Source organism: Vulpes vulpes, chromosome 1 (assembly GCF_048418805.1).
Source record: "Vulpes vulpes isolate BD-2025 chromosome 1, VulVul3, whole genome shotgun sequence".
NCBI lineage: Eukaryota > Metazoa > Chordata > Mammalia > Carnivora > Canidae > Vulpes > Vulpes vulpes.
In genome coordinates, this window is record NC_132780.1 from 93,998,049 (window position 1) to 94,070,137 (window position 72,089).

A 72,089-nucleotide genomic window follows, 5' to 3' on the forward strand; every position below is an offset into this window, starting at 1 on the left:
AATGGGTGTGTGTGTGTGGGGCGGGGGGGGAGACGGAGAGGGAAAGGCAGAGCACATGACAAGGGGAAGAGGACACTGAACACAAGTGTCACCAGACTTACAGTGCCCAAGTATATGTAATAGAGTTAATAGAATGGGGATGATAATGACATTACTTTAATCACGAGGAGGGAGAAAAAGAATGTACTCCATGTATGGAAAGAACTTGATGTATGTCACAGTTATAATGTACAATCCAGATATTGATTTATATTTACTTATTTATACACTTCTTGGAGAGCTTGCTCCAGGCCAGGAACTGTTCTAAAACTGGGGATACATGCAGAGGTGCGCATTACAGCCAATTAGTTGCCAGTGAGCTAATCGGAGGGAGATGGACAAAAACCAACAAAGAAATACAAAATATATCAGATGATGAATGCTAAGAGAAACACTAAGTAGGTAAGGATACGGGGAGTGCTGAGGGGTGGTATGTTAGATAGGATGGTCAGAGAAATCCTACTCAATAGTAATTGAATTAAAAAAAAAACCCTCCTTATTCATTTCTTTTGATGCACCTTTCTTGAGTACCTACTATGTGTTAGATAGTTTGCTAACAGATGGGAACATAATGGTGGACAAAACTGACAAATTCCCTCCATTTCATGAAGCTTTCATTCTTTGGAGGGGAGAAAGACACATGTAAACAAATGAATAAGCAAGGTAACTTCTAGAGCATAAATGTGTAAAAGCAATAGCCAATAAAGTGGTAGAATATGACAGGAGAGGGATTTTGGGGGGGTAGGATAGGAGAACTGGGTGCCAGCATAAGGCAGAATTAAAAACTCCAGACAACTTTAACATACAAGTGTACAATAAAAACCATAACTTATTGATTATATATAATGTGTGTCTGTAGCCTTAGGACATCTTTAATACATCAGAACATGTTAATAAAATTTCAATTATAATTTGCTTCTACGTGAGAGAATATGAAAAAATTCTGGAATATTTTATGTATATTCCTCTTTCTTATGATCTACCCATTGATGAAGCCAATTTTCCCTTCTTCATTGTCCCCGATGACTTGAGTATTTATGGTTATTACCCATTTAAAATACCTTAGAGGTCAACATTCTTCAGATATTTCACCTACATGAACCATATCAATACCCTACCACTTTCTCTGATCACTAGCTAAATGAAGTATGCTTAATAAAATAATAGCTTAGGGCATTCTGTTTAGTTCCAGAATTATCTCAGGATTTCTACCCGAAACATGGCTACCCTCACTCTCTTTAAATGAAATGCTATTCAGATTTACTCTCTGATACTCTGACAATTTAAAAACCATTTTGTAGCAGACTCTAAAACAACAATCCTTCGAAGGTCTTTTCTCAATAGAACTGGCTATAGAGCTGCAGAATGTATTTCTTCTAATCATCTTTGAAAGTGACTCAAAGTCTCTTCTTAAGAGGATTCATTTGTAAGAAATTTGTCCCCATGACTTGGTCACCTAAAGACTTTGTAATTTCTCTATCCCTTTGCTCCTTGGCCTTTCCTTCAAAAGCTTCTCTTGTTATCCTTCATTTCTCCCCTCTTTGGGCTTTATTTGCTCTCCCCGATGAACAGAGCTCTTTCCATAGCTTCATGTCACAGTAAATAACATGCCATTGCTTCCCGCATCTGGGACTGCAGCCTGCACAAAGTCATCTATCAGTAGCCCATTGCAGCTCCGCATGGAGAGTCCAGAGCCTGAGAAACTCTACATCTCAGATGAAACTCTGATGTCCCCTCCAATTGATTCTACTTCCTCTGTATGAGTTTCCCCTGTTCAGTCACTTCAGCTGGACCACAGGGGACCCTGTCCTGCTGTCCTATGTCTTTATCATCCACATGGTCTGTCCCCTTCCCCCACCATCCCACAGTTGTTGTCTCCATCCATCTCTATTCAATCATCCTGTGCTTCTTATAACTGCATCCTTCTCACCAGTTTAGAGCTTGAAATGCAAATCTGATTGTTTTGCACTTTATTACTTAAAATTCTCCCATGACTCTCCATCAATGACTATAGATTGAGGTCCATACTCTGTGGTGTGGTGTAGAAGATGCTCCTCCGGCAGGGACATTCCTGCCAGTTTAGACTTGTGCTCTGCCCTTGTGTCTTGGTTCCTGCAATCAATTGTCATTGTGTTCCAGGTACTGTGCCAAGGGCCTTCTAAATACTCTTTCACTTACTTTTCAGTTAATTGTACTTAATTTTCACAACACTCCTATCAGGTAGATACTACTATCACTTCTATTTAATAGCAGGCGTAGCGTTCCCAAGGTCACATAGGTAGAGGATTGAACTTTGAATACAGGACTGACTTGTAGAACCTGGGTTTATAACAATTTTTCCCTAAACGATGTCCATTTCACTTCATTGTAGCTCACTTGTTCACCCGCATGGTGCTTGCACGAGCCCTCTCCCTTGGTTGGCTATGCCTTCCTCTGACTTGTCCTCAGGTTTCCTTTCAGGACACTCCCCAGGCAGTGCTTCCACAAAGAATCCTCCCCAGGGGATACACGTGCCCATCTTTGGCTTCTAACTTGCTACCTCTTCTCCACGGTAGCTCCCACAGCTCTTTATGGTGCTGATGTTTTACACATCTGGCACCTCCTCTCGGCTATAAATTCCTTGAGAGCAGGAAGCATATTTTATTTGTGGAACTCCTGTGCCTGGCATAGCACCTGAAACATGCAGGCACTCAACAGTGTTTGTGCAATGAATGAGTATGCAAATGAACAAATCGAGTGTGGGAACAGGGGCAGGGCTGAACTCACCCCTCAGCTGCACTAAAGTGAACTGATGTAAGTCTTTACTTTTTACTCAGTAAATTCCATCCCTGGATTCCTCTAGCACATGCATTCATTCATTCCCTCACTCAGTTTGGCTTTGAACATGCACTGAGTACTGCTAAGTCCCAGCTAAACTCTTGGAATGAAAAGGTGAAGAAAATTAATTCCTATCCTTGAAGAGCTACAATGTAGAGAAGTGAAGCAAAGTGGTTAATAGAGGATTATAATACAATGAGATATATGCCAACAAAGGGTTTTTATGTAATGTGTAAAGAGCAATTTGAGGACACCAGGGAAGCCTTTACAAGAGAACATAGGAGGGGCACCTGGATGGCTCAGTTGGTTAAGCATCTGCCTTTGGTTCAGGTCATGATCTGGGGTCCTGGGATTGAGCCCAGAGTTGTCTCCATGCTAGGTGGGGGGTCTGCTTCTCCCTCTCCCTCTGCCTGCCACTCCCCCTGTTATGCTCTCTCTCTCTCTGAAATAAATAAATTAAATCTTAAAAAAAAGAGAACATGTGTGTTGAGTCTTGAACGATGTGTAGATGGCAAGTAGAAAAGGGATGAAGGGAAATGACTTCAAGGTTGTGGAAATGCTTAGAATGAAGGGCATTTGAAGCAGCACAAACAGGAATATAAAAGCACAAGGTATACAGGTTTATGGAGGGTGAGAGAGGGCTCTTTCCAAGTGGAGGGAGAACTGGAGAGGCAGCCAGGGTTCAGGTGTAGATAGATTTGAGGTACTCCAAGCAGCATGGGCTTGCCTCTGGAAACCTTGGAGAGCTAGAGGGGAAGTGTGTGCAGGTGAGTGAGGGATCAATGGTGTTGGCTTGTAGGATGGTCACCTTAGGATCTGGGTGGAGAATTGATGAGGGACCGAGTTAGGACTGCTGCTAGATTGTGGAGAATGGATGGGTCTGAGAGACACTCAAGGGTAGGACAAACAGAACACGGTAACTGAATAAATGTGGGCCCAGCACAGAAAACAGATGTGGAAGGAAAGTGAAGGTTGGTGCCATTGACTGAGCTTGGGGCATGGGATTTTATTTCTTCGTGAGTACTAATCACCCAGAGACAATCGTGGGCTGAAGATTTTTTTTTTTTTTTTTAAATACTCATTTAATTGATTGAAATCATTCCCTTAAAACCTTTTATATATATGTATATTTTTTATCTTTTGCATGTGTTGTATTTTAAATATTTAAATACTTTGATTTTAGGGATCTGTTTCAACAATCCTTTGGACCAAGTCAATCTCTCTAAATAAATGGTTCTTTGACCCAGGTTAGGGCCTGGATGCCTCCACTGGGAACAAGAAAGGTCCGAGCACACAGAGCTGCAGGCCAGCTCTCAGTGATGCCAACTGCAGTATCTCTACCCTTATTTGTCAACACCCGGCTTACACTGCGAATTTCAGAAAAAGCTCTAGAGCTTTATTATCCTTGAAATCACCAGTCTAAATATCAGCAACACATGCAATACATTTTCTTAAATATAAGTGCTTGGCTGCAGTTCTGTATTACAGGGTGTTTCTTTGTGTGGTTCTGTTTGTTTTCATGTATTGTTTGTTTCCATCTGGGAAGATGTAGATCATGTCAGGGGACACAGTTGGTAAATCTGGTATGTTGTGCCTGATTGCTCTTAGTTGCCAATAAGATTGTTTTCACTGTCACGTATCTCTGCTTCCTGATAAACAGACATCTCACTCACCATGATCCAGGTTTCTCCCAACTGTGGAAACAGAGGACAACACCTGTACCCGGAGTGGCCGCCTGGCCGCGCTGCCGCCTGCAGCCCATCTCAATGAGGTCACGAGTAAAAGCCAGCCATGAGTCAGCTGAGAATTAACACAAGTTGTTGTTTTTGAGTTTTCCAAATATTTCCCAACTCCCATTGTGAGTTTTTGTGTTTTGTACTCAGAAACCCCTGCCAAAACCTCCCCCAAAGGCATTCCTTCCTGTGTCCTAAATCATTTAGACAGAAAACAAAACTTCTCATAGGTCATTCATATCAAGGAGGTATGTTTGTTAAATATAAGGAAATGACTAGAACACACATATATACTTTTTACCATTTTTGGTTTCACAAATTTATTTTTTTAGAAATAAGAACTTTGCTGGTTGCATTTGTAATCTATTCCTGATTTGCATCTTTAGGACAGTGTTCAGATACTCAAAATGTATCTAGAATGAAATGCTCCTGTGAAGTTAGTAGACACAGATGTTGAGGGCAGGTTGAGAGAACAAGAGAGGATAGAAAGCTAGATAAGCTCAAATAGAAAGTACAAACATATACACATCGCCATTTTCCTAATATACATTTATGTCTGTTTATATATGTGTATTGTCTGTTATATGCTGTTTTTCCTGAGACAGAAATATATATGTATATACATTTTCTTTCTTTTTTTTTCTGCCCATGGACAGACTCTTCTTGGGAAAAGTGCTCTGCTTCTATCCCTTTTGTTAAATATCACAAATTTTCAGTATGCCTTTTTCTCATTGATGATCATTACATTCTTTAGATAATAGCAAGACAGTTTTCCTTTTTTCTCCCTATGTTTAGGAGCACTGTATTAAAATTGATTCTAATAAATCATGTGTGCTAAGTACTAATCTCATTTTTCTTCCTTTTTATTACTGTGACCAATGGGATGGTATAGATACGATACCTTCATGCCCCAGAGGAACAGAAAACAGAGGTTGTCCATCTTTGCCAAGGAGATTGATGTCTTAGTTGATATCACAGTGGGACATATGGGAAAGCTGCCTTTCTCCTGCCCCACCACTCTTCCCTGATTATCAGCTCAGCCATGGTTATGATCTTGTTCCTTTCATTATTTCAGCAAGGGAATGTTAAGCTTTACTAACTCCTTATTCAAAATGCCCTTGAAGAAAGACAATGAAGTGTCAGAAAATAATAGATTCACAACTTCTCCACAAACCTCTTAAATGTCCTTGGAAATGCAATTGTTTGACTCAGTTTCCCTCTCTCTTGGGGAGAGTAGGAATTACAGGCATCTAAGGTAAGCTAGATTCTTAGATGCCTTTGATACCTAGAATGGTCTACACAATAGTAAGATCTTTTCTATAATGTATCTTTTACATTTCATATTGTCTCACTAAAGTTCAAAATATCTAATAAAACCACTAATAACATAATTTAGTGTTAGCTCTTGGCTTTGCAACAAGCCAGTTCCATCCTGCAGCAAAAAAAAAAGAGGACGGGGAGGGAGTTGTTGTTCTAAATGATAGGCAGTTTATTCATTATTATTTAAAATCCATGTTTCATTTTTTTCTTTGTTGGTTTTTAACCTTGAAATCTGTTTTGTGATATAAAGAATATGAAAAGATTTAGAAGGAAAAAAAATCTTTGAATACACTACTCCAAATATTTTAAACCCCTTTGGTATGCACAGATAAAATCCATTGTATTTTGTGTGTGGGATCTTGGTTATGTAGCTATGAATTATGTAAACAATGTTTATGCAACATAAAGAACAATTGTCCAAAATATGAATAATCGTTTTCTTCCTTTTGAGTTGTAAATTCATTGGTGTTGCTGTCATGGAGGAATACTTTATTGACCATAAGCCTAGTTTTCTGCCTTGCGTTTTGGTTAGAGTTTTGGCTCACATGAGCAGATCAATTAATGAGTTTCCCCACATTCAACCTGTTGTTCTTGGGAACAGTGTCAAGTGTGACAAAACAATGACCCCATAGAACACAAACTTCAGGCTGGCCTCTATGACATCTGGGCTGCCTCTTGTGTCAACAATGTCTAAAATTATAGCATCTAATTGATCACTTTTCCACAAGGGAAATAGTATAGGAAAATAGCCCCAGGCTCTGAAAGCTGTCAGACCTTTCACTTTGGTTGGCCTTTTTAATATATTAGGGTCCAGCTTAGCTCTGTACTCATACTACATTTTTTGCTTTTCCCTTCTAAAGTATCTCATTATATCTATGAACTAATTAATAGGCCAGTTGAATTTTTTACTGCCCATAGAAAAGATTTGTGGGGTGGAATGAACACAGAGTAATATCGCTCTGTTTTTGTCTCTGTCTCTCTGTGGGCTTGAAGAAGGATCTACTCATTAGTGATAAATATTAAGTCCTATGTTGTGTTTAAAAGAACAACTTAAAAATATACAATGGAAGAAGTTTGATTTGATGAGAGCTTAATATGAAGAGAAGTTCCCTCTGGACTGGAGGTGGGTCACCTGTCAAATGTGAGTGAACAGGATGGGGAGGCTATCCGTTCTGCAGGACTGGCCTCAAGGTACATTGAAGGAAGCATCATCCACTAGTTATGACAATCCTTACGGCCTCTTCAGGCGTTCTGACAACTGTCTGTTTGTAGGCCCTCCCTTTCAAATAAGATTTGCCCAAAACTTAGAAAGCGCATTGAAGAATGACCAGGATAATTGGATCTCAAAATAGTGGCACTTGAGTGATGAGCCAGGAAGGATATAATTTAGGATGGTGCATAACTGCTCTTGTAAATATTTGAAGGGTGCTGTGAGAAAGGGGTCGTATATCTTCACTGTGGCTTCAGAGAATGAAATTCTGGCCAACAGGTAGAATTATAAAAAGTATATTCCAGCTTAAGGAAAGGAAGCTATTTCGAATGGTCGAAGCTCTTCGAAGTGGGAGTGCTACAGGATCTAGGGAATTCCCTTCACTGGGGGTGAGCAGAGAGAGGATGGCTGCTCCCCTTGTGGAAGGGGGGTGGGGAGTCCCAGTAGGGACTATACTGGATGCTCTCTGTGGAGACTCTCATCACAGTCTGAGTCTGTTACAGAACACAAATTCTCTGTGTCTCTAAATGTGTAAAGATTTACCTATAATAGGCACTTTACAAAAATGACGTAAAAATGTCCATTACGAAGGCATTGGCTAAGAGCTGGGGTTCTAGACCTAGGCTAGGTGGGGTTACTATTTAGGAGACAAGGTACTTAACCTCTCAATTTACACAAGTATAAAATGCAGGGTAGTAGAAGGCATCTCATAGGGTTGTTGTAAGGAATAACCAAGACATATATGTGAAGCTGTTAGAGCAGGGCCTGACACAAGAAAGCTCTCTCTATGGGTTAGCTGCTTTTAAATCATCACGGTGCTTGCATATACTAAGTTAACCCTGCATCTTAACTGAATTCAGATAGCCATACATTCTGGTTGTGAAGTCCTGAAGGATGAGAGTCTACTAAGAAGATTCTTTGAGTTAATCCTTAGTAGTTCCTGAGACTGAACACAGACCGACTAATCAGAGGATTTTTTCTGCTATTAGTGGACAATGATTTTTCTGACTAAATAGATACCAAAATGCATGATACTCTGGTTCAACTAATTGCTTTCCCAATGAGCCATAAACCGTCTAGTTAATATGTCTCTGTCCCCTCTAAAAAATCAAGTTTTCCAGTTTTCCCAGGCTGGTTAAACTCCTAATTATTATTCTAGTAACAAAATTGGAGCCTATTCAGGAAATCAGTGTGAAATAACTTTGAATTTTAACATAAATAAGTAAATAGTGCCTAATTTTAGAGGTAAATGTATATTTAGCACAAGCATGTGCTGCAAACATAATCCAACAGAGGCAGAAAAGGACATTTTGGATCAAGGGAAAAACGGTAGCATGGTAATGGGTATTAACTCTGCATCATTTGCCCACTCCCTTACTAATGTTTAACAAGGCTTTATTGATCACAATAGCCTTGATTTGTTCATGGGAACAGAAGATTACATTGTGGGCACCAAACCAATTCTTGTATACAACATCTGCCAGCCAAAGACTTCATTAATAATTGATTTTTGGGGAATTGTACAAGCCCATATGGGCCTCTTTTTTGCCAGCATGTTCCATCATAATATACAGATTGATTTACGAATAATCACAGGATATTAGTTCTGGAAAAGACCACAGATTGGAATTTGGAGGAGTTATTCAGTGGCACAGCCAGAATCAGTTTTTTTCTGACTCCTTTTGTAAAGTCTTTTACACAAAAAGTATGTTGAATCTTTCATCAACAGACTCTAAACCTTCGATGCACATCTAAAACCTTACAGCTCAATGATAAAAAGCATGTCTCCAAGAGGCTCACTCCAGATGACCTGTAGATACTCTTGACTACATCTTCTGTGAAGTTCCCCCATGAAGCTGAATCTCTATGCCAGACACCATGAAGACTGGGTTCAGAAATTCTTTGTTTAGTGAGACACGCAGAGTCCCCAGTTAGTATGGAAAGGTCTCAGGTAGCCCAATTTGCAGTGCAAAACTTTCTCCAAAATTATATAACACTCTTGCCTGGAAACTAGTTTCCTACTCATTAACACCCAGGACATCAGGTAGAATTAGCAGATCATGATTTGCCCAGATGTCTGGCTTGTTCTGCCTCTAATAGCCTGCACATTCACCTACGGGGAAGGCCACAGGTATGCCCCAGAGGTTGGAAGGCTCTCCTAGCTCTATCCTCTAGTGTCTGATGTCTGATTTCTAACCTCTTGCCTTGAATGTTTAAGGATCACATTTCTACCTTGGCCATTTTAATTGCTGTTTTCACATGAACTGCCTGCTTGGTCTTTGGTTTGGCCCTGGTCTTCCTCAGTTCTATAATTTTTGGGTCAGCACCAAGTCACTCCTGGTCCTGCAGGGCCTGTGTCTGGCAAGCTGAACTCTTGCTTGTCTAGGAGGGGAGTTCAGACATTCAATTTCTTCATCACCAGTTGTGTAAATATATCATGATTTACTGCCCAGGGCTGTGGCTGCTGCTGTAGCATTCCTTACCTGGTCCATCTACGACTCTGGCTGGTTCTGCACATGACTGAGCACTCAAAACTCAAAAGAACCCAAGGGGCATGGTCTCCACCTTCCTGTACTTGATAGTAGCTCCTATAAGCCAGATATTAAGATAGAACTCATGCTCCAGGGGCTTACCAGCACCTTCCAGTTACAGGGCAGCCAACCGCTTCCAAGACCACAAAATGCCATAGCTTACCTTGACAAGAGATGGCCAACAAGACCAGCCACAGGCTCCCTCAGGGGTGCATAGATGCACTTCCATGAAGCCTTGAAATAAAAATAGAATGCAAACTGGAACCACAAGTAAAACCCTGGGAGGACCTCCTGAAAACTTTGGAGAGAGTGGCCCAGTGCTCCAATCTTCCCAGTTTTTCCAAAGCTCACATCATGAGAACCCAACGATTGCTTTTTCTTGATTCCCCTTTCCCCTCCTGGCATGGCTATTCCCTGCTCCTTCTCCTCTCACAAGGGGTTTTCTTGCTGTAAGTACTCACAGCCTTCTGACACCCGTAGTAGGGACCCTTTGCCATGCTGGGTGGCCATTATCTACTGGGTAAGGGTCCCTTTTTCATTGCTTAGCCCTTAGAGGTCTTTTCCCTTCCCTGGCTCCTGCCCTGGTCACACCCCGGTTCTTAGTCTCAGGAAGAGGTGTGTCCCACTGCACTGAAATAATAGAGTTGGGTGGCATCATTGACCAAGGTAAAGGTCAGGTTTTGTTTCTACCTGCCGGTAGGCATGGACCCCACTACCTGTGTGAGGAAACCAGTGGTCTGTGGGAAGACTATGTTGCAAGGTTTCATCATAAGCTGCCCATGCTTCAGTCTGATCCCTGCAGTGGCCCAGCTGTCTTGTGGAGAATCATCCCCTTGCCTTCTGTCATCAGGGATGCTTCTGTCTCCAGGCAGCATCCACTCTCACTGAAACCATCATGCCAGGGGATCCTGGTCAGACATGTCCCTCGTAGGAAAGCATTTCTAATTGTAGAGCAAGAAAAATTGACCGGTTGTCCCAAGTGCTATTGTGAAATGACACTAGTACTATGGTTGGATTTTCTCCTAAGTGGATACACTCTTCTGAGTCTGATATTGATGCCGTCCACAAATAGGTGGGTGCCAGCTCACAGAGGGGGTTCATCATGCTCTCCATCCCTTAAAGCAATCATACAACTTATGAGGTTACTTGCCCTGGAGTGTCCTAAATGCCTAATGTTTGGCATATGACCTCCTGGTCTGAAGGGCCATGATGTACTTGAGAATGCCTTCCTAACATTTCATAAACTGGGTTCACATAGTCTCTATCAGCCATTGCAGGAGTTCACAAACTTTCCAAAAAGAACCAGATAATAAATATCTTAGGGTTTATGGGTCAGTGCTTTCTTTCTTGTAACTACTCAGTTCTGACATTGTAGAACAAAAGCAGCCTTAGGTTCTTAGGTGACTCAGTGGGTTGGACATCTGCCCTCAGCTCAAGTAATGATCCCAGGGTGCTGAGTTTGAGTTGTGCATGCACTGGGCTCAGTGGGGAGTCTGCTTCCTCCTTCGCCCCTCCTGCTCATGCTCTCTTGCTTGCTCTGGCTTTCTCAAATAAATCAAATCAAATCTTTTTTTTTAAATCTTTTTTTTAAAGTAGCCATAGAGAATATGTAAATGGTGGGTGTGGCTGTATTCTTATAAAATGTATTTATAAAATCAAATGGTAAATAGTTTGCAAATAACTAAGATATTACAATCCCCTTCCTGGTTGCCCCCGAGAAATATGCTAGTCAGACTTAACTGAGTAGAGTTTTGGGGCCATATTTTGTACAGGTAAGCAGGCCGTATAATGGCAGATAGGCAGAATGTCAGCTGTTCCAGAATGGCCTAGGTCAATCAAAGACATCTAATAATTTTGGAAGCTGGGAGATTCATCCCTTTGTCTCTGTGCCCTAAGGACTCTGGTTCCCTGTACTCCTTTCTCTTAGTCTGTTTACATACCAATTCTTCTGGGAGTAGATCAGTAGATTCAGACTCTAGGTTAGTTTAGCTTTTTTTTGGGGGGGGGGCCTATATATCACCTGTAAGTTCAATGAGAACAGGACGTTGATCATTGTCTAACACAGTGTCAGACTCATGGTAGATGTCCATTTATATTTTGATTTTTTTTTTTTACAGTTTTTCAGTTGAACTCATTCCTCATACATGCTTCTCAGAAAAGGCTGTCCAAATGAATGTGAACTATTCTACTTCGCAATGACACTCATCTTGTCACAGCCACCCTTGAGGTGTGGAGGCTCCACCTTGTAGTGTGCTATCACATAGGGCCAGGGCTACCAATAGACACAGAATCTCACTACACTCAGTCCCACGTTCTGTTTTGAATGCTTATAGTTTTCATTCTTATTTGTTAGGTGGTGAAAGCCACAGAGTAGATACCCTCTCTCGGAAGGCCAAGTGTGAAGAAGAAACTGCAGCTGAGGCTTCCGTGGTCTGGTTCTGTTTACAACTGACGGAGGTGAGCCAACATGGCCACAGGCTGACATCTACATGTTCCTGGCTTCAGGCCTCTGAGGCAGCTCTGAGAGGGGTAGAGTGCCAAGGGAGCTGCTTCTAGTAGAGTGGGAAGCTGGGAGGCAGCCTGGCTGCAGATTATTCTCACCTTCCTGTGGTCCCACTACTTTTCTAAGAGAAGAATTTAGAAACGACACATCCAAATCTACAAGTTGACTCTTGAGCTGGGCCAACAAGGAGCCATGCAAGTTCTGCTCTTCTTTGTGGTTTGGCAGTTTCAAAAGCATGGCAGTCCATTTTGTTCCTTTTCCCACTGGGTATTTATTTGATGAATGGAACGTCAGCCTCAACATAATATACTATGGTAACAGCATTGGCCAATGCGCTGTATCATACGACTTTAGTTCTTAGCTCTATGTGAAATGTCTGGCATTCATTTGGAAAAGAATGTCAGCTCAGACACATATCTCCTATTGTCTACTGCAAAGGTATGGAAAATGGAGAAGAGCTTTGTAAGATCTGAAACTTCAATGAGCATAGTTAATAAGAGAAACAATAGCAGGTTTGGCTGAGTTATCTTTTGAGTCAAGATTTTAGTAGGTAGATTAACTATTTGTATAAGCAAAACAGAGATAGAAAACACTAGCCCTAGTTCAGAAACAAAGTTCTTGAAAAGAAACGTTGACCTCTTAATCACCAGTTTATTATTTTTTTAAAAGATTTTATTTATTTATGAGAGACACAGAGGTAGAGACACAGGCAGAGGGAGAAGCAGGCTCCATGCAGGGAGCCGGACATGGGACCTGATCCCGGGTCTCCAGGATCACATCCCAGGCTGCAGGCGGCGCCAAACCGCTGCACCACTGGGGCTGCCCTTAATTACCAGTTTAGAATTAGTTGCCAAGACTGTCTTGTAATGATACTAGCATTCTAATTTTTCCTCTAATACCAATGGGACTGGTGTCTTCACAAAGCCAAGAGAAATAGACTTTTCTAGAAATCCTCACACAGCTGTGCTTTTCTGATACTTAAGATGACTTTTCTAACTCCTTTATTTTTTGGCTAATGGTGATTTACATTTGACCTATTCTCCTTTACCGTATCTTTTGGTCTGAAAAATTTCTATTTCTCTTATGACTGCTTTTAAATAGGATGCCTATCAAATTATTTTTTCATTTATAAAGCCGGCACATGTTGAATGAGGATGATATGATGAGAAGGGACCATTGTGAATATTTAAATGTAATTTCAGAGGATTTATACAAGAATGAAATTGGAAGAAAACCCAGAAAGTTTCCAATTTAAAATTATTTTATTTTCCTAATATGTATTTCTTGCTTTTGATTAGCTCTTTATTAGAAAGAAATGGATTGAGACGCAATAGGTCTGAGTTTTTGCCCTAACATGACAAATAATTTACAGTCAGAGTCTCAGCTACACCAGCACTTCAATGAGGGTGCCATTTTAGGAAGAAAACAGCTTCAAACATGGCTGGAATAAATAATGTACTTTGTTTCTTGGAGACCTCAAAACAGTCTTTTTGTTGTGACACATGATGTGATGGTATCTCATTGCATATAAAGTCCATGTTCCCGAAGATAGCATCTAAGCATCTTTGTGTTCTAATTCTTAATTCCCTTGCCAGATCGCTTCCCATTTGTCTTCTTGGTCTCTTTTTTTGTGAATATAGTAGACTCTTTGCTGACCTTTTATCATACCATGTATTTTCCTGACTCTGCACTTTTGCCCTTGCTCTTCTCTCTGCTAGCCTCAGCAGAATGATTTTTCCCCTTTGAGCTCACTAATAACACAGCATTTATCATATAGGGCAAGTATTTGTTGATGAATTTTATTTTTCACCTCCAAAGTTAGGGTCCTGAGGGTAGGGGACATGTCTGGCCTCTGGAACCTTGGTAAATGGTTGAGAACATGAAAGACGGATGAAGAGATGTCCTTGGCTGAAACTAGTCCACGTACTTATTCACAGAACTGTCCTGAGGCATACCTATAATTATTTCAAAGGCAACAAAAATGTCCTTTCTCTGTCAGTAGGAGGGGAAAGGCAAGTGTTATATCAGGATGCCTAAATGAAATGCACAACCTGGATCTTGAGAAGAAAGGAGAAAATTTCTCTGATTAAACACATCAGTTGGCAGAAGACCTGAAATCATGGGTAAGAGTGTTATTTTGCTGAACACTTGAATCAAGAAACACTCAAAAGGACATCAGCCACCACAGGTATGGTACCTGAGGTGGATATTCCTGATACCTGTTGAAAGCTTGGCATGAGAAGCCTGAAAAGTACAAATGGGCAAGGAGGTGGTAGAAGTGTCCCGCTGATAAATGCTTGGGCTTTGGAAAATCTAGGGAAGGGAAAAATATCTCAAAGTGTTGTCTTGGGCAGTCAGGAACAGCAGAAATGGGTGAGCGACAAGTTGTGAGGGAGGGTTGAATGGCAGATCTTCTAGATGACTTTGATACATTGCCAGTAGATGATGCTGTTGCCTCATCAGGCAAATGCAACTTGTCCAAAGGAGGCCTCACACCGCAGGAGCCAGAGTACAGGGTCTGTCCCAGTGCTGCCCCTCACTCAGAGGCCTGGAGGGAAGGGACCTCTGAGTTTTCCAGGGAGTCTTCATTTGTAAAACCAAGAAATCCCAGACTGAGTGATTTTTGAAGCCTCTTCGATGATTTTTTTTTTTTTTAAAGATTTTATTTATCTATTCATGAGAGACACACAGAGAGAGAGAGGCAGAGACACAGGCAGAGGGAGAAGCAGGCTCCATGCAGGGAGCCCAAAGTGGGACTCAACCCCGGATCTCCAGGATCAGGCCCTGGGCGGAAGGCGGCGCTAAACCGCTGAGCCACCCGGGCTGCCCGACTTTTTGGATATCTTGTTTATCTTTAACATTCAAACCTTAGAGATGCCTTCTATGCAAGCATGCTTTTTTAACAAAAATATTAATTTTTATTTAACCAAATCTCACTTAGATAATTATATGTTAGATCAAATGCACAATGGCACACCTGTGTGTATTGGTGAACTTCCTGGACCTAAACAACAATCTCATGTTAAATCTTATTTCTGTGAGCAAGAATTGTAGACCTAGAAAGAATCTTACAGGCTGTACCATTCTATCCTTTACTTCCTAGTATCTAAGCATTGGCTTCTTGAGAATGGGAAGGGGGATCCTTGTCATTTTTTGTTATTCCTTTTTAGAAGCTGCAGTTCTAGAACTCTGGACTTGTCTGCCAAGTCAGCTCTGCACTACATCAGCTCTTCAATGAGGGTGCCATTTTAGGGAGGAAACAGGGCTTTCATGAATTCTGAAAGCCCTGTTAAAACATAAAGCAATGAATAAATGACTGACATAGAACTTCCAGCTATTGTATTTGAACTACTTTTCTTGCCTACTCTTGGAACAGGGGTCTAGAAAGACCTTTGCTCTATATTTGCTTCAGATGTTTTCAGTTACATGGGAATTCAACTCCAAGGCAAGAATATGGTGGTAGATCAAATGCTAGAATTGTGCCCCTCCCTTCCCCTAATCCAGAGGAAGTATTCAGCTCCACGTCTCTGCCTCCTGCTTACCATTGGTGAAACCCAGATAATTTTAACAGACAGAAGGGCTCGCTACTCTTCCTGGCGAGTCTTGAAAGTCATTCTCTGCTGTTTCTTACAGTGATTGCAACAACGATTCATCATAAATAAAATAGCATACCCTGAACCTATGAAAAAATAGTTAAAACCCTCCCCTAGTAGGACAAGACAATTGCTGACTATTAGAATTGGCAAAATAGGGGGAAAAAATCAAGGTTTGAAAACTCATATGCTCCAGTTTATAACTTACGTAAGTGGACGATATGCATTTTTATCTGAAAAAAGATGATGGCCCTCAATTTTGTTCTCCCAAATGAGGACAATGTTTAGTAAATATTTAGGTTCTCTTGCTTTAAGAAGAAAGTCGAGAATGGCAGTGACCTCTGAATGCCCCAGTGACCCCTAATGACCTCCCAATGACCCAGCAAATCATCTCAGTAGATCTGTTCGGCTGCAGTGTTCAGAGTTAACAAGGTTTCATTAGGGCAGAAAAAAATTTGCCTTTGCTTCCAAACATGAGCTGAGCTCTGATAGGGCCTCCACAGGGGAACAGATTTCCCTTTTTTATCTTTCTGCCTCCCTGGTGTGTAATCTTGTCTTTTGAAATAGTGGCAATCAGAACAAATTACCTAAAGAGTGGGGAATGAAAAGATTTCACAGTCGTTCGGGGTATTTTTTGGTTTTCTTTAACAATTGGTACCTTCTCTTAGTAATTGAAAATGATCCAACGACTCTATATGTACTTGGTAATGCTTTTCTAAACATGTGAGCTGGAGAGAACACTTAAGGTGACAGAGATTGTTTCAACCAGCACTCAAAGAGCTCTGGAAAACCAGCAACCTGCCTCCTGGCCTGGTTCTTTCCCTGAACAAGGACCCAGAGGTTGGGGACAATGACTTCTATGGTTGGGAGGGAGTCAGAGTCCAGAAGAGGACAAATTTCTGTGGCTGCTCTTTGGCTCACATGCCAGATATAGAGTTCATCGTGGTTATCGTGTTCTTTGCAATCTTTTTTTTTTTTAAGGATTTTAATTTATTTATTCATGAGAGACACACACAGAGAGAGAAAGAGGCAGAGACACAGGCAGAGGGAGAAACAGGTTCCTTGCAGGGAGCCTGATGTGGGACTCGATCCCAGGACCCCAGGATCATGCCCTGAGCCAAAGGTAGACACTCAACCACTGAGCCATCCAATATCCCCTCTTTGCAGTCTTGAGAAAAGATAAAGAACAATGTTACTCAGAATCCATGCCCCGATTCTTGGTTGGTGCCCCTGTCTTCCCAGGACCTGGGTGCCTGTAAGGAGGGCCGCCTGAGCGCACCTCTGAAACATGGAGAGTTCACCGAGTTGGCGGTTCTAATCATCACACTCTGACCTCACATGTATGTTGGAAAACGTGTTCACTTCCAGAGTATCAGGGAGATGAAGAAGGTGCCCCAGTCCACTAGGACTAAGAAGGATTTGATACACTGAGAGGAGAAATTGCAAGATTAGGGTAGAGGAGGAGGTGCTGACATTCCTGGGGCATGCTTGGAGGGAACACCTGCCACCTTAGATGTTGTTTCTGGAGGTTTACAGCTGATAAGTGAGACATGTGTGGACAAGCAAACAGCCAGCCATGTGAAAGGTCACCTTCTAGACAAAGCAGCAAGGCTTCAGCTTCACTCAGAAGACCACGAGAAGCTCTAAGAAGGCAAAGTGGTCACGTCGCTACTAGAGAGTCGGGTGGAAAAAGGTGAGCATCTTGTGCCTTGCAGATATTCCCATTGATGGATGAAGAAATGAGCAAAGATTGTAAGAACCCTCTCTAGGGCTTGAGACCTTCTGAGTCTCATGTTATCCAAGATGAAGGTGCTTGGGGGATATCAGCAAAGTCTGGGGAGACTTCCAGAGGTGATAAGGTCTCCATTGTGTGTAAGTGATAAGGAGTTAAACAAGAAGACATTTTCAATAGCAACTCAAGAAAGTGAATACCAAAATCAGTAATTTCTAATGGGTAAGGCCGTGAGCTCCTTGAGCTTGAAGGTTATGATAGCCCCAAGTGGAGGTATGTGTAAGTGGGAGTCAGTGCAGGGCATCTCTGCAGGTGTATTTAATCAAAAGGAAGCATCAGGGAGCTGCGTGAGTGCTGGGTTGAGGCACAACACTCAGCCTTAGTGGCTGAGAGACTGGGCGCCTGCCAGCAATTCAGTCCTTAGGAGATGGAGTGCAAGGTGCACAGCCTAGACCTTGTTGTGGACTTCAAGGTCAGAGCAGGACCATTTTTATCAAGGATACTAGACCAAGTTCAATATAAGGCCCACTGACCTCCCTTCTCCCTTGGAACAATGCAGAAAGTATAGTTACTCCCTGAGCTGCTTTATTTTTATTTTTTTAAAGATTTTATTTATTTATTTGACAGACAGCACAAGCAGGGGGGATCGGCAGAGGGAGAGGGAGAAGAAGGCTCCCCCATGGAGCAGGGAGCCCCACTCTGGGCTCCATCGCAGGATCCCCCCCCCCCACCCCATGATATCCTGAGCTGAAGGCAGACGCTTAACTGACTGAGCCATGCAGGTGCCCCTCCTTGAGTTACTTTAAAGCTGGGCAATTCAAATATTCATTTCTGTCTTCCATTAGTCAAGTCAAATTTTTCACGTGCTTGGCCAAAAGCTATTAAAAAAATCAGTATAATAACCAGGGTTCAGAGTAATTTTTAAAAAGTACAACAAAGTTTACAAATTATGAGACCACCCCATAAACATACAAACAAGCAACATTACCAACTCACGTTCAAACTCAGCATCAGAAAAAGGAAGTATAATTGTGAATTTTAACAGCTGCATTTGAACTGCATTTTGCATGGGTTTGTGGAGCAATTGTGCAAAAAGAGTTCATGAGTCATGAGCATGTCTACATCAGACTACGAGTAGCCCATCAATTTCTAAAATTGATCTTGAATATATTCATGTCAGAGTCATCTCAGGATGCTTCTGATATGAGTCTTGTGCTAAAGAGTGGAGTTATTTTGGAGATGTTCTAACTAGGGGACCCTCTTGAAGAAGTCCCTGAAAAATCCTCCTCTATCTACCGTGATGATGGCTGCAAAGTCCATCCTGCTTCACAAAAAGCAGTTAATGTCTGGTGGCCAGAGAGGTGCTAGAGGTGGAGATGAAGAATGGGGAGATGTTTTGGGCAACTAAAACAACTTTTGGAATTTACCTGTATTTAATCTTCCATACATTTTTTCAGAGGAAAATATAGTGGCAGAGTTTTGACAATTATGGAAGCTTGGTGGTTGGTCAAGGGAGTTCATTATACTGTCTTTACTGTTTAAAATTTTCTATAATAAAGTTAAAATAGTTCTCTAAAGTAGTTCCTAGAATTTTTTTTTTTAACAAAAAGAAAATGATTTAAGGAATTCCTGATTCTCATTGATTTTATTCATTGAAAATCAACTTAAGAGAAATAGATCTAGTTATATGTGCCTATTATTTTGCCTATTTTGCACTTTTACATATGCCTATGATTTATATTTCTAGGGAGTAAGAGAAAGAAAGTGAACAAATGAGGATTTTTCCTAAAGACATTATGTATTTTTTTCACATTACATTAATGCTTATAATCTGAAAAATTCCATTAAGATATGTAGACAACTAGAGTCTAGTTGTCTTTCCACTTGATGCAATAGGCTATGGAAATGGCTCTTAATTGAATATACATGCTCAAAAGTACACACACCTTTCATTACATTGTTATCTTTTATGTAGGAAAACTCCAGTGAGCATTGATTCTAATCCTGGAGTGTATTCTGAAATATTCAGTACAGCCAGATTTCCTGATAACTCATTCAAGAGGAAATAGCCCTTGGCTTAGCCACCTACATACCATCTTCATTTTATTTTATTTTTTTATTTTTTTTCCATCTTCATTTTAATAATTATGTATAGCTTATAAATTAATAACCATGAACTCTCATGCCTGGTTATGTATTTTAAAGATCTGTGTGAAAACTCATTAAGACAGGCTGTGTGTGTGTGAATTTGATTGTGTTTTCTGTTCGTACAGGAAATACAAGAGCTTAGACAACCAAAATGGCTATATTTTACAGAATATTAAGAAAAACTTCAGCACTATTGATATAGTAGTTTAATAAAGTCATTCAGTGAAGAAATATCTATGAAGTACTTTCATGAGTCTGGCATGGTGGTAGGTGCCACGAACAGTGAAGAGCAAGCCAGGTGATTACTGTCTTCATGGGCCCTCCAGACTAGAAAGGGAGCAAATGTTAATCTAAATAACACATCCATGTGACTGTGTAATTACAAATGCCACCAAGTGCTATGAGAAAAGCATAGGGTATTTTGAGAGTATCTAACAGCTATCCCCATCTAGCTAAGGGTCAGGGAAGACATCCTTGAGGAGGTGATATTTGAACTCACATCAGGAAGGTACAAAGGGTGCCAGATTGAGGGAGTTGAACATGGGAAGTCTCTGATTCTAGGAAGAAACATGGCACTTTGGAAGTACTGAGAGGCCAGGGTGGCTGGAGTGTAAAGGGCAGGGGGGAAATGGTGAGCAATGAAGCTGGAGAAGTAAGCTCAAACTGAATCCTGCAGGGCCATGCGTGCCATGGAAAGAATTTGGTCTTTATCTTAAGAGCAATTGGAAAGTCTATTAAGGGTTCTAAGCAGGGGGAATAAAATGATCTGATTTATGCTTTTAAGGAAATCACTGACTGGAGTCTGGAAAATGGACTAGCGAAGGGCAAACATGCCTGCGGCCCCTGGTGATTAAACTATTAGGGCCAGCCTCTCGGCCATCACTTGGGAATGTGGAGGTGAGTAGAATATTATCCCGTCCTCTTCAAGATCACAAGGTGTGGAGTCAGACTTGTAAACAGATAAGGATGATGCAGCATGATGAGCTTCATATGAAAGGTGAGTAAAATCCATTATGTGAGCCTAGTGGCTAAGGCACTTAATTCTGACTAGGAGGATCAGAGGGACTGCACGAGGAGGTATCATATGATCTGCATCCTAAAGAATGAGCAAGAACCAAAGAGGAGATTCAGAATTATTCCAACAAGAAGGCAGAGAAAGAGCAAATTTAAAGGTAGTTTGAAATGCTCTGAACTTCAGGGAATGGGAATGGGAGTGATAAGCAGTCTGATATGGCTGCCACCTTGCCTTCAGCCCAGTTCAGATGCTTCCAGATTCCTGTCTTGTATATCTGTACTTCAATAATTCTTTGATCACACTAGGGCCAGAAATCCATCAACCTCTATAGATGTTCACTGGGTCTCACTCCCCTACGTCCTGAGTTGTCTGAACTAAATTCCATGAGCCATTATTAGCATCATTTCCTGGTATAAAGCCTCAACTCTTCTGCCCTTCTCTAACTCTTTCTTGAAGACTCAGTGGCCCTCAACCTCGGTTAGCTCCAGCTCTGCCTATTGCACCCTCTGCTTGAGCAGCTGCCCTTTGCTGGAGAAAAACTCATGTCCATGGGCTTTGGAATATCTGGGGTCACTGAACTCAAGGCAGTGCTCAGTGTAGGAATGTGGCCTTGGCACATTTTCTTAACTGGTTCACCCCACTAGCTGGGAGGGTCCCAAATGACCATTGTTCACCTTTTCCTTTCTCCTCAAAATAGCCACACTTTCATACTTATTCTCAGTGAATGACCTAGCCTTATGTTCATTGAGAAAATAGAAGCAATCAGAGGAGACTTTCACATGCTTCCATATCACAGCTACTCATGAACCAGAGTCTGGGCCTGTAGGCTTGTTTCCTTCCCACTGTTATGGATGAACTAACTGCCAACCCTACTCCTGTGAGAAGCTAGCTCCCTTATCTATGCCCATGTCCTTCCTCCTCTTCAGGGACATGGCTCTATCAATTCTTCTGTTCCTTTACTCTATCATTAATTTCCCCCTCTCTACTGAATCATCTCCATTAACATGAAATAAATTATAATACCTCTCATCTTAAGAAAAAAGTAACTCTTGACCCCACATCCCCAAACATCTGATCATTTCTTGTCACCTCCACTGCCATAAGTGGAGGCTCCTAGTCTAAGCCATCAGTGTCTCTGACTTTGATTTTTGCAACAACCTCTTAACCGCTTCCACATTTGTTCCTTTCGACTCTACATAATATCTCAGCATCCAGAGTGATCCTTGCACAATGTAACTAATATCTTGTCACTTTTCTGTTCAAAATCTCCCAATAACATACTGTCTCATTCAGAATAATATCCAAAGATGATATAATGCCCCGAGAAGCCCTTTGTGATTGGCCCCCCTGTTTCCTATCTGACCTCTACTCCTACCAGAAATCCCATTGTTTGCTCTACTTCAGGCATCCTGACATTCACATTGTGGATGTTCCCTGGACCTAGCAGGCATACTACTCTCTCTGAACCCTTGTTCTCACTACTCCTTTCTGCAAAGCTTCTCCCAAGAGCTTCCCATTTGACTCCCTCACTTCCACTCATGCTACTTTATCACTAAGATCTTCCTCAATCACTCTGTTTAGATTAGCCACTTTTTACCTGTTGCATTTCTCATTTCCATCTGTGCATTATTTTTCTCAATAGCATTATGGCATCTGATATACTATATTAGTTAGATTCATGATAGACCCTATAAATATTAGTACCAACATTTCTGTAATTTAACATATTCCAAGTCCATCCCATATGCTCCCTTCATAGTTCACTGCTAATGTTCTAGCTAGTGGGTGGCTTACCTTCACCTGGGATTCAGGTGCCCAGATCCTCTCATCTGGAGGCTCTGTCTTAAGAACCTTAGTCTTCTGCGTGCAGCAGAAACCAGGGGAAGAATAATAAATGGAGAAGGCACAGCAGGTTCTTAAAAACCCTGTCCTGGAAATGAAACACATCACTTCTGTTCACATGACATTGGAAAAAGTTAGTAATGTGGACACAGTTGGATGCAAGGGAGACTGTGAAATGTAGTGGCAGGGCCTCTTCATGCCAGTGACAACTCCACTCTGGAAATGTTGTTGGACAAAGGCCATCTCTACTGTACACCTTATACATTTACTTGTCTAGGTTCAGGGTTCCTTCATTACAATAGAAACTTTATGGAGAAGTGATATTTTTCTGTTTAGCTTTCTTGTAATTCCAGGACATAGAACAGTTCCTGGTTCCTGGTAGATCCCCAATTATTTATTTATTTTTTTAAAGGCCATAGAGGGGAGGAAGGGAGGGGTTCCTGATGGAGTGGGAGTGGAGGCTGAAAAGATAGAATCAGATCATGAAAGACTATGGCTGTATGTACTTACAGTCAGCATAAGCATGAGCTTCTCCAAAGCCTGAATATGACCAGATCACAGGCAAATTGGACTAGAACCAAAGCATTTGGCCCACTTTTTTTCCATAAAACCATTTGGACAATAGTTGCACAACAGGAATTTCTCTATTGCCATCCTGTGGCTTCGTAGATAAGCAGCAGTGAATCAGCCAGCACCAAAAAAATGTAATTCTGTTTGATTTAACTGCACTTGTATACACATGGACTATGTTCCTCCATGGGAAAGTTTTACTTTGTTCAGTGGACTGCGTGTTAAATCTGTGGCATAATTCCAAATTATTTCTTTGGCTTTTTCCTCTACATGCTCTCCTAATTTAGGCTTGATCTGTCATTACACAGGTAAGTATAAAGCATGAAATACCATTAATGTACTCTGGATTGAAGTGATATTATGGGAGTGACTTCGGACTTCAAGCCAGATTCTGAGACTCCTTTGAGCCTCCCTGTTACGTCATCATTTGAGAGCACACATTGAATTGAGTGAACTGTGTTTTTGATTTAAAAATTCATGGTGGGTTCCTTTAAAATACAACATGAGCATGATATATCAAACTAAGAGAAGATACACATATATATTTGGTCAACATATTGCCAAACAGTCAGGTACTGGAAATGTTATATAATCGACTAAACACTAGTTATGTTGACATAATCTCTGTACACTGTGGGTGTCATTACTTGGTCACATAGCTTATCACAAAAACGACTTGCATCATAAAAATCACTCATAAGATATATCCCCAAAACAGGTTTTATAATGTGAATTGTCACGTATGCATAAAATGCTGGTTTTATAAAACATTTTAGTAAACATTGGAAAGAATGCTTATTATTTGAAGAGAAATGAGTCCAAAGGACTTGTCAACCAAAACAGTGGGTGTGTGGTTGCAAAAATGACATACAGAACTATCTGAGAGAAAGAGAGACGGAAGTTGGCAAATGCCTGACAAACCCTTCAAGCTCTTACTCCAGAGTATTTTTGTTTAAACCAAGACATGTTAAGTTCAATTTATTTTACTAAATAAATTGTATCTTGAGGCAAAATTCTTTCTGAAACATCTACATAGACTTTGGGACCCATCATATGGTGTTCACTGTAAAATTGAAGAGTAACTACTTCTACACCTCTGAGTGGGAGATGGGAAAAAATATGAAGTCTCCTCAGCCCAGAAGCCTGGGAGTACCAGGGTATAACATTGGGGGTAAGTGGAATGAAGCCTTGGCTTGTGATTATCTATGTTATACAACTCCCTTGATTACAGTAGAGACATACAAATTGATGTTCTTCTACTAAATAGTTGGGAGAAAAATACTAAGGGTAGGATGTGTAAGGATATTTAACTTTTTCACTCTTTTATTAGTACTGTTATTCAAAACACCAAAAAAAAAATGAGTGAGCTATTTCTCTGAGTTAATTCATTGCAGAGATACTTCTATTTTCTAAGCACTATGACGATCACAATTGCCTTTCAGAAATATTTTGGTAAGTAAACTTATTTTTTTCATCTAATGGAAATATTAACTAGAAATCCGTTCATGCAAGTGGGAGTTATATCCCATGTGTTATATTGCTAGGGGTTCTGTAACAAGGTACTACCAACTGGGTGGTTTGAATTATAAAATTTATTATCTCACAGCTCTGGAGGCTAAATCAAGGTGTCAGCATGTTGGCTCCTTCTGAGGTTGTGAAGGAGAATCTGTTCCATCCTCTTTCTGATTTTGTTGGTTTGCTGGCAATCCTTAGCATCTCCTTGGTTTATAGAGTCATCCCAATTTCTGCCTTCATCTCCATATGTGTACGTATGTACAAATTTTTCTTTTTTATAAGGACACTGGTTATATTAGATTATCAGCTTAACTTAATGTAATCATCTGCAGCAATCCCACTTCCAAATAAGATTCCAATCTGAAGTACTGGGGTCAGGAAATCCACATGTGAATTTTGTGAGGATAAAATTCATCCTCTAATACTGTCCAACTAATTATCCCAGAGAAAGGAGAAGATGGGGGGGGGGGCACATCCAGTGAAATTTATATTCCTTATGCTGTATATCCAAACCCAGTTTGGTTTTCCTAGGTGATCCATTTTTTAATTTTTTTTTTATTTATTTATGATAGTCATACAGAGAGAAAGAGAGAGAGGCAGAGACACAGGCAGAGGGAGAAGCAGGCTCCATGCGCCGGGAGCCTGATGTGGGACTCGATCCCGGATCTCCAGGATCGCGCCCTGGGCCAAAGGCAGGCGCCAAACCGCTGCGCCACCCAGGGATCCCGGTGATCCATTTTTTACCTAAGAAGATGGAAGAAGAGAATTCAAGTTTCCCTCCTTTTATTGGTTTCTCTTGTATCTAAGGAGGATAAAAATATCTACTCCCACATCCCGCCCAGTAGACTTATGAGGATAAGATGAAACAAAGGATGTTGTAATATTTTGGAAAGCATAATGCATTGTGTCTCCAAGTGGTAGTGTTGCTTTTAGTTTCTACTGCTGTAAGAGTCAATGGCTCCCTAATTGGCTGATTATGAAAATTGTCTTGAGAGCATTCTACTTAGGGGGATTCCTGGGTCCATCTTCAGAGATTCTAACTCAGTAGTTCTGCAGTAACTAGGGCCTAGGAAATGTTTTAAGTGCTCTCCAGGTAATTTTGGTGATTAGCCAGATGTGGAACTACTGGTTTTGGAAAATTTCTCCTTTAAGAATGAGCATTGTCAATAATGTATATTTAACTTTATTATTCATGTAAAAGGGAAAATATTGATTGATGGTTCTAAAAATAGCACTATCAATTGATTTTAGGAAAACAATATGTTTTTAGTGGAAAAGTTCTGGGTTGGGCATTCCTGGATTTGAATCTTGATTCTATATATAGTTTTTAGTGCTTGCTTATATATCTATTTTAGTGCTTATATATCCATTGTATATGTAAGTTGGGGTAATTTCTCTGAGCTTTAATTTCATTGCCTATAAAGTAAGGATAGTAATGCATACCTTGCAGGGTCTTTGGGAGAATTAAATTGGATAGCTTATGAAAGGCTGCTGGAATAAACAAGTGTTTATTAAAAGGTCATTTTTTTTCTTACTCTTCTAATAATTGATTTATTTCGAGTCACTATCTCTAAGTTTTTGAAAATGAGAAGGAGTTAAGATAGATTAATTAGAACTATACACAGTGATCCCTTTTGCTCTACCTTTTATCTTTTTAATTAATATTTCTTGGATTCAAAGTTTTAAATGTGTAATTATGATTGCTGGATGTTTTCAGAGTACACCAGGTCCTAACAGTGCTATATTAATTTTGTGGAAGAGTGAGAATGTTGGCAGTAAATCCTGAATTCTAGGGAAGTGGGTGAGCTCTAGTGTGATGAATGACCCATTAATTTATGAGAAACTTGGGTACATGCTGTAGGGCAGGACAGAGCTGAAGGCACTGGACCATAATGTGGTTTAAGTATTAAACTTTGAGTAGCATGTAGAAGAGGTCTCCATAGCATAGCATGGAATGTTTTAAGTAAGCGTCTGGCTTTTAATGAGTCATCATTATTAATGAATGGCCGGTCTTTCCTCAAGGATCTTCTTGTTGGTCTTCCAACGATGCCACTTGTGTACTAAGAGTTCCCAAAGTTGGAAAGAAAATAGTACGAAACAGGAGGAAAGTACACAGTTTATTTGCAATTGTGTCTTAGGGATAGGGAATCAATCTAATTGTTGGATCTAGTATCTTTCCAAATTGGTTCAGGCATACCTTGAGGTAGCCAATTGGAACTTTCAAGAAATTCTATTTAATTTCATTTTCCTTCTATGCACATTAATGGCAGATGTTAGCACCTGTTTCTGTTCCAAAGCCTCCCTTAGGAGATTTCTCTGCCTCTTGTGGTATTTGCATTCTTGTATAAGACCACACAAAACAAGCAGGAAGCCTACCCAGAATATGGACTAGCATACTATTTCATTACTGATCAAGAAATACTTATAATTTGGCTGGAAAAACTCAAATAATGTAGACCTTTCCATATTTATTGGGTGGTTCTAGTATGCCTTTCAGAAGTTATTTCTCCATCTTCCTATGTGTGATCCATAATAATGGATGCAGCAGGACAATGTTGACAGATGTTAAAAAATGTCATCAGGTTCTTCTCCAGTTCTAGACAGCCTATAATGACCTTTCATTCTTGCTGGCATACAAGAGTAAAGGGAGAGTTTTTGTAAAAGAAATGAGGGAAAATCACACTCAGAGAAAGGAGCAGATCTTTGTAAGAAGACTCTGAACTAAGCATTTTTTCCTCTCTAAATCTATAGGGGCGAGATAAGTTGCTAGCACCTCTAGATGTACTGAGAAGGGTCAAGCAGGTTATGGGGACCCAGAATCTAGAGAGGAATCATCTAAGTTACTGATGATGCCAGAGATTGGAATTTTCAGATCAGAGGAAGGTAACAATGTGAGACAAGATTTGAGATGACATGGATCTATGTATGTTATGTGTGCAATTTCAGGCAGAATGTTTGGGATGTCACCAACAAGACAGAGAAGCTTGATTACTGAAGATTTTGGACCTGTGGAGTCAAGGGTGGGGCTCTTTGGTTGACCAGGAGGCCTGGCATTTTTGTTTAGGTGGGAAGGGGTCAAAGTCAAAGCTTCTCAGTGGGTCCAAAGAAAAGCACATGAGGGAGCCTGAGCCCATCACAGAATAATAAAATCTTTCTTGAGCTGAACTGTTGACCTGGCCAGTAGCCAGAATAGCAGTAGCAGAGAGCCTCTCAAGGTCAGACACATGAAATGGAGAAGCTAGGAGGACCTTTACAGCTTATCCACATTCCAAAGGTTGACAGCATAGGTGGGAGAAAGAAAGAAATCCCATTTAAGAACAGATCCTAGGGGGATCCCTGGGTGGCTCAGCGGTTTGGCGCCTGCCTTTGGCCCAGGATGAGATTCTGGAGTCCGGGGATCGAGTCCCACGTCGGGCTCCCGGCATGGAGCCTGCTTCTCCCTCCTCCTGTGTCTCTGCCTCTCTCTCTCTCAATCTCTCTCTCTCTCTCTCTCTCTGTCTATCATGAATAAATAAATAAATAAATCTTTTTTAAAAAAGAGCAGATCCTAGAGTTTTGCTTTTAGATACTGGCTTAGAAAACCCAGGGCTTAATTTTCTTAATTTCATAAAAATGTAATTACTGGTTAAACAAGGTGTTGTCCTACCATTTGAAGTGAGCAGATACTGGGAATGCTGCAAATGCAACTCTTTGCAAGGCAGATTGATGCCATGGGTGCCTTTTGCTCAGATGTCTGCTATCAAATGCCTGTGAATGTCTGTGAAATTGTACTGTGGTTGTGGAAGGGAGAAGTTTCCATAACCTCCTGGTTTTATATGTGGGAATAATAACTCTTAGGTTAAATGTCTCTTATTATTCCCAAGTGAAATATACTTTCTGCTAAAACAACTCATTGCTTCACTGTTGAACTGTTTCATTCATTCATTCATTCATTCAGCAATTTGTTCAACATTTATTTTTTATTTTTTTATTATTTTTTGTTCAACATTTAATCTGGGCACTCACTGTCATACAGGCATAGTACTTTCTCGTACTTGCAGATTGCATTTGCATTGATCCTTACCCTGCGACTTGACATTTAATATATTTAAACAGGGACAGGATATAAATATGGGGGCAAGTTATAGATGAAGCCTTTCCTTCTTAGAATGACAGATTCTAGAGATGCAACAACATCAGTTAATTTTTATGAAAAGCCACAAACGTAAATGGCTATCTTCTAACAATGTAATTTGAAGAAAGATTTATTTATAGATCACAAGGACTCATGGTCTGGCTGGATAATTCATCTTTCACAAGGAAATCTCTGGACAATGCCTAAACCAGGTCTTTTCACATCCACAGTTGGAGGCTATATCCAACTTTATATTTATTTTCTAAAGGCTCTCAACCATGCATAGCTTTTCTAGAGTACAAACCTCAAAATGCTTTATATGCCTCCAATACAACATTAAGAGAAAACATGAAAAAAAAAAAAAAAGATGAACTGTTTAAATTCTACTTTTCTTTTTTTCTTTTTTTAAATTTGGAGAACAGCAACCTTTACTGGCTGAGGTCAGCCCTTGTCTCCCCTTGTGTAACCAGTCAGTATTTACTGCGGATTACCATGTGTTAAGTGCTTGACACATGCTAAATCATATAATCCTCCTGGCAGCCCTAAGAGTTTGGCACTCTTTCCCTATCTTACAGATGAGGACCAAGAGGTGCAGAGGCCAGGTAAAGTGGTCGAGTTCCTATTGCTAGAAAGTACTGTTTTGGGGTGTGAACATGGGCAACTTGGCTCCAGAATCCATGCTTTTTGACCACTTCCCTAGGCTGGGAGAGGCAACAGGGGCAAAATGGGTGCTAGTTCCTTCCTACGCTCACATCTGCATTTATCTCCAGAGGCTATCTTTGTCTAGTTCAAAATGAAAAGCAAGTTAAAGTTAAACTGTAAGAGCTAAAGTGACACCAAGTATTCTTTTTTTCTTTTTTAAGGATTTTATTTATTTATTCATGAGAGACACAGACCGTGAGGCAGAAACACAGGCAGAGGGAGAAGCAGACTCCCTGTGGGTAGCCTGATGCAGGACTCGATCCCAGGACCCCGGGATCATGACCTGAGCCAAAGGCAGACACTCAACTACTGAGCCACCCAGGTGCCCGACACTGGGCATTCTTATTATTCTTTGGTCAAAGGCTCCAACGTGTGTTGAGCCTGGAGTGGAGGCCAGCTTTGGAACAAAGCCCTTTAGGCCAGATATCAGCCCCAGGATATGATAATATATGTGTGAGCCCTCCAAACTTACTCACTTACTTAATTAATTTATTTTCTGTCTATTTTCTCTTCTTTTATTAATTTATTTATTTTTAAAATTTACATTCAGATTGAATAAAGAGCAGGCATGGTCTTAGCTCATTGGCTTATTTCTGACCTACCTCAATGTTCACCCTGGTGGTGGTAGTGGTGATGGTGGGGGGTGGGGTGGAGGGAGAAATGAAGAGAGAGGACTAATGGAGGACTAATTCAGATCGGATTTCAACAGAGACATATGGGAAATCCAGCATGGAGTGTAATGGCAGAACTAAACAATGTCTTTATTCCAATGACACTGAGAGAGACATGTCTAGACATCTTTTTTTTTTCTTTCTTTTTTTCCTACTTAAGGGGGTTGAAACTCGTTGGAGAGGCTGGGGATAATCCTCATTTCTGTAGGACTAGAAATGTGTGTGAGGAGCATTAGGTTAAGGCGAATGCCTTTCATGCTTTCTGGAAAGGAGAGCGAGCAGGCAACTGGGCTGTCTGCAGCCAGGCTCACATCAGCAGCCTGCTAATGGCCCTCAGGGCCATAGCCAGAGGGATTCCTTCAATAGAGGGCTTACTGAACTTGGTGATGCAAAGAAGGGAAGAGACCTGAGGGAGGAAAGTAGCCTCAATGAAATGAAGCTTTTCGGTGGCTTTGGAAATAGCCATGCCAGTCAGCAGGTGTGTGAGTCTTGCACCCATGACACATATTACCTAAATCCCCTTGAGAGCACCGCTGGAACCTTCTGAAGGCTGAATCGCCTTGCCTGCCTTGCCACTGAGTGAAAAGTAAAGCACTCTATGTGTTATTTTTTGTTACCTGCACAGCCAATAGGCTTCCTGTAGAGAGGTCTCCCCCACATCTGTGCGTCTTGAACGTATTATCTGCATCGTCTTTACGTAAAAAGGAAATTTTCATCTCCTGGAAAGCCATTGTGTGATCTGTGAGAAGTTGGCCTCAAATCTGGCAAGCGGGCTTTCAAACAAGGTTATTATCATTGAGTAAAGAAAAAAAAAGTCAAATGTTTGTTTTATTTCTTCATTAATATCTACAATGTTTGCCTTTTGCCATTCAGGATTTAAGTAAATATACTTAGGGATGGCCATTTACGTCAGTCACTTAATTTTCTTCTCGGAGTCATTCCAGCCTATGAATGGGGCTAGAATGAAAGTCAACTGTTTTATCAAGGTCATTTCTTCCCTGACTGCCTCTGACCATCTCTTATCTCCTGAGATTCGCTATGATAGGGAAAGCCACTTCCCAGTATTCCAGGTGTACCTCATTTTAAGAGTAAGGAGATCTTACAGTGCTCACAAGAATCTGCTCTAAAGGTACTTGTGACAGGTCTGTTCTATATAAAGCTTCTCTTTTGCTTTTAAAAATCATTTGCAGGCACTTTTTCAGGAATAAGTTGATGTAATATGTGTAGCTTGGGCACGAGAACTTGTCCTTGGAGAGGAACTCTGAGGTGATCTGAAGGACACACAACCCTGTTGTGGCCTTACTGCTCTGTGATAAAATCCCCACAGGTCAGCATTGTCTGGCCCTCATTTCTTTTCCTTTCTTTCTTTCTTTCTTTCTTTCTTTCTTTCTTTCTTTCTTTCTTTCTTTCTTTCTTTCTTCCTTCCTTCCTTCCTTCCTTTTTCTTTCTTTCTTTCTTTCTTTCTTTCTTTCTTTCTTTCTTTCTTTCTTTCTCTTTCTTTCTTCTTTTTCTTTTCTTTATTTTTTAAGACTTTATTTATTCATGAGAGAAAGAGAGAGAGAGAGAGAGAGAGAGAGAGGCAGAGACACAGGCAGAGGGAGAAGCAGGCTCCATGCAGGGAGCCTGACGTGGGACTCCAGGACCATGCCCTGGGCCAAAGGCAGGCGCTAAACCTCTGAGCCACCCAGGGATCCCCCCGGCCCTCATTTCTGACCAGACATTTCCATCCTCTCAGGTGTTTCTCTGAGGACTGGGAACAGGTAGAGAGGGGAGGTGCAGCTAGAGGCCTGGCATGGCGCAAGGAACCAGCCCAGCGTTGGGCTTCAATTGCCCTGAGGACCAAGACCATACCCACCGCTGACTGGATTTGATACCAGGAGTCTTTAGCTTCTAAGAGGCTTGATTATCTTCCTAGGAAGGTAGAGCCAGTCATACATCCTTCACGGGGTTCTGGTCAAGATTAAACTCTTCCCTCCGAATCCTCAGTTTTGTTTGAATAATTCCTGCCCAGCCTTCAGTCCCCAACTGAGATGTCACCACTTCCAGAATCTTCCTGTGTCTGGGTAGGAATCCTCCTGTAGGACCCCAATACCACTGTTTTCTCTGCCATATCACATTGCATCTCTTACCCATTAAACAGCAAGCTCTATGAGGACAGAAAACAGATCTATCTTGCTTATATGGTGCACATCATAGTGCCAAGCACGTGGTCAGCTCTTGATATTTGTGGAATGACATAGAATTAATACCCGTAAAACACCTAGTGCACATGTGGCTATGGTGGTGACCCTCTGTCTATCCTTGCTCTTTCTGGAGCACAGCCCAACTATAGGTGGGGGATTCATACTCCAGTGGCCATTTGCTCACAGGGATGGATTTCTCTTCTGCCCACACTGATGCCTAAAGCTAGAACTTTTTGATTTCTTTGTTTCCATAGGCCATTTATGCATAAAACTGCTTCCTGTTTGCATCAAACCGTCTTGTTTTGGAGACTCCCCGAAGCTTTATTAAAAACTGATCCTCTTAGGAATGAGTGGTTAGGTGGTGAGACCCTGGATCGGTGGTGGTTAGGTGGCACAATGCGACATAAGCGAGTCTCAGTGGTGGGGAGAAGAGGAAATGGAGGTGGGGGGCACCAGAGGGAGAGGCTGGGTTAGATTTTGGGGACCTGGGGAGAATACTGAACCAGAGACAGGGGAAGAGGTCAGACACAAGGACATCTGACCCCAGCATATGTGTTTGGCAAACTAAAATACATAGAAAATAAGGTGATATGTGATAGTTCATCACTGATATGTTCTTCTGTATAAAAAGGCCAAAGAAGAGGAAGAGAAACATAGAGGTGTTGTGACAAAGATGGAATAAGAAGTCCCAGCTGGGCCACCATTTGGCTTTAAGACCAAATGAGGCCTGTCTTGGAATAACCATGGTGCTGGTTTTGCTCCATATTGCTTGGCCTATAACTAGCTAACTGTGATCTCAGCTGGGCCTGCCCGTTCCTGTCCCCTGCCTCCCACTGCTGACTTAAGGGAAAGGTTTTTGGATGGCTGCAAAACTTGGCCGGGTTTGAAGGCTTTAGGTTCTTTTGAGAAAACGTTCAGTTCTATTGCCAATTCTAAGTTATAGTGACCTCCTTTAAGAGTAATGATTAACTTCATGGCTAAAGATTACTGAGAGAAGAAAATTCAAGTAATTCTCAGGCTATTAAAGTAATCCCTGCCTTGCCCCAAGGATTACTGGGAAAATTCACTGAGGAAGGGAAAAAGGGAAAAGGAAAATTAGTCAGTATGCCCCTAGAGGATGGAAAATTAAGGAGTTTCTCTGTAGCTTAAGTTAATAAACAGAGTTCAAACCACCTGCATTAAGATCCAGGTCTTAAGAAAAAGCACATGTGGAGGAGGAATTTGAGTGACCAGGATTTCACTCAAGGGAGCTGTGGTTGATGGGTTGAGTAGTGAGCTCTCTGCTGTTGGAGTATGAACAAAGGTGTATTCAGGCGGGGTGACTGCACCTTTTCAACCCTTGACATAAAGTGTAGGGAACACGACCAGCCCAAACAGCTCTCATTTGCTTGCTTTGGTCATATTTACCAAATGCTTATTTCTATTTGTGTGTATGTGTTTGTTCCACCAATGTCATCTGTGCTACCAACCAGACTGATCTCCTTCTGGGTGTATTTGTGTGTTCCAAGGATCATGGCCACCCCCACCCCCACCCCTCAACCCTATAGTCACCATGGTCAGTTAGCCCTTAATATCCTCTCACCTTCTCTGACTCAGGGCGCCTTCCTACCCGATACCCCTTGAAACTGTCACCTTTAGAGGGTGGTTTCTCTGGGCTAAAGGCACTGAATCTGGTTTCCAATATCAACTCCCAGTGACGGCTCCTTTGTGTCTTCCCAGCTTGTCACATCTGTCAATCAGCTCACTGGGTATCTCAGATCTGGGGCCAGAGAGAGTGGGTGGGGGAGAACGGGGAGGGAAAGGTGATCTGGGAATCTGGAATTGTTCCTATGAAAAGTGCAGGGCTCAGGAGGCAGGATGTGCTGTGGTGGGCCCAGGAGCCCCTGCCCAGGCGCCCCGAGGCCGGCCGAAGACCACCGGGGCTTCATTTAAGACGGGGAATAGAGTATTCAGACCCATCGGAGAAATGGACAGTTTGAATTAGCAGCAAAGCGCTGGGTTTTGAAGCGTGGGTCAGCAGCTGGAAGGGAGAGTGGCCCCACTCCCTGGCACGCCAGCGCGGTGATAGCTCAGCTTCACCTGAAAACGCTGTAAGCTTCCCTGTAAGAGCAGCACTTTGTAGTTTCACCTGAGTGTTCCCTCCTCCTTCCCCGCCCTCCCTTTCCTCAGAATCCACAGCAGCCTCCTCCTAATCCTCCTCGGGGACCCCACGTTTGACCTGCCACGTGCCAAGTGCGCCTTGGCTCATGGGTATGTGGGTGAGGACGCGGGGACCCAGGGTGTTCAGAGGCCCCCGAGGACTTGGCTGCCCTTCAGCAAGGAGTGATCTTCTTGTGCAGTTCCTCCTGCAAACTGCCTTTTTCCTTTAGGAAAGATTAAGTGAAATTTACTGGCCGACTCCCCGGCTGGAATTTTTGTTCTTCTGTATGGAGTAAAATATTCTAAAGCTTTGACAACCTAATCATTAAAAAACAAAAACAAAACACATATCGCTTAAATGACTGAAGACTGAGGGTGGATTCTCCTTTATGTATACTGGGAAAAAAAAAATCCAAACAGGGAAAATGTCAAGGTCCTCTGTCAAGAAATTAAGAAAGGAAACAGGAAAATACAATCTCTTCATTAAAGGGGTCTCCCCTGTTATCCTTTAGCTCCCCCCCTCGCCCCCCCGCCCCAAGTTTTGGGTGTGAGGAGGTAGAAAATGAGAGACAAGATTAAGGAGGTGAGGGAAAGATCAGAGAGTCTACGTCTCTGGCATTCTCCAGGATGGACACAATCCCAGAGTGAAAGAGCAATTCTCCCAATATGGGATAGAATTTGGTTGTGAGGCCTCTTGCCCTGGAAAGTCCCTGGGAAACTCTGGGTCAGACCTCTATGTTCTACTTCTTTGTTTTTATTCCTTAGCTAATGCACTTCCTAGCATTATGCAGTGGCTTGCTCCTGTTCTCTGTTTACCACATAGAGCTTACTAAATCAGAGCATCCTTTTCTAACTAAATGCTTTTACCTAAACTGTTATCTAGGACATATTTTTAAAAATATAAGCAACCTATAAGTGAGAATCAGGATCAACTCCTCTTAGTTTTCACCATTTGGATTGGGGGTGAGATAGACATCATGATGCTTGCTGTAATGTTCCCAGCTTAAATTTTCATTTTTTCAGTCAACAAACATTCATTGTGTGCTTGGTAAGTGCGTGGCCAGCACAGGGCACAACAGTGTGCAAAGGAAACACTCTGCTCCCCCTTTGGGCACATAGGTCAGGTTGGAAGAAACAGAAATTGTTAAATATCACACCAGTGTATGATTACAAACTGTAATAGGTACAATAGAGGGAGAGTGTCATGTACTCACATATTTCCCTGGAGAGCAGAGAAACGGGGCTGACTTCATAGCAATGCCAGGCCCTGGATGGAACAGGCTGGGCTCTGTGGAAACCTGCATCTGGAGGTTATTCTTTCTGCTATGAAGTTGGAAAGAGGAGAGTGAGGGTGAACTCCTCTAAACTGCTGAAGATTTGGGTGGACAGGAAGAATTTATTAGACTCAGGCAATATTGCTTTGCCCCATAAAGCTGGTGGTAATCCTCTTTGAGGGTCACTGAGCATCCAAGTGAAACTGACCTAACTTTGGATCCAAGTGTATGAGGTCGAGGCATTTTTAAGATCCATCCTTGGAGAAGAATTAGCTTTACAAAGGCTCCACCGAGTTTCCGATGATATTAAACTGCCTTCCTTTCATTAGGAATTACATTCAGTGCATTAAAATGAGCACTAGCAGTAAAAAAATTTAATTAAAATAATAACTACTGGAATAGCCCAAATAAAAAATGATTTAAAAAATCTAATTAAAAGAAGAGTGGCTATAAACACATGTTTTAACCTTTCTGTGGGATTTAAAAATGTCTTCCATAAGTTCTCAGGAAATTAGAGTTCCAATTTTATGGCAAAATGATAAACTCTTAGTACATGAAAGTGATGGTATTTTGTTTAAATTCCAGAGTTTATACATAAACTTTACAAACTGAAGTGGTCATGCAGAATTTTTCATACCCAAAACAGACATGAGAAAGTTGATTTGAAGACTAAAATCTATTACTTCCTTTATGATCATATTCTCATAGGATTTTAGAACTTTAAGTTCATTGTGTTTATATTTCCAGTGTCAGTTTTTCTTTTCAGGCTGCAAAAACTTCACTTTCCCTTTCTCCTGGTATCTGAGCCCACCCCCGCCATCTTTTTACTGTTCACTACTCCTGTGTTATTTCACACACTCATCGATATAACTTAATTTCAAAGGTCTACAAACTAACAATGCAATAAAGGAATTTGTAATTCATTTTAGTGGTAGATCTTTACTGATATTTCTCTACAGTTCTTAATGACACTATGTCTGTAAGAGGCATTGATTTAGTGCTGAAATGAGAGCTTAAGTTATAGCTACATTTGTTAAAATGAGCTCTTTGGTCATGTCTTGGGTTCTGCTTAATAATTTCTTTAGCATCAGCATCTTCATGCTGGCCAGGCTGGCATTTTATTTATAGGCTGAATCATTTACATGAATCCAGAGGGTCTATACCTGGTTCCAGGAGACCACCAGTCCAACTGTAGTCACTGGTGCAGGTTTGGCAATGTCTAGCATCCTTTGCATTACCCAACTTCTACTCTATGTATAAAAAAAGGAATATTTTCTTTCCAAAAGATGGAAGGTGAAGATGGTTGCCAACCTCATGAAGAGTAATAACGTGTTAAGGATTTGATCTTCGCATGGGATCCTGTTCCCTTAATTATGGACCATGTCTATTTATTCTGTTTTTGTTGCAGCTTGACATAGTGTCAGATAACCAATCAACAGTAGACCTTGTCTCCTCAAAGAGATTGTACAGGGATCCCTGGGTGGCCCAGCGGTTTAGCTCCGCCTTCGGCCGAGGGCCTGATCCTGAAGACCTGGGATTGAGTCCCACATTGGGCTCCCTGCAGGGAGCCTGCTTCTCCCTCTGCCTGGGTCTCTGCCTCTCTCTGTGTGTGTCTTTCATGAATAAATGAACAAAATCTTTAAAAAAAAAAGAGAGAGAGAGATTGTACGATGCTTACTAGCACGACCTACACAATCTGGTGTCTGTGTCTGCCTGTTCACTGTCCCTACCGATTATCAAGCCCTGTTGTGGGAAAACACATACTATATACTGTAGTTCTATAGAGTAATCACCAAATAGGGAATTGAATCAGAGATGTGAATTGGCAGAGAATATAGATGTATTATTTCTGTTTTATATTTTCAGTTGTCCTTTTGCCTTTTACTGAAAGAAGCCATGAGGAGCAGCCAAAGCAGATTGTCTTGGCATCTTCCCCCAAACCGAATATTAGGGAGGAGAGTGTCTGTCATAATTCCTCACATCCAGGTGAGTAATTTCCTTTAGACTTAAGTACTGAATATGTTTTGCTCTTTCTAGGAAACTGGTATTTTTCTCCTTATGGACAATGAAAACATGTAACTGACAATATTTCCATTTTTACTTTGAGGGCAAGAAGCTCAGAAACACTTCAGAACCAATTATTGTTACTCTGTTGGACCTTTTGGCTTATGAATTTGAGTCCTGTTTTTTCCCTCTGATTCTAACAATATAATACAATTTATACATTTCTTGGTGTTTAATTTTATTCTTATTTGGCATATATTACTTTTAGGTCATCTCAGAAGCTTTGTGATTTAAAGAAGATTGTCAACCAGTTAATAAAAAAAAGCTAGAAAAAATAAATAAAATAAATAAATAAAGCTATAATAGTAGTTTCTGATCATTCCCACAGGTCATTTTCCTATACCATTTCTGACATACGGTCAGGTCCTCTGTGTTTTTGGATCATCATGTCAGGAGAAGGAGGTGAGGAAGAAAAAGTCAGAGTTCCCTGTTGTGATTCTCTTGACAACTCCCACTATTTAAGAGAGCAGCTCATTTGTCTCTGAGCCAAACTGCCAGGGTTCTCACAGTCCTGCCTTCTTCTCTTGGAAATAAAGGGACTGAGGTTTGAAAGAGGCAATTTATCTCTTTTATGGAAGCAGGAAAAAAAAAATCCTACTCTTGTGGTATAAAATGTTGGAAGCTTTAGGATTATCTTGTTTTCCTATTTCTATAGTCAACCTAACTCAAAACCTGTATTTTGTCTGAAGGGAAGATCAGAGTTATTTTCATAGTTTCACACCTTCTGTAAATAGAGTTCCAGGTTTTCAAACAAAAAGAACAACAGCAATAATGAGAAGTGTACTGGATGAAGTGGCACATTTGCGCATGACAGATTTGAGAGCAGCATCACCTACTCTCCTGTGGGCGTCTGCACTCAATCCCTGAGTGTCTCTCCTGCCACCCCATCCCATCTATGCCCCAGGGAATGGGACTTAAATTGCAAATAAAAAATACTATGGCAGGTTTAAGGGGGACCACAGAAGAAAGGAGAAAATTCTACATATTAGTATTCTCTAAGGCATTTTTTTTCGCTTTTTAAACAAGAAGACCTGCATTTTCTTTTTTCCTTTTTTTACGTTGAAGACTAATTGACGTACAATATTGTATTAGTTTCAAATGTACAAGTGATTTGATATTTATATACAATGAAATGGTCATCATGATAAGTCTAATTACCATCAGTCAAACATACAAAGTTATTATACTATTATTGACTGTATTCTCTATTCTGTACATTGCATCCCTGTGTCTTATTTTATGACTGGAAGATTGAACATCTTTATCCTATTTACTTGTTATGTCCAGACATTCACACCCCTCTCCTCTGGGGACCAGTTTGTTTTCTGTATCTCTCAGTCTGTTACTGTTTTGTTTTGGTGTTTTCCTTTGTTCTTTAGATTTCATATAAATGAAATCATATGGTATTTGCCTTTCTCTGTATGACTTATTTCATAGCATAACATAGCAGGTCCATCCATATTGTTGCAAATGACAAGATTTATTTCTTTTTATGGTCAAGTAATACTCCATTGCCTATATACTCCACTGGGTTTACTACAACTTTAACCATTCATTTATCATCTGATGCTTAGGCTGCTTCCATATCTTGGCTATTATAAATAATGCTGTGTTGAACATAGGGGTGCATATTTTTTTGAGTTAGAGTTTTCAGTTTCTTTGGATAAATACCTAGAAATGGAATTGCTAGATTGTATGGTATTTTTACATTTAATTTTTGGAGGAACTTCATTTTTACATTTAATTTTTGGAGGAACTTTTCCATAGGGGCTGTACTAATTTACATTCCTACCAACAGTGCATAATGGGCTCCTTTTCCTTTACATGCTTGTTATTTCTTGTTTTTCTTGATAATAGCAAGGTATTAAGCATTTGCAATTTTCATCTGGCCCAGCCAATTATGCAGTTGGAGGCCTGGGAATTTAAAAGAGAATAGTATCTCCAGCCCCATCCTAGATCTAAATCAGATTTCTAGGTAATTCACCTGCATATTAATGTTTGAGAAGCACTGATCTAGAGGTTCCTATCTAATATGATAATAACTGACCACATGCAGGTTACTGAGCACTTGAAATGTATTTAGTCCAAATTGAGATGTGCTTTAAGTGTAAAAAACATACCAGGTTTTGAAGACTTAGTATGAAAACCGAATATAAAACATCAGTAACTTTATACTGATTAACATTGACATGACAACATTTTGGAGATGTTGAGGTAAATAAATATATTATCTAATGTAATTTTACCTATTTCCTTTTCTTTTTTAATGTGGAAGCTGGATAACTTTACATAGTGGTCTGCATCTGTGGCTCATATTGTATTTGTATCGGACAGTACTGGTTAGATTCCCCCATTCTACTTTCTTTTTTCATCTCAGCTTACGTATCCTCTGTCACATTCTTTCAGGAACAGGTTAAATAAGTGCTATATTAAAATGGTAAGCTAATTCCATCTAAAGCGCTACTGTCAGTCCAGTACTTTAACATGTTGCCATTTCTAGATATCGTTGAGTTTTAACTGGGATCTTTAGTACCTTATTCCATTGCAGCATTCTAGAAGCTTAGCTTACATCAGCATCCCCTAGAGGGCTTGTTAAAGTGCCAATCAGATTGCTGAATCCTGCCCCCAATGTATCTGACTCAGTCTGTCTGAGGTTGGGCCTAAGAATTTCATTTCTAACAAGTTCCCAGGTGATACCAAAGCCTCTGGTATGGAATCCATACCATAAGACCAACTATTCTCATGGCTCCCAACCCTGGCTACACATCAGAATTACCTGGGTAACTTTTTAAAAAATCACATGGGTGCCTACACCTCACCTCCCCAAGCTGGAATTTAGTTGTTTTAGGATGTGACTCTGGGAATGATATTTTATTTATTTATTTGTTATTTATATATTTAAACAGCTACCTTTTATGTTTATATATTTATATATTTAATAATCTCTGCACCCAACAAGGGGGGGCTCAAGCCCAGGACCCCAAGATCAAGAGTCATATGCTCTTCTGACTGAGCCAGGCAGGCGCCCCAGGTAATGATAAGCAACATTGAGAATGAATGCTGTAATTAAAAAACAGCAATAAGTGGGAATTATAGGCGTTGGGACAGGGCCAGCATAGAGACATTTCTCTCTTCTCTTTTCCTTTTGAAGGAACAGAGAGCAAACTAGATGCTCAATCTTCACCCTACCCTGATGGGAAATGGAGGCTGATTTGCACCGTTGCGAATCAGATGGGTTTCAGGGAGAGGTAGTGATTTGCCCATACTGCACAAGAAGGTAACAGGAACTCAGAGTTTCCTCCTTACTTTGAGCACCCTGGGAAGCTCCTGATGTGTTAAGAGGCCAAGACTTGGCATCTGAGGTTTCTGTCTTGTGTTTCCCTGTGTGGTTGGTGTCCCTCAGTGTGGCTCCTGGAACACACACAGTGCAGAGGTATTTGATTTACTTCAGGCAAACTTGGCACCAACAATATCATTTTCATTTGTGACTTCAATGTGTTTCTCAAGAAGATGCATTTAAGAAATAATTTAATCTCTTGTGTTTGCCTTCAAGTGATGAGAAAAACATGAATATGAATTCAGTTTAATGATGAATCACCAGCTTAGCCTAGCCTGGGATTTGACTGACTCACTTGGTGTATGACTCATGTGTTATTCGATTTATATTGTTTGAAGATGGATTGCTGTGGCTCCTGGAAGTGTTGTATTTTCTTCTGAACTTTTGAAAACTGTTCTTTACAGTGGATAAAAAATAAAAAGAAAATAGAAATGATTAATAATGAAATGTTACACACATATACACTTGTATACACCCAACAGGACTTTGGCAGGGAGAGATGCTGTAGTTTCCAAGCATATGGCAGTAACGTAAAGTAGGTTATTTGTCTTGACTAGATTAATATGAAATATATTTGTTTCTTGACAAATATGATTGATGGGCATGAGCAACCGTCCCCAGGTTATTTATTTTGATTTGCTTCTCAATAATTGGGATGACTTCAGATGGCTGTTCATTTGTTCCTGTTTTTTTAGTCCCAACCAGTTGTAAGAATTCCCAAAAACTGTGAGCGTGAAGAATGCAAATATTTTTAAGTTCAAATTTCTTTTTTTTTAAAGATTTTATTTATTATTCATGAAGGACAGGGAGAGAGAGAGGCAGAGACACAGGCAGAAGGAGAAGCAGGTGCCATGCAGGGAGCCCGATGTGGGACTCAATCCCAGGACCCAGGGATCACCACCTGAGCCAAAGGCAGGTGCTCAATCACTGAACCACCCAGGTGCCCCTAGTTCGAATTTCTTAAGGTTATTTCTTGAGTTGCTATTTTCTCTTCTTTTTTAGATACACACAAATGCATTCCATGTTTCCTGAGTTCTAAATTTAACATCTCACCACCACTCTCTTGCCTCCCTTCTTTCTAGTAGAGGTTAGACATACACTTCAAGCCAGGTATGCTTGCTGCTGATATGGTGCTGTCCATAGCTCTGATCTTTGGAACAGTTACTATTTTTTTACCTTGATAATTATTCACAATATGTTGATTGAGAAGATATTCCTTCACAAATCAAATGGTAGGTTATTGGATGACAGAAATCAACCTTGTATATCAAAGCAGCCAAAGTCATATGCTGATAATTTTAACGGGCTCTCTTAAATGACCAAAAATACATAGAATTTTCTTAGGACAACCCGTAACATATAAGATGTTTTAAAGTACCTGAGCATTCCAAATATTAGTGATGCAGAGGCAACTGCATTGATTTGGAAATCTAAGATAAGTACCCGAAATGAAGTTCTGTAAAAAATTTACCACATCTAGTATAATGGGTACGCAAAATCCCTAAATCATACAGAAAACTCATTTCACCTCATAATATCTTTCTTGATACACTGGCTTAAAAAGTTAATAAAAACTGTGGAAAATGGTTGGTTTGAATTTTGTCCTTCTTTCCACAAATTTCTATTGATGAAGATACTATCCACCAGTAAAAATGTTTGAAAGGACTCTAGTAGGTATACAAAAGGCTTGTGTATATTTTAAATAAATAATTTAGAGTTTACCTAAAAGAATTGAGTGTGAAAGTCTTGGTAGACATCATCTAAATAACTCAATGTAAAAAATTTGTGAAAATAGTTAAGTGTGCTAAAACTATCTGGAAAATCTTTAAAAACTGTCTAAGACCTAACTGTATACACAGGCAGGTATCTCTGATTTTCCCAGAATGATTTTTGGTATTTTTGTTTTCTGGTCTATAATAGAGACTTTTAGCTTCAAATAACAGAAACCCAACATAAACATTAGAAAGCAGAAAAAGAAATGTTAGGAATCCAGGGTTCTAAGTTCGTTCTCAGAGCTCTGTCTCCATTTTACTTCTCTTGACTTCTTTTTTACATTTTGGCCTTCTTTGTATTTATTATCTAAAAAAAAATGACTTCTGGGGCACCTGGGTGGCTTAGACGGTTAGCATCTGCCTTTGGCTCAGGTCATGATCTCAGGGTCCTGGGATTGAGCCTGAGTCAGGCTGCCTGCTCAACAGAGCGTCTATTTCTCCCTCTCCCTCTCCCATCATACCCCCACCACCCCTGTTCATGCTGTCTCTGAAATGAATAAAGAAAATCTTTAAAAATAAATAAATAAAATGGCTTTTTTTTATGGTCAGGAAAGATGGCAATAGGCCACTCCAGATTTCATTTTTCTTATAACTTGCCACTCTAGAGAGCAGGAGACCCTTTCTTATTGTACTTCTATGTAGGAAATCTTGGCAAAGGTCCCCTCTGGTTGATCCTGCTTGGGTCATAGGTTTATTCCTGAATCAATCATATTGGAAGTGGGAAGGATCACACTGGCCTCTCCTATTAGAGAAGAGGAGTGGGTATGATCAACCTCATTAAAACCATATAAATCATATTCCTTTTAGGAAAAATGTATACTTTTATTAGAGAAAAGAGAGAAGGAAGTTAGACAGACAAAATACAACAGATGTCCACTATTAGGCTGCTTTAAGTTATTTTTGTTTCTATAAGCTGTAAATTAATGGCAAGTTTGTCTTATCTGTTTAGTGATTTCTACATATGTTTTTGTGTGTATGATTGTTTATGTGTGTGCTCATTTTTTGTTTTGTTTTAAATATAGGATCATATTCTTTAAAGGAAAGTTTAACTTTTACTGGGAAATATATTCACCCATGTCCTGAACTCAGCATGTTTCCAGAGTTTGTCCTTGGCATTGCTTTGGAAGCTCTGAACTGTAAATAATCTGTTTAATAACCACATGGAAAGGGAGAAGAAAGAAATATAAATATGGGAGAAATAATTCTTCAAATGATTCTATAATGCTGCCTTACAGAAAGTCCTAAATGTGGGCAAGCACTCCACTTACTGCATAAGCCCCCAGGAAGCCTGCTTTTGTCTCCTCCTCTCCTACTATAATCACCATCACCAGAGATTCCTTTGCTTGTTTTTCAATTTATGTAAATGAAATCATATAGTATGTACTCTTTTGTGTCTGGCTTATTTCACTGAGCACTATTTGTGACATTTCTCTGTGTTGTTGAGTGCAATTTGTTCATTTTCATTACTCTTTGGGATTCCATTGTATGCATACACCACATTTTATTTAACATTCTGTTGTTGATGGATGCTTGGGTTGTTTCCAATTTGGGGCTACTACGAAAAGTGTTGCTATGTACATTTTTACATGCTGTATAAGAAGCATATGTACACATTTCTATTGTTTATATACCCAGAAGAGAAATTACTGGATCATAGTATATGTATATATTCAGCTTTAGTAGATGTGTCAAATTTAGTTTTCAAAGTGATTTGTACCAGTTTATACTCCTACCAACAATTAATGAGAATTCTAATTGTTTTCACATTCTTACTAACATTTGATATTGTCAGAGTTTTAAATTTTAGCTATGTTCAAGGATTTGCATATTTCTTTTATCATGATTTTAGTTTGTATTTCCCTGATGACAAATGGGGTTGAGCATCTTTTAATGTGCTACTAGGTCATTTGTCTATTTTGTCCTGTGGAGTGCTTGTTCAAGATTTTTGCCCATTTTTTCCCCCCAGATTTTTTTTTTCCTATGATTTGTAGGAATTCTTTATATATTCTGGAAGCAAGACTATACAAACACACATACATATTTGTGACTTGTTTTTTCAGTCTTAATGGTATCATTAAATGAAGGGAAATTTTTATTTTACTAGATTTTAATCTACCTCCCTCTCTCTCTCTTTTAATCATTAGTGCTTTGTACATCTTTAAAATTCTTGGGCATTGTTGGACCTTTGCATCTCCATATACATCTTACAATAAGCTTCTCAATTTCCATAAAAAGCCTGTTGGTGTTGAGATGGCTTTGAATCAAAATTTTTGGAAGATCTCCCCTGGGAAGTTGTGCTTAGGCTGAAGACTAAAGGAATAAAAGGAGCCAGTTATGTATGGAGGAGGTGGGGAGAAAGAATTTTCTAGGGCAAAGAAAACATAGTGTACAAAGGTTCAAAGTGTAAAAAAAAGGTAGCAAAATTGAGGAACTGAAGATGGCCTGTGTGGCAGAAGCAAGTGGTGGGTGAAGCTGATCTGTTAGTCAAAGCCCAGATCCTGCAGTCTTAAGGCCATAGTAAGAGGTTTGATTAACAAGTGATTTGCAGAGACTCAGAAACTGTTGCTTTGTTTGTATGCTATCAAAATGCTGGTTTTTTTTTTTTTGTAAGATTTTACTTTGGCATTTATTCAAATACTCTTTATTTTTTTTATAGGTAATTTAATTTGAAAGGCCCTTAGTAATTTACAAAGCTATAATTTGATTCTCTTTGACTGAAAACAAAAGTTTTGTTGAATTCCATGACTCAAATTTGGGCTGAATATATCCATGGGTACTTTCTAAATCCATTTAACTCTCACAATTCCTTGTATTATTTGAACTCAGTGCTCAGTGCATTAAATCATTTCTTTGAAAACTAGGCAAAAATGTCCCCCACATGACTCAGTATATGTTCACTTCATGTCTACTTTCATTCTTTTTTGTTCACTGGGAAGAATTACAAAAAAGATGAGTCAACAGTAAATGGTAAATGCGGGAGTCTGAATCTATGCCCATTATCCTCAGGCATCCATAGAAACACTTGTAGCTTAGAACTCTTATCAAAAGGCCTTTTGTTATTTCAAGGGCAGCACTAACATGCACAGTGACTATATGTTTTTGAATGCTTCAAAGAATCTTTGCTATTCTCCAGAAAGAATACAGCTGCTTTAGCAATTGCAACAGGGCTCCATGTATAAAGTGCTCTCCAAGTGAGTCCAAACGGTTTTATTTATGTCAAATGGTCAACCTTTACAATGGTTCTTTATATCAAAGCAATTGCATGTGGCTCTAGAAAGTAAAGCCTTGTTACTTTGTCTTACTACCATAAAAAGAATGCAGTTCAATAAATAGTTGAATGAGTTTATGGACAAGATACATTGTTAAGCTCTTCTGAGCATGCAAAGATGACCAAGGCTGGAAAGCTAATATCAAGGGTCTTAACCATTCCTGAGCACAGGGTGGTGGGGTACTCTTACAGAAAATGCTGTGGAGCAGAGTAAGAAGAAATGGAAGACACAACGGGGGAGTATTTAATAAGCTCAAATGAACCATAAATAAAATGGTGTTAGTCCTTTCTTTATCCAGCTCTGCTCTGCCTTGGTAGCCCTGGCCTCACCAACAGGTGTGGTCTGGAAAAGTCTTGTCACTAGAGGTGGTCACTTACTGAGTAGATTGGGGTAAATTTCTTCAGAGTACATAGTTAATTCTGGCTCTGAGCTCCTGAGCTCTTGTTAGGGTCTAGCCTTTTTTTCTGAGGGTATGACCCTGTTCCCTAAATACTCAGCTATCTTCTGGGGTTCTTCACAAATGGGACAGTCCCTGGGACTCCTATGTTTCTTCCTGCTTGATTTCTGAATGTGCTTTTGGCAAGAGACTCTCTTCTTGCAGCCCAACTGCTAGGCCTAGGGCCCCTTGGGAAATAGTACTGGCATCCATAGGTTGCCAAATTTCTTGAACGAGGATATGAATGATAAGCTTACTTCCTTGCAGTAGGGTCAGCTTGGCAGCTTTGTTTGTCCCTTAGCCCATCATTTTTTTGTTTTCTTTCCATTCCTTATCCAGCCATAATGAGGCCTCCTTCAATTTATCCTCACTTCTATAGGTAATTATTCTGGATTTAGATTTGCCTTCTTGGCCTTTTAGAGTTCTACCACGTATTTACCAAATGCTTTCTATATATTCTTGGTGTCCTATATTCTTTGCTTCTGATCCAGGAACTCACTACATAGAAAAAGATTTAAGTCTGCTTCAGGTTCATAGTTCTTATGAACCCCTCTCTCAAAGGTATTTGGCCTCAGAGAGCAATCAAAAAGCTTGCTGAAAACCAAAAACACTAGATGGAAGATATTGTCTTGCCTAGTTAGTGTTTGTCCTGCTTGATGCAGCATATACTATGAGTCAACAAATAGTACATGGTGGTATTCTTCTAGAAACAGAAGGCACAGGTGTGTGTACCAGGGATGTAAGTTGAAGCGGTTCCTTACATAAAAGTCTTAATGACATACTTCCTACAAAAATCTTTCATTTAATCTCTGTAACTCTGGGCTCAACTGATTTAGAGATTTCAGATCCCAAGAGACACACGTGTCCATCAGGAAACACAATAGTGTTTCCACTGAATTGAAAGCTTAGTCTATTACCTGGGCTCTTCTTTTTTTGTTTTTCTCCAGTTTTATTGAGTTATAATTGACATACAATATTATGTAAGTTTAAGGTGTACAATGTGATGATTTAATATATATATTTGATATATATTTATATATATTAGATATATATCTTTTGCTATATATTTGCTATATTATTTTGCTATATATATGTGTATATATAGTACACATATATAGTATATATACATTCTCTCTATATATACATATATATAGCAATATATATATGTATATATATATATATATATAGCTACACAATAAAGTTAACTCATCCATCATTTTACATAGTTACCTTTTTGTATGTATGTGTGGTGAGAGCTTTAAAGATTTAACCTCTTATGAAGTATAGTCACCATGCTGTAGATTAGGTCCCCAGAACTTACTTGTCCTACAACTGAAAGTTGGTACCTTTGGCCGCTTTCATTCATTTCTCTCTGATGCCCACCCCTGGCAACCATCAATCTACTCCCTGTTTCTATGAATTCAGTTTTGTAGATTCCATATATAAGTTGCAGCATACAGTATTTGTCTTTGACTTCTTTCACTTAGCATAATGTTCTCAAAGTTCACCCATGTTATCCAAATAGCAGAGTTTCTTTTTAATGGCTGGATAATATTCCAGTGTGTGTGTGTCCATGTGTGTATGTGTGTCTCTGTGGAAGACAGTATGGAGGTCCCTCAAAAAATTAAACATAGATGGGATGCCTGGGTGGCTTAGTGGTTGAGTGCCTGCCTCAGCTCAGGGCGTGATTCCAGGGTCCGGCATCAAGTTCCATACCAGGCTCCTTGCAGGAATCCTGCTTCTCCCTCTGCCTATGTCTCTGCCTCTCTCTCTGTGTCTCTCATGAATAAAAAAGTAAGATCTTAAAAAAAGATTAAACATAGAACTATCATATTATCCTATAATCTCACTTTTGGGTATATAGCCAAAAGAAATGAAATCATCATTTTGAAAAGATATCTGCACTTACATGTTTATTAAAACATTATTTACAATAACCAAGGCATGGAAACAATCTAAATGTCTTTTGACAGATGAATGGATAAAGAAAATGTCACACACATTGGTGACTGCACCAATTTATATTCACCAAGAGTGCACAAAGTTTCCCTTTTCTCCACATTTTCACCAGCACTTGTCTCATCTTTTTTTGAGAATAGCTATCCTGGAACACCTGAGTGGCTCAGCGGTTTAGCGCCTGCCTTCGGACCAGGGCATGTTCCTGGAGTCCTGGGATCGAGTCCCACATTGGGCACCCTGCATGGGGCCTGCTTCTCCCTCTGCCTATGTCTCTGCCTCTCTCTGTGTCTCTCATGAATAAATAAATAAAATCTTAAAAAGAGAGAGAGAGAGAGAGAGAGAGAGAGAGAATAGCTATCCTAACTGGTGTCAGGTGATATTTCATTGTGATTTTAATTTGCATTTTCCTGATGATTAGTGATATTGATCATCTTTGCATTTAGCTGAGGGGCATTTATATATTTTCTTTGGAAAAATATCTATTCCAGTCTTTTGCTTAATTTTTAATCAGACTGTTCATTTGCTCTTGAATTTATGAGTTTTTAAATATATTTTGGATAGAAGCTGCTCATCAGATTTATGATTTACAATATTTTCTCCCATTCTGTAGGCTGCCTTTTCATTGTTGATTGTTTCTTTTACTGTGTAGAAGCTTTTTAGTTTGATGTGGTCCCACTTAATTATTTCATTTTGCTTTTGTTGCTTGTGATTTTGGTGTCATATCCAAAAAATCACTGCCAAGACCAATGTCAAGGAGAGTTTTCTTTATGTCTTTTTCTAGGAGTTTTAGGATTTCAGGACTCATATTTAAGTTTTTAATTCATTTCAAGTTAATTTTTGTGAGTGGTATAAGATAGGGCTCCAGTTTCATTCTTTTGCAAGTGGTTATCCAGTTTTATGAACACCAATTATTTAAAGAGACCATCTTTTCCACATTGACTATTCTTGGCTCGCTTGTCCAATATTAGTTGACCATATGCATGGTTTATTTCTGGATTTTTAATCCTATTCCTTGGTCTGTGTGTGTTTTTTTATGCCAATGCCATGCTGTTTTGATTATTATAGCTTTGTGGTATTGTCTGAAATTAGAATATGTGATTAAATCCAACTTTGTTCTTTTCCTCAGGATTGCTTTGACTGTTTGGAGTCTTTTGCGGTTCCATACACATTTCAGAATTTTTTTGTATTTTTATAAAAAATACCATTGGAATTTTGGTAGGGATTGCACTGAATCTGTAGATGGCTTTAGATGGTATGGACATTTTAACATCATTAATTCTTCCAATCCATGAACATGTGCTATGTTTTAATTTATTTATATATTTTTTCCATTTCTTTCATCAATGTCTTATAGTTCTCAGTATATAGATATTTCAACTCCTTGATTAAACTTATTTCTAAGTCTTTTGTTATTTTTGGTGTTATTATGAATGGGGTTGTTTTCTTTATTTCTCTTTCAGATATCTCAATATTAGTATATAGAAATGCAATGGATTTTTGTATACTGATTTTGCAACTGATTTTATATCATGCAAAGGTACTGAGTATGAGTTGCATTACATTCATTAGAAATATTTATTAGTTACTTATTATTTTTGAAGGAATGGTTTGGACATAAAAGCTTATGAGAATATCAGGTAGCCAAAAGTGAGAAGATGAGGTTTTCATTTGTTGTGTTTTTTTGTTGTCTAGAAAATGAAGCACCTTTCCTATTTGGGGGGAGGCTTCATATTGGGTTAATCTTGGTGAGGGCAGTACCCCGCTTCTTCTTAAGGGTGCTGAGACGCCTACCCCAGGAAGGTTGGTGTACAAGACTGTTACCTGCCTCAACCAATCAGAAGCTTATGGAATGGTTTGGAATCCAGAGTGAGTATGTCAAAGGAGAGATGATGGCTACAATTCATTTGCATCAGTGTGTCCTATATTTTAGGTATCTTGAATAATATGGAACTATGGAAGTAATCCAGAAACTTACTTGATAACTAATTAAGATTATTTTTAGTTGTTCTGATTTTTTAAAAAGTATCTCCTTTTTCCCCAAACGGAAGTATGGTACAACCAAAATAATTGTAGAAAAATTCTGACATGCATGCTGTGTTTTTTCCTGTTTATTTCCAGCACCTGATCTGACATGTTGCAAGTATTTGACAAATGTTTGTATAAATGGGTTTTAGGAGAAAGAAAATATAATATTATTAATGAAAAGGCCTACTTTGTTGCATTCTTCAATTAGATTTCTAGTAAAATAAAACACTGACCATTTTACTTCACTTTTGCATATTTATTAGCAGTATTATCACCTTTATTATTACTCTTTGGTTATTTCTACAACAATTACTCTTTACTTTTTTATTTTCCTAATATTTTACCATTCGGATCTGACTGGTAGTTCTGACAAAAGTAACCATTTTTCTTTAGTTTAGAGATTAAACTGGGTGAAATTTATTGCCAGAATTCTTTAAAATATCGATGACCCAGTGATCCTACTACATATTAATGAAACCATCACTGATTTGGAAATCACTAATGTGTTATTTTGGCTCATATCTTTAAGGGCATTAAAGTTCACATCTCACTGGCTTCAAAATTTCAATAGAATAGTATTACAAAACAGTTTGATTAAAATGTCTAAGAGCCATCAGATCGAATATCCCCATCACCTCCCTGAGAACAACTTTCTTGAGAGATATAGTAGTCTATGTACAACTCTCATGTAACAATCAGAAAAAAAAAATGGGAAGAAGTAAGAATTGAAATTGGTATCCCACATTTATAAAGTTTAAATATCTTCCTTTTGGAAAAAGTGCCAGGATACTAAATGTAGAAGTTGTTTTTCACAGCAGACAAACCTGGTTGGTACGTTCTTGGGCTATAGAGATACTCATTAGCATTGAATAACCTTGCCCATGGTAAATATTTAGAATTCTAAATACTAATTTAATTCTAAATTAAATAGAACTAAATACTAGTTCTAATTCTAGTCAATATATCTGAAAATGGATATGTGACTTGACCAGGAAACTTACAGAGTTTCATTATTTCTTTTTTTGGATTGTATTTAATGGAATGTTACAGACTTTTCATAAAGAAAAATTGCTAATAATTTCAGTGTTAAAATCCGGACTAAAAAAAACCAGCACATTTTCCTTCTAATGCTTACCTCCCATGTAGCATACATTATACAAAACTATCTAAGGGTAGAAGAGATCGGTAAAAATCCAATAAACTATATGACTTGAATATACTTTTCCCAACAAAAGAAGTAATTGTAGTAAAGCTAAAGCAATTTAATTCCAATCATGGAATTTGCGATTGAGCTGCTCCCTGATAACAGGTGGCAATGTTTGCTACATGATTGGAGGGAAAGGAGCCAGTAGAAACCACTCCTGGCACCTTCTGACCATCTGCAGTTACCTCTTAGATTCCTATTAAATTGCAGCATCTGATCTGCAAAATTAAATTTTCTTTTTAAGAGTAAGAGGAAGAAAGAGAGGGAAAATAAGAGCTCAAGCAAAATCAGTCTTTGCATCAAAGAGGCACAGAACAACCATTGAAGGATTAAAGATGACCTTCTCTGAGGACATGCTCCTCTCTTCCCAGATTGCTCTCATGCTGCCCCAGCAGATGCAGAAACAAGTCACAGGGCCACGGTCATGGGAGTGCTGGGGTGTGGGGCTTGCTGGCCTGATGTGCTCATGGAAGCCCTGCATGTGGACTGTCCTGCAGCTGAACTAAGAGGGAGAGCAGCATGGCTCCACTAAGAACCAGTGGGAAGGGCCAGGCACTTAGATGGGCTTCTTTCCAATTCTAGCTGTGTCCTTCTAGTTAACTACACAGGTCATTTGTTTCATTTCTCCAAGTAACAGTTCCCTAGAAGGGTTGACATGAAGATTGGGTATAAGGGATGCAGCACAGTGCCTGGAGTTAGCAATGTTTTGAGTAAATGGCAGTGATGATGTTGCTGGAGGTGATGAGGAAGAGGATGAGGGAGTGAATAAACATGAGGAAGAAGACGATGATGAAAAGAACTAAGTACTGGGGCACCTGGATGGCTCAGTTGCTTAAGTGTGTGCCTTAGGCTTGGGTCATGATGTCAGGGTTGGGGATAGAGCCCAGTGTCAGTCTCCACACTCAGTGGGGAGTCTGTCCCTTTGCCTCTTCCCCTTCTAGTGCTCTGTTTCTCTCAAATAAATAAATAAATAAATAAAATCTTAAAACAACAACAACAACAAAACATCAAGCATTGGCTAAGGCTGGCTTTTACTTCAACTTTAGGTAAACCAAGGTCACTATCCAGATGAAAGTATTTTCTTCATGGCACGGAGTTGGACCAGGCATTACAATGTACCTTCCTGTTTGTTTTTTTTTTAAGATTTTATTTATTTTTTCATAGACACACACACACACACACACACACACATACACACGGGGGGGGGGGGGGGGGGAGGAACCTAATACAGCCTGGATGACTCAGTGGTTAAATGCCTGCCTTCGGCCCAGGGCGTGATCCTGGAGTCCCCGGATTGAGTGCCTCATCGGGCTCCCTGCATGGAGCCTGCTTCTCCCTTTGCCTGTGTCTCTGCCTCTTGCTTTCGGTGTGTCTCTCATGAATAAATAAATACAAATCTTTAAAAAATAAAACAAAAACAAATATTAACAGTGCTGTAAGCTAATGAGTACCATTAAGAAAGGGAAAAATGCTTTGAGAAAATTTAATAATAAAATTCAAGATTTCCATCAAGTTTACTGATTCCTTAAAACTCATGAAAGTTACAATTTTCAAAAAATCTTTTTTTTCCCCATTGTATACTGACAGTTAAAAACATAGCAGTAAAATTGATAATTAAGATTACTGGGCATGTAGGGCTATTACATTAGAACTTTCTGAGTGAGTAATATACAGATAAGCTTTATTGCAGGAACCTGATTAACAAGTTTATCGTCTGTATAGTAGATGTTCTTTCTGCCTGCCGACGCTACTTGGAAAACAAGCTGGAAAAGACATTTGAAACATTCTTTTTTGCATTCTTTGATTATGTCTTGTTTGCCTCGAATCCTTATTTATGGATGAGATAATGTCTGAAAACTTCCCCTTCTTTATCTTGAGATAGAAGTATTTTTCTCCTTATGGCCTAAGTCAGCATTATTTTGGAGGACTATACAAGTTATTTTGAATTTATTATTTTCTTCAGTCGCTTTTAGACTGTTATCAGCTGTAAATTGTCACAGACCTTCTTTCGGGACTAAAGAAAAATAAATGAAGAAATGAAGCTTGAACATAGGATATGATAATCTTTCTCAAGGATCATTTTTTCCCAAAATCAGGCATTTTTAAAAAGATTTATTTATTTGAGAGAGAGAGGAAAAAAGGAGAGAGAGACTGTGCATGAGCAAGGGGAGGGGCAGAGGGAGACAATCATCAGGCAGACTCCCCGCTGAACATAGAGCCCAAGGTGGGGCTCAATCCCATGACCCTGAGGTTATGACCTGAGATGAAATCAAGAGCTGGTCGCCTAACTGACTGAGCCACCCAGGTGCTCCCCAAATCAGGCATTTTTAATGGGATTGTCAGAGAAAATTCTTAAGACATTTCTAGGATTCTGAATCCCTCTTATCAAATGAGTGTGAGATTTGGGCAGTCTCCAAAAACAGTATAGCAAAATGTCTATCATGCTATGATTCAAGGAAGAACTTCTTTGACTAAAAGACATGACAATTCAGAGCAAAGAACTAAAAATATGGTTAGTAACTCACTCCCTTTGGAGTGCTACCTACAGAGTTATCTTCCCTTGCTGAACTTTTTCATGCCATCAAATTTGTTACATGGTGTTTGTCGCCTCGTGGCACAAGAAAGGTCTGAATAGAGGAGATAAGTAAAATCACAGAACTGGACCATAATCCTAATTAATTCTTTAGGCCTCCCCTTATATATTGTGACAACAAGTTATGGGACAATGAAAAGACCATCATCCTTGAAATTAGAGTACCAATGTTCTGGCCCTCCTTCTGCCACCTGGAAACCTTGGGCAAATAACTAACAGGCCGAGACTCAGTTTTTCCATCTGCTCATCAAACAATAGAATTATCATAAACATTAAATGTGGTAACATATCTATAATTACTTTGTGAAATATAAAAGGTTGCATAAATCCAATATATTATTTTCTAAGTTATAGTGAATCTTATCTTGTGTATATGTTAAAAGGTTACATAAGAATGTTTTTACTAAATTTCCTTTTTTTGACACATCTACTTTGTCTTAAAGAAGATTCCATGATAATCTGGTTAGAAATTTTCCAGAGCAGAACTAGGGAATGTTTTCCCTAGAATGTTTTAATTTCTCTAGGTCATTGTGTGAAAAATATCTTCCTGGGCCTTTGTCACAACCCCATAGACTTGGACAAGGAGCCAGAAGACCTGGGTTTGTGTCCAAATTCATCATTAACTGTACGACTTTGAGCTGATTCTGTTACCTCTCTGAGCTTGTTTCTCAAACAGTAAAAAAAAAAAAAAAGTAGAAAGAGTGTTACCCAACTTGCTTATCTCACAGAAGTATTATGGAAAGCAAATAAGAAAATGGACATAGACCACTTAGTAAGCTATAATAAAATTCTGCTCAAACATAAATTCTGCATTATTCCTCTGACATCACTAATAATAGTTTGTTATATCATAAATGTACTTGACTACAAGAATAGCTTTTTATTTGGAGGGTATTTTTTTTTAATCAAATGTACAGTTAAATGAAAGCATAATAACAATGTTTGCTTACAAAGACCAACAAGAAAAGGCAGTAAACTACATAACAGCTTCAGTGAAGTAGCTACTCAAAGGGGAATGAAATGCATTATCTCAAAATATTTGAAGATGGACCATTAGCTGCTTGGTTATTACTGCTAAAAATAGTTTTCTCTCCATATAAAATTATCTCAGTATTATAAGCAACCATTTTAAACTTTAAAAAAGCATGGCACAGGTGACCTAACTTCTTTTATACAATGTGAGATGAAATGGAAAAGAATACATTTCCCAGAAAAATTCAGACAACTAATACAAATAGTTTAGTGCCACACTCCACCTACTGAAGTTCACAGCATTCCTTTAGTTTCCTGAGTAACTGATTCAAATCACCATTCAAAAGGCTCTTTGGGCTCTGTGTTATCCAAACAGACTGTATTGATCTAATAAATCAGATAATTGGTGAGTAAATACAGAATTTTCTTTGTGCTATGCTGATATAGCTTCAAAGGTGAAATTTGTCTCAGAACAAAGAAAAAGTCCCACAGAGAGACTAGCACATGTGGAAAATGATTCTTCTCCCCACATAAACTGGACCTTTGACATTTTTTCATTTTAAGAAGAAAAAGCATTTAATATATCAAAATTACACATTCATCTGCATTCTCCAGTGTGCTTCTAAAATAGTTTACTGTGAAACTGCCTTGCGGTAATACACTGACGAGTTTTGTGTAAATATATACTATCACCAAAAAAAGTTATATATCATAGGATATTTGGCACCTTGCTATTGACTAGTTTTCATTAGACTGCGTGGGAAAGGGCCATAAGCAATATCAGAATGTTTTGAACACTTAACAGAGAACCAAGAGGAATGTTAAGTAAACCAAACAGCTTCTTTTGAATGTGTCAGTTTATACCAGTTCAGTTCTGGAAAGCAAGAGTTAGAGATTTCCTTTCTTATCAACTAAACACTCTTTCTGATCTCTTTCTCTTTAATAGGCAGCACCAGGCTAGAAGACTTGATCCTCCTGTCTATCACCCTGACTGACCACCATCGATAGTTATGAAGACGTATCAATGGCTCCCAACAAATATAGACTGTAGGAAAGAGAGTATGATGTTGGCAAAGCAAGGTGTTTTCTGCTTAGCCTTGAAAGCAGCTATAAAAACAACCCTGGCAACTCAAGACTGAAATCTTTCAAATGGAGTAGGTCATGGCCATGTGATGAGCCTCGTGCTGGTAATAATTTTCTGTTGGCTTCTGAGGGAGAGACCCATAAACATAGTTAAAACTACTTTTTGGTTATGGTTTATATGTGAAAGTCACAAAACTGATTGCACTTTTGGCCATTCTGTGGGACAGAAAGTTAAACACAATATTTGGATTGTTAAAAAATTCAGTAAGTAATTGGAGTTCACTTATATATGATAAAATCTGTCAATAAGCACTCAACTTGCCATCAAGAGAATTTTTTTTGCAAAGTTTGGGGGAGGGGCCGAGGGCAAAGGAGAGGGAAAATCTTAAGCATTTTCCATGCCCATTGCATGAGCCCAATATGGGGCTCAATCTCACAGCTGTGAGATTATGACCTGAGCTGAAATCAAGAGTTGGATGCTTAACTGATTGAGCCACTCAGGTGCCCCACTATCAAGAGAATTTTCAACGTGAATTTCCAACTATAAGCTGCCTATAAAATAAAGATCACATGGTACTGATTCATTAAAGCCAGAAATTGGCCACAAGAGCTCTCCCTGTGATGGACACTAAGCAGGAATTGTGATTTAGATGCTTCCATTTTTTTTTTAAAGATTTTATTTATTTATTCATGATAGTCACAGAGAGAGAGACAGGGAGGCAGAGACACAGACAGAGGGAGAAGCAGGCTCCATGCAGAGAGCCCGACATGGGATTCGATCCCAGGTCTCCAGGATCGCGCCCGGGGCCAAAGGCAGGCGCCAAACCGCTGCGCACCCAGGGATCCCCAGATGCTTCCATTTGATGGTGAGTCTCAGTTTTTGAAATATTTGAAACTGAGAACTATTAATCAATTAATGATAGTCACAGAGAGAGAGAGAGAAAGGCAGAGACACAGGCAGAGGGAGAAGGGAGAAGCAGGCTCCATGCACCGGGAGCCCGACGTGGGATTCGATCCCGGGTTTCAAGGATCGCGCCCTGGGCCAAAGGCAGGCACTAAACCGCTGAGCCACCCAGGGATCCCCGAAACTTTTAAATAAAAAAATGCATTCATTATATTCTGTTGACTTCTTCTCTGTCTTTGCCTCAACAAAGGCTCACTAAAAGCAGGCTGAGAATTTACTTAATTCATTTAGTCTGAGACAATTGAAACTATAGCTCTAGTTTAAAATTCCAAGTATTTGCTAAAATTCTATGTTCCCTGCATCAAGTGAAACTTCACTATAAAATATTGAAGATGGCTTTGGCCCCCTGGCCACCTCACTCACTTAAGGTTTTCTGAGAAATTCTTTTGCCCTGTCCTTGGACTTCTGTGATAGCACTTCTGTTAAGCACCACTTCTCAAACTGTCATGTGCATACGAATTGCCCAGGGACTTTGTTAAAGCACTTTGTTAAAGGAATGTTAAAGCATTCCAAGATGCTTTCAGATGATCATGCTAGCCTGTAGATATACTTTGAGTACCAAGGCACTAAACTTTGGCCTTTTTTTCTCCACTACTTACTCCACCCATGGAAGGAAGGGGGATTTATCTAATTGGTGTAGTCAGAATCTGACAGTTATTCACCCATGATCATCCTATTGAGATATGAGGGCAGAGGCCACTTGTTGCAGGTGGCCACCTCTTTTGCCCTCTCCCCTTGTAGGTGCCCTGCCAAGAGCGGGGAGTGTCCTCCATCTGTCGAAGTTCCTGGGAAGTTTCTGCTGGTAGGGCAGAAAATGTATAGCAGTGCCTATCACAGCCTGGTCTGTAAAGTCAGTGTCCTTGGGATGCTGTAAGCCTCTTTGGCAAAGGATCCAAATATTGTTCCCAGCCCAGCTCCACCAGCAATAAAGCAAGCCTTCAGCTCCTTCATTTGAATCCTGTGTATGTTTCTCAGTTTGTTACAAACCTAGTAGAAAGAGGACGGTAATTAGTTGGTCCTCTAAACTCTAAGGAATGCTATAGAAAAGTCGGCCTTCTGATATGGGAGCTCATCCTGGCTTCTTGGATAGTAGAGAGCAGTTGTCTACTGTAGAGGATCTGCAGCTACTTATTACCTCCAGTGTCAAGGTTAAGGCACAGATGAAGGTTATTTTAAATAGAGTTTGAAAAATTGAGTCAACTGTCCTGCTGTTGCTGGGCTTTTTACATCCTCAGAATCTATTGAGCAGGAGTAGGTTCCCATTAGAAAGGTGGGATTCAGATGAGAGAGGGACCTGTTTTTACCTATGGACTCCCTGGGAAGGCCCTAGAACTCAGAGCAATGCAGGTGTGGAGTTTCTTTCTAAGGGAGGATAGGATACTATTTTAGGGAGGTTAGAGATTCCAAGAGTTATGCCGTAACAATAATGACTCAAGTTGTATTTAATTCTAGCCTACTTAGTCTCCTACTCCTCCACCCGCTTGTCAGTTTGCCTGTCACCGAGCCTTACAGAGTGAATTACCTTTAACATTGTCTGACCAAAAGTCTATATCCTTAAGCAACCATGGCCAATTGCCCAGGTCTGTGTTCTCTTTCGTGGGAATTGTCTTGGCCCGAAGGAGCTTACAATGCCAGGATTGATGGCATATTTGTTTTCTGTTTTTTTTGAAGATTTTATTTATTTATTCATGAGAGACACACAGAGAGAGGCAGAGGGAGATGCAGGCTTCATACAGGGAGCCAATGTGGGACTTGATCCCGGGACCCTAGGATCACACCCTGAGGCAAAGGCAGATGCTCAACCACTGAACCATCCAGGTGTCCCTTGATGGCATATTTGAAAGTGTATTGGCTATTGTGTCAGACCAACATTCAAATACTAGCTCTGTCAATTATTAACTAGATGTTTTAGAGTCTAGACCTCGTTTAATTTCTCCGAGTCTTAGCTTTTCTCTGTTTATTCATCTAAAAAATGAGAAGAATGTTTAGGGTTAAATGAGATAGCAGAAATAAAGTATCTGGCATAAAATAGACAACCCATACCAGCACATATTATTAATATTACAACGTTCAATCTTCACTTCCCATCATCTTCTTCAATATCTACTTTTTTTTTGTCACAATCTCCAGGAAAACACATATACACACCTATATATGCACATGCATTATTTGAATTCAGTTGCTCACTGATCTTAATGTTAACCTATACAAATCAAGTCAAGAAGTAATGTGCCTCAAAATACCATGTACCAAATTCTGGATTATATATGGTGTTAATGATTCTACTACTTTCATCCATTTTCTTGAACTTTGAAGTATGGTAAAATGTCTCTGAGGACTTACCCTTTGAGGTCAAAAGCAAGTCTATGAATTCCAGTCTTACGAAGCAGCCAATTTCATGTAAGTGAGCTCACCCATGAGGAAATTTGACTCTGTTCATATTGAAAGAGATACTCAAACTTGGTAACAGGATTGAAAACATGAGGAAGTTATTAAGCACATCACAATGTGACCTGACAGGTTTGATAGTAATATGCAAAGGAGTATGTTTCAATGGGAACCATCTTCCCTTCCCTTAAGTGCCCACAAGGAAGACACATAACTCATCTCCCAAACTCATTTCAATTTCTTTAACAACATGTGCTACTATCTCATCTTCATGGAAAAGAACACCTATGGAAACCAATAATAGTACTCACTTTTAAAGACTTTCTGGTCTGAAAATATAAAATGGTTATAACTCCAAATTCATAGAAAAAAACTCCAATTTCATAGAAAATCAATTTAGCAAGATTTCTCTTTGGAGGTGGAAATGTGGTAGATAATGCCATTTGATAAAGATTATACTAAGCATAAAATTAGAACTGTTGGAGAAATAGCTTCTTTCTTAAAATACTAAGTATTCAAGAGAAAAATTTTAAAAGAGGAGTTGATTTAAGATAATTTCGGCATTGGCAGAAATGTATGCTCCTTCAGGGCAGGGCTCTCTGTTTTGTTCTCTGACATGTGCCAAATGCCTGGAACCGTATCTAATACTCAGTGGGTTTTAATAGATACTTACTGAATGAACTTATGTACCATTTAAAAAAACTATATGACCAGTCACACTATGAAGTCATCCCAAGGAAGAAATTATTATTGTTCAATCATTTTAGGACAAAAAGCAGTTAATCTGTTTTTTTCACTTGCCAAATTGCTAGCTTCTTTTGCTCTTTTCTTAAAAAGAGAGAAAAAAAAGCAAAAGATTTGTACTTTCACCAATGTGACTATTTATTCCTTTAAGTGAAATGTGAGAATCCATTCAAATAAGTTCAAATCTAATTGCAATTCAGTTCTGTCCAGAACATGGTACTTAGCAATGCAAGAGAACATTCAAAAGTTAATAAACAACAACAGCATCAGCAGGTACAAAAACAAGAGCGAACAATTCTATGTCCTTGAAGGATGAGATCAGACCACACCACCACACCTTCCCTTGTGCTCAAGCATGTGTATCTTGTTATAGACTGACCAGAGTGGTTGGTTTGTTTTTCCTTTCTGCCCGGAGTGGTCTGAAGTGGTTCTGTAACTTGTGTCTGTCCAGGTCTCAAACTCTGGTTTTATGATTGCTTGTCTTTTTATCAATCGGAAACTTTTTCCTATATTAGTGAAACTAATTTGCAACAGTGATAAAATATATTACCTTAGCCTAGGCTAAAACTCTGATCTGATTACTATGTGATCGTCACCTCTTCACCCTACACATAATTTACGTGATTGTGTAAAGAAGACTTTGAAGCTTATTGATAATCCCTGAGGTCCAGAGAATCTGATCAGCACACGAACCTTTACTTAACTTATTTGGAAATGATCAATGACCCCAAATATAAGGGCAGGCCGGCAGATGCTCTTATTACCTTTCAGCAGATTGCCCTTTTCCTGTTTTCATGGTGCTTCAAATTGACTTTCTAAGTTGAAGGGCAATTTTTGGCACAAGAACTTCAGCTTTCAATTTCCTGCATATTTTCTTGGTTTAGAAAATTTAAAGCCTTGGATATTTAGGGCTATCTCCTTTGGTTATATTTTGAATATCTCTTAGATATACAAATATTTTTCCTTAGATGCATGTCGACATATCAGAAACTTGCTGACTTTCATCCTTTTCACTTCTTTTTTTTTTTTTTTAAAGTCAACATAGTATTTTTACTTCCAGAGATTTCCTCTATATATCCGGTGCATTGTCTATGCTGAGCCATCCTGTATTGTAAACTATGTATCACAAGCTATTGAATAGATACTGAAGTACTTGTGGTAAGGCACAATCTGGAAACTCCAGGGACCTAAGGATTGGACACATTTACTTCTCCTCCATAGAATAGTGGTGGTATAAGGGAAAGAGAAATTGAGAAACAATGTGACAAATTTAACATAGAAATGTGCTATGAAGATCTGATAAAATGAGTAGAAAAACTTGAAAGTTGTTAACTTGAAAAATGTTAAATAACATGGCATATAAATCTATTTGCAAAGTTTTTGGCTCAGCGATAATAGATTTTTGACGTCCTAAACAGAACTTTCTTTTTAGGCAGAGGACAGGATTTTGAAAGGAGACCAGGAGTAGAAGGGGAAGGAAGATTAGGCCTGCTAAATTAGTCAAGTCTAATTTATCTTATTGACCAGGAGGCAAGTGGTGGACACATTAGTTCCTTACATCACATCTTTCTTTTCTGTCTTCTTTGGTAAAAGAATTCCTTACTTTTGTTCAGAGTGGCAATGAACCCAGAATTACTTGCAACTACTGGTGGTCAGATGACCCAATTTCAGTCAGTAAAATACAAAAGAAAGCTTACTGTTGGAGCTTCCAAGAAGTCGTACTACTTTTTCTAATAAAAGCAGGGAAATGTCAGCTGGGATGTGTCTCTTGTCCTCAGCCCTTCCCTCTTCTTCCTGCGTGGAATGACAGTTTATGATCTCAAGTGGGGCAGTGATCTTGTAATCATGAAGACAAAGGTCACAACTTAAGGATGACAGCGCATGATAGAGGAGGAGCTTGATTCCTTGAATGCTTTTCCCAGCTTTGATTATTCCCCTGTAGTGTCCTTGTAAAATGAAATGGATAACCTCCTGAATGTTTCAGCTGCTCTAGTTAATCTCTATTCCGTGCAGCCAAATGCAATCCTAAATGACTCAGCTTAATTCGATAGTGGTTTGGTAAATTCTACAATTTATGATCCTTTTTGCTACTTCCATGTAAGACTAGAGATCAGCAATTTTATTGTCTGCCTCTGGGCCTAGAATTGGCCTTATGAATTTACAAAGGCCAAAGTTATCATGAGCAGCATCTCCTCTCTGGTATCTGAAATAGTTGTCAGGAAGAAATAGAAATGCAATATTTTTTGTTTGTTTGATCATCATTCCTGCTTCTGTTTCCCCTTGATTGTGCTTTGGAGACTGTTTTGGAACTCACTCCTTCCCTGTTCTTTACATCCGTCTTTGCCATCCTCGACACCCCTCTGCCACCCTGACCACCTTTTCACTCTGGATTGTTACAAATGCACAGTTCTCTGTATACATTTTACAACCAATTTTAGGGCTGAAAGTACCTCAGAGAGGGTCTGTTTCAATGCTGTTATTTCACTGAAAAGGAAATGAGGAGAAAGGATAGTAAGATAATTGCCAGATGAAAACCTCCCGGTAAAACATGAGTTACCAGCCGTCAGTTGTGTGGGACAAGCACTAATTACATGCCAAACATTTATGGTGTTTTTACTCTATGCCTGGCCCGGTGCTAAGCATCATTCATGCTTATTCAATCTTTCATCTTACCAGCAACACCATGAGGAAGCATTTGTAAAATGAGGACGCTCAGGCTCAGGAAGGTGAAATAACTTCCCAAAGTCACATACCTACTCATACTTCACTCCATGAGAGTCTAGGGAATGGAGTACTCAAACGTTCGGCCTTCATCATAGCAGATGCCAAGCAAATCAGCTTGTGTCTGCCAGAGCAGAGATTAAACATAACATATAATTTGTCTGTCACAGATTAATGACGATGAAAATAATTGCCCTGTCACACATTAATTACTTACAGTTTGAGGATGGTAAGATTTTTATTCATCCCCTCAATAAATCAAAGGCTACTCTACTTGAGGCATTTAGCCAGAGCCTGGGGATATAACATGCTACAAGTGCCAGTTCTTGTCTTCAAGAGAGTTACAGTCTATAGGGGTAAAGTGAGAAGGAAACAAACAAGAAAGTCTATATGCTACAGGATTATGCTGTATTTCACAGAGGATGCTTTTGAAACACATAGAGGAGAAAGCTCATGCAAGATGTCCAGGAGGCTGTAACGTCCATGCCATGACCTGCAGGAGAAGCAGAGGCTCAACAAGTGAAGTTGGAGAAGGGGCAAGGGCATTGTGTGCATGAGGGAACACTGATAGTAATGCTGAGGACCAAGAGTAAGACGGAACATGGTGAATTGCGGGATGTCCTCTGGGCAGAATGGCTAGAGTCTTTATTTAAAGGATCATATGTATGGAAATAAGCTGGGGTTTGGTTAGAAAAGAGAAGTGGGAAGCTATCAAATGACTTTAATCTGGAGAGTGGTGGGATCAGATTTATATTATAGAAAAATCATCCTGGCTGTTCCATGGAGGTAATTATCAAAAAAGAGATTTTTGATTCTGTGTTTTAAAAAGTGTATTGTCTTTGTTTTCACATTCCTTGTTTCATACCATTTATCATAAATACTCATCAGAAGACTAACATAGAAAAAAACAGATTCCTTGCTTTATCACAAATGCCTCAGAATCCTGGGATCATGTAGAAGTTGGGTTTTCTCTGTGTGTTTGGACAATGGCATGAATCGCTTCAGGTGAATACAAGCTACTCTTTTATGGATTTGGGACAGAGAAATATGCTGTATTTAATGCATTCATGCACAATTGTCTGTGTTTATGCAAAATCTTTGGTAGTTGAACAGGAAGTGTGATAGAGATGCTCTGACGAATAATACACTCATTTTCTCAGACTTATACATATAAAAATGAAAATCCTGTCTTGCTCTTTCTGAAAAGCCAATGCTCTACCCTGAGGTAATCTCTTTAGGCCAGTTCCAAGACATTCTTATCATGGTTGAAGGCATTTTCTAAAATAAAAAAAAAAAAAACATTCCAGTGACTGCTCTGTGCTATGTCAGAGTTGCAAGACAAAAATGATGGTAGGTAATTATGCAAATGGACCTGTTCCACTTGTGCTAAATATTAATGATAGTCATTGTGTTCTATGATTTATTGTTATGCTCAGATCCATTCATCTGTTTGTGACTGCCCTTTCTAAGCAAATGTGAAAAAAGAAAACAAAGCCCCATTTTAAGCATCATATCCAGTAATGATGAATATTTTCAATCAAGCCCATAATACGATACAAAGTACTTATGCAATAAATACTGAAAAATAGGGACGCATGCTGAAAAGATGTGATTGTTTCACTTAATGCCAGATTTGTCTGCAGCAAATGAAGAACATTAAACTTGATCAAATTCTAAAATTTCAATTCCTGAGTCTGGTTGTGATGTACTCCAAATGATAGATTTATTAATTAGAATATTTTAAAATCTGTGACTTTGTGCTAATTCTATTTAAACAAATAATGCTAATGTCTCACTGAGAGGGAAGAGGAGTCTTACATGATTCACAACATATCAGGCACAAAGTTATTAAATTTTTCTTAAGATTCACAAAGTCTTGAATTATTTCTTAAGGCTCATAGTAGGTAAATGAAAAGAGTCTATGGAGTTCTTAGTGCTTTCTTCACTTTGATATTTTCATAAATATTGATGATTTATTATTTTTGGTACTTGTGTCTTCTTCATGATTTGTCTTTGCTATTTTACCAGTGATGCGACTTTGAACAATGCAATCTAAGATCCCAGTGTGTCTACATTTGAATTCCATAAAATAATCCAATCCAGTATAAGCCATTAATACTACCACAAGGGATTGTTATGAGATTCAGATGTTTAATATAATATCTGGTATGTATTAAGCTCTTGGTGGAATGTGAACTAAGCCACTGCTCTTTAGTAAGCAGGAATAGCATCCCAAAGTTAAATGAGGGCAAGAATAGAAGCAGACACAGGTAAGTTCAAGATATTTTTGCTCCCTTCTTTCAAATTCAAAATGAGAAATGTGGGATCCCCGGGTGGCTCAGCGGTTTAGCATCTGCCTTCGGCCCAGGGTGTGATCCCGCAGTCCCGGGATCGAGTCCCACATCGGACTCCCTGCATGGAGCCTTCTTCTCCCTCTGCCTGTGTCTCTGCCTCTCTCTCTCTGTACCTCTCACGAATAAATAAAATCTTTTAAAAAAACCACAACAAACAAAGTGAGAAATGTCAACAAAATTCTTAGTATACTTACACACAATTTGAAGGAAGTAAATGAATTTGAAAGAAATCTGGATTAGTAAAATGAGCAGTTGCTATATGTCACGTGATTGTGCTACATTTTCCTTAGTATTCCTGATACGCATCTCAACAAAAAGAGGTGTCACATTGCTTTACTTTAAAAAATCAGATCTGACTCTGAGCCTTCAGTCTCTGAGCAGTCAGATGCAGATGCCTGAGATCACATGAAGTATGAGACTTTGAAGCCTGGTTGCAAATGTCTTCACCATTGCTGCTTTGAGGCTTGGTCTCCATTCTACTGGAGCACAGATCTTGTATGATTTTTCAGATCCTCCCAGTTGTCTCCTGCCTCATCTCACTTGGCTGGTATCCTGCCCGAACCTCATTGCTCCACTGTTTCAGATTTGGATGATATGCCATCTGGCAGGACACAGATATGATTTCCTGAGAGCCATCAGTGGGCTGGCTAGTGGTGAAATGCAGTTCAGGGGAGTTATATCTCTTTGACGTGAGCTTTGAGCAATGAGAAGTGGGAAATGAAAGGGAGCCAGGGTCAATTACCTGTATTTTCGGTTCTTGTGGACTGTTATAAGGTACAATTCCTCCTTGCAAACCTGGCTGGAGAAGACCCTCAGGCCAAGTGAACATGCCTGTTGAGCAACCCGCTTTCTGTCTTCATGGCTTCTGAAATGCAATTTAGTTAGTGACCCATTGCATCTCATTGTCTCACATCGTTCATGCCTCCTCTCCTTTTTCCTGCTACTCTCACTGCCTTGGACTTGCATCTCCCAAATAAAGTTTTATCACCTTCATCTTTGTCCCAAGCTGTGCTTTACAGAAAATTGGGCTAAGACAGACATAGCCGTTCTCCATCATATGCTGTGTGGAACTGGAGTGTGAATCTTTGCTGTTGGAGGAAGACTCCTCTAAAATTGATCTCTTCTCAGTCTTGGGTTACTCATCCTCTTTAGGGCAGAGCAGGTTCTTTCCTTTATCCAAACCCCGATATCAACCTTTCTTAATGAGTGTAGATTCCCAAACAAAACTTGGATGAAGAATTGTCTTCAGGGGCTTCACATCACCCATTTTTTACCCCTCAAGGGTAAAAATTACCTCCTGTGGTCAGGAAGACCAGATTTTGGTCTCAAGCGTGGCTATTATCTTAAGATGGAGATGGAAAGGGGAATGTCAGGACAGTGAGACATCATTGTTGGAGAAGAAAGACCACAGATATTCCATCAGATATTCACTAATGCGATATTGTTTTGGGGTTTGGTCTACAGGTGGGCAATGGAGTCTAAAATGTTTTGCTATTGTTATTGTTCTGGGGCTACTGATCAATGCAATTAAAGAAATCCAGGGTATAAAATTAGAAAGGAGAAAAAGGGATGGTTACTTGCAAATGATGTGATTATTTACTTGAAATAGTCAAGATAATCAACTGAAAACCTAATATTTTTTTTTTGAAAACGTAATATTAATAAAAGAACTAAGGAAGACATTTACAATTAATAAACTGAAACAAGAATTTTTTTATACAACTGGTGGGAAAATATATTGGGAGGAAATGTCCCATTTACAATAGAAAGAAAATGATAAAACACCTAGGAATAACAACAACAACAAAGAAGAAAGTATGCAAGACCTACAACAATAAAATATCAAAGCTCTACTGAAAACATAAAAGAAGTGGAAGAATGGTGTAATCTATTCTTGAATGGAAAATTCCATATCATAAAGGTATTAATTCTCCCTAAGTTTTGAGATCAATTCAAGCCTATTCTAAAGTTCCTATGAGAAAATGAATATGCAAGAATTCCCAGGACAATTCAGATTCAAAAGGAATAAGGAAACAAAACTAGCCCCAGAGAAAATAAAGCCTACCATTAAGTTACAGTGATTTAATATTGTGGTACTTGCCAATGAAACAGGCTGGAGTCCAGAAAGAGAGCCAGATACAAAAGAGGGGAATCAGGCCTTCTGAAGTATGGTTGGTCCTGATGTAAAAACCTTGAGTGTAGCTAGCTAACTTAATGCATAGACCCCGGCCTGGCAGTTCTATTTTTAGGAAGTTATCATAGAGGCATACTCAGAAACACTTAAGTATTTACAGATATATTTGTTGCACCATTTCTATAATGACAAAAGCAAAAATAAAAGCCAATAAAATCTAAAAGTCCAAAAGCAGATAACAAGTAAACCGAAATACCCATAGAATGAACTATCAAGCAGCCATTTAAAAAATTCCACGAGGCAGCTTTATATGAACTGATTCAGCCTGACCTTCAATAAAATTTAAGTGGAAAAACTAAGCAGAATACATATATGCACAAAACCCATATCTATATAAAAATATACATAGGGGCACCTGGGTGGCTCAGTCGGTAATTGTCTGCCTTCGGCTCAGGTCATGATCTCAGGATCCTGAGCCCAGTGGGCTCCTTGCTCAGAGGAGAGTCTGCATCTCCCTCTCCCTCTGCTTCTCCCCCTGCTTGTACTCTCCCTCTCTGTCAAATAAATAAATAAAGTCTTAAAAAACAAAAACAAAAACTAAACATACACACGTCTCTGTGTGTGTGTGTGATTGTGTGTGTGTGTGTGTGTGTGTGTGTGTCATAGTCAGACTTCCATGTTCTAAGATATCATGGAATGAGTTTAAAAATTCCTAGGAATTAAAAAAATAAAAATAAAAAAAAAATTCCTAGGAATTTGCTTTTGATAACAGCAAAAATTCAACCATTCTAGTTCACTCTCCATCCCCCAATCTCACACCATTGTACTAGTAACTAAATATGTAAGCATATTTATATTTCAGAGATGAAGCAAATTTGCCTAATTAATATTTAACAGCTTACATAAATATTTAATATAATAATGCTTACATTAAAGGCTTTTCTATCTCAGTTTGCAACATATTAAATAGGAAAAAAACCTCTAAAAATATTCAAGTCTAAGTTTCTGAAAATATTTCTTTGCAAGGGGGGATTAAAATAATTTTCCTTTTCTTTGCAAGAGAGGAATTTATTATCTTTTAAAGTTTGATATTTTATTCATATTTCTTTTTGTAGACTTCAAGTTTTCAAAGCACATTACACAGTAATTTCATTGACTTTTTTTTTAATCTTAGGGATAGTCTATTTTCTGTATTCTATGAGGAAACAAGTCAAAAAGACTGTATCTGCTGATATTCGGAATGAGGTATTAATGACGATTTAAAGGAAGTAAGCATCTCAACACATGAGCTAATGAGGAAATAGCTATTATTGGGAATAGTATACTAATCAAATTCCCCTTTATAACCTTTTATCAGCCACAAAATTTTTCTGAAGCCACATATAATTTGATTAAACAAATTAAAATTTCATTAACAATTTCTCCTGGGTTCCTTTACATTCACAGGTTTTTACTTAACCATATTTAGTACTTCCCAGAAATTACTTTCTGTTTTTGGAAGCATTGACTTTATTCAGATGATGATTTGCTGATCAATTAGTAGATCCGAGTTTAGTTCCTTCATATCATTCCCCCATTTTTTGGATCAGTTTTTCTAATGCCATGTGTTTTGTTCTTTAGCATTATCATTACCTGAATAAATGAAACCTAAAATAACAGAACTAGAAGAAATGCCAATAATTATTTTCTTAAAGTCTCACGTTGTATACAAACCATGCAGATCTAGGATTCGTCTAATATTTATCAAGCGAGCACATGTCCTATGAGATGTCAGTAAGGTCCATAAGAAAAGAGTTTTATGGTACAGATGCTTCCTGAGGATTTGTAACACATAATAGCATACTAAAGGCTCTGAGGAATCCTGCGCAAAGAAATCAGTCTCCGTTTAATTTAGTTGTTCTCAAATTTATTTGGCCATGGAAATCCTTTCTGCATTGGGAAGTTTTGAAATGCTGCAGTCTCATCAATGCTGCAATCTTCCTTATACTTTGCTGCATTTCTATTTATCATGCGTGTGACTTGACTATTGATCTAATCTGATATTTGTCACGTCCAGCTGGCCTCATTCACCGTCATTCCATAGCTACGACTGGAATGAAATCCCTGCTGGTCACTGACATCTCATTTCAAATATCATCAGCAGTCTTCTTGGCTTATAAAAAATGGAGAAATATGGGAAATGACTAAAACTATGACTCCCATCTGGTTTTGCTGTCACACTGTCACTTCAGACTGTTTGTCACTGAGAACGTGATGAGCATACTCTGGCTGTGAATTACAAGGGCCTGCTCCTGCACTCTCCACCTACTAACCATCTGGGACAGGCAGCCGAGGTGAGCCAAAGATTACACTCCCAAGAGGTAGGATTTGCTGGTGATTAGATCTCCTGGCAATCCATACCCAAGAACACTGATTTGTATCTCGTGTTTTATATGCTGTCTGCTGACCTCGCTTTAAAATGGAGTCGAAGTCTGTGTGGGTGTAACGTGAAACTAAGTTTAGGTCTTGCAGCCTGTCTTAAACCATGCAGAGGGAAGGGGTGGAGTAGGAGCTGAACTTGTCCTGAACTTGTCTGCTTCCTGTTCAGTTGGTATGAGTGCGTTATCTAGCAGAAAAAAAAAAAAAAAGCCATACACAAAACAAAACAAAAAACCTTTCCATTGAGACTTGAATGGCCTCATGAAAACCTAGCCTGGTCTTGCTGCCACCATAATTTCCACAAGTCAGTGTCTGGGTGCATTCCTGGGGTATCCTCCACTAACTGTTGGCAGGACAGGCTGGGTTAGGGAAGTGCCTAAAAACCAAGATAAAGATGTGCTGGACAGGGAGGCTCTAACAGTAGGTGCCTACAGAATCCACCTAGTTTCCCTGCTCGCCTCCCTTGCCTGACCTCTCAAAGTCCCTCCCACTGTTCTCTGCTGTCAACTTCAGATGAACACCTCTCCTACTGTCCCCGCTTTCCTGGAACACCCCACTGAAAGCATCATCTTGATGTCGCCGTCAGGGCACAACCATGACTCAGAGATCACAGACCTTATAAATCATGCATCTAAGTATCCTTCCAAGGACACTGAAGGGTGTCTTGCACTATCAGGCCCTCATAACTCTGTTGGACTGAATCTAGCTAAGACATATTCATTTGAGAGTTTCTTCTTAATTTTTTCTCCCATTGATGAGGAAATTATTTTAAGCATCGATTATTAAAAACCAAAGAAACCTGTAGAAGGAATAAAAATAGCATTAACATATCACAATTTGGGAGGAAAGTGGAAAATGTCAGAAATTAGGGGTTCACTTTCCTGATTTGTGTGATTAACTTGGCAGTCTCTGGGTATTGGGACATCTAGCTCTGGTTCACAGATGGTGCTGAAGGTTGTGTCTGTGTGAATGAGAACTGAGCTTGGACTGACAACTATATCCAATTCTGAAAATACCATCTGCAAACTCGTCTTGATGAGATGTTTGACCATAGTATTAGATCGTCTGAGTGCCCTTTCTTACACCAATTCGGAGGTGCCCAGGCCCTCTCCGACTCAGTCTTCTTTCTCTCCTGTTGTAGAATAAAGGAAAAGGCCATGGAAGCCTTCTTAAGTCTGCAAGTGCTCCTGGCACTATGTAACCACAGCCATGGAACATGGAATTCCATATGGGGTTCCCATTCAAGCACTTACTCATCAGATGGAGTGAGAGGGCCTGGTAATCCATCCCTTAGTTTGGCTTTTCTTTCCCTGCTATCATGTTAATAGCTGCCTTGGGTTGAGCTGTTCTAGTTCTCGTTTTCCTAGCTACAGATTATGAAATCAGGTACTTGGTCACTGTCCTAGACATTTGGCACAGTGCCCACAAGGATCAGGACTAGGAAAGATCAGCTTTCTTCATTCTTCAGGGATAATGTATTGAAATTCTTTTCCACTTTTTTATTTTTTAAATGATTTTATTTATTTATTCATAGAGACAGAGAGAGAGAGAGAGAGAGAGGCAGAGGCACAGGCAGAGGGAGAAGCAGGCTCCATGCAGGGAGGCTGATGTGGGACTCGATCCAGGGTCCCCAGTATCAAACCCCGGGCTGCAGGCGGCGCTAAACCACTGCACCACCGGGGCTGCCCTCTTTTCCACTTAAAAAAAAATATTTTATTTATTCATGAGATACACACAAAGAGAGGCAGAGACACAGGCAAAGAGAGAAGCAAGCTCCCTATGGGGAGCCCAATGAGGGACTCAATTCCAGAACTCTGGGATCAGCCCTAAGCGGGAGGCAAATGGTCAACCACTGAGCCACCCAGGTGTCCTGAAATTCTTTCCTACTGAATACATTATGTTTAGAGTTTTCTTTCTCCTCTTCCACTTCCTCCTTATTTTCCTCCTTCCCTTTATTCCTTCCTTCCTTCCTTCCTTTTTTCCTTCCTTCCTTCCTTCCTT

General features: G+C 39.5%; 1 long non-coding RNA gene across 1 annotated transcript; it reads left to right on the top strand.

The window, feature by feature from the left end:
* The first annotated feature begins 17,362 nt into the window (after positions 1 to 17,362).
* LOC140595852 (uncharacterized) lies at positions 17,363 to 56,465 on the top strand. Its single transcript, XR_011997780.1, has 4 exons — positions 17,363 to 17,439; positions 20,411 to 20,523; positions 37,518 to 37,637; positions 56,229 to 56,465. It is a non-coding gene; the product is annotated as an uncharacterized lncRNA (long non-coding RNA).
* The last annotated feature ends 15,624 nt before the right edge of the window (positions 56,466 to 72,089 follow it).